The 71,712-nt window shown below is 39.1% G+C and overlaps 6 protein-coding genes across 10 annotated transcripts in view; 5 read left to right on the forward strand and 1 right to left on the reverse strand.

Annotated features, from left to right (window-relative positions):
• Window positions 1-762, forward strand: part of ELOVL5 (ELOVL fatty acid elongase 5) — a 22,622-nt gene extending 21,860 nt beyond the window's left edge. For all 3 annotated transcript variants that reach the window (XM_053459426.1, XM_053459427.1, XM_053459428.1), the window contains exon 8: window positions 143-762. In XM_053459426.1, coding sequence (XP_053315401.1) covers window positions 143-274 — 132 coding nt within the window. In that variant the 3' untranslated portion in view covers window positions 275-762. The remainder of the gene's footprint in view (window positions 1-142) is intronic.
• Window positions 763-9,510: 8,748 nt separating this feature from the next.
• Window positions 9,511-15,746, forward strand: GCM1 (glial cells missing transcription factor 1). Its single transcript, XM_053459409.1, has 5 exons — window positions 9,511-9,697; window positions 10,772-11,024; window positions 11,437-11,549; window positions 12,075-12,203; window positions 13,835-15,746. Exons 1-5 carry the CDS (start codon window positions 9,599-9,601, stop codon window positions 14,429-14,431), a joined length of 1,191 nt encoding a protein of 396 aa, XP_053315384.1. The 5' UTR covers window positions 9,511-9,598; the 3' UTR covers window positions 14,432-15,746.
• A 2,532-nt stretch (window positions 15,747-18,278) lies between these two features.
• Window positions 18,279-31,924, reverse strand: FBXO9 (F-box protein 9). Its single transcript, XM_053459648.1, has 13 exons — window positions 31,694-31,924; window positions 30,818-30,895; window positions 30,098-30,259; window positions 29,695-29,752; window positions 28,039-28,138; window positions 25,437-25,567; window positions 24,958-25,072; window positions 23,603-23,721; window positions 23,188-23,278; window positions 22,526-22,621; window positions 21,550-21,643; window positions 19,388-19,542; window positions 18,279-18,550 (listed from the first exon to the last, which is right to left on the reverse strand). The coding sequence occupies exons 1-13, from the start codon at window positions 31,694-31,696 to the stop codon at window positions 18,442-18,444; spliced, it is 1,311 nt and encodes a 436-aa protein (XP_053315623.1). The 5' UTR covers window positions 31,697-31,924; the 3' UTR covers window positions 18,279-18,441.
• Window positions 31,925-32,012: 88 nt separating this feature from the next.
• Window positions 32,013-43,259, forward strand: CILK1 (ciliogenesis associated kinase 1). 3 transcript variants are annotated; one of them, XM_053459645.1, is made up of 14 exons: window positions 32,013-32,120; window positions 34,212-34,468; window positions 35,995-36,049; window positions 36,914-37,035; window positions 37,310-37,389; window positions 37,836-37,968; window positions 38,298-38,469; window positions 38,842-39,009; window positions 39,220-39,513; window positions 40,102-40,298; window positions 41,510-41,655; window positions 41,913-42,044; window positions 42,444-42,557; window positions 42,736-43,259. In XM_053459645.1, exons 2-14 carry the CDS (start codon window positions 34,368-34,370, stop codon window positions 42,891-42,893), a joined length of 1,872 nt encoding a protein of 623 aa, XP_053315620.1. In that variant the 5' UTR covers window positions 32,013-32,120; window positions 34,212-34,367; the 3' UTR covers window positions 42,894-43,259. The 3 variants fall into 3 exon arrangements, with proteins under 3 accessions (XP_053315620.1, XP_053315621.1, XP_053315619.1); XM_053459646.1 differs by having other exon boundaries at window positions 32,031-32,077; XM_053459644.1 differs by having other exon boundaries at window positions 32,070-32,243.
• Window positions 43,260-51,155: 7,896 nt separating this feature from the next.
• LOC128483362 (glutathione S-transferase 3-like) lies at window positions 51,156-55,832 on the forward strand. The gene is made up of 6 exons (XM_053459530.1): window positions 51,156-51,245; window positions 52,083-52,134; window positions 52,749-52,881; window positions 53,329-53,470; window positions 55,091-55,222; window positions 55,553-55,832. The coding sequence occupies exons 1-6, from the start codon at window positions 51,159-51,161 to the stop codon at window positions 55,694-55,696; spliced, it is 690 nt and encodes a 229-aa protein (XP_053315505.1). The 5' UTR covers window positions 51,156-51,158; the 3' UTR covers window positions 55,697-55,832.
• A 13,733-nt stretch (window positions 55,833-69,565) lies between these two features.
• LOC128483425 (glutathione S-transferase 3-like) overlaps window positions 69,566-71,712 on the forward strand; it is a 5,364-nt gene continuing 3,217 nt past the window's right edge. The window contains exons 1-4 of the mRNA XM_053459627.1: window positions 69,566-69,657; window positions 70,399-70,450; window positions 71,064-71,196; window positions 71,644-71,712. The exon at window positions 71,644-71,712 is cut by the window's right edge and continues 73 nt beyond it. Of these exons, the coding sequence (XP_053315602.1) occupies window positions 69,571-69,657; window positions 70,399-70,450; window positions 71,064-71,196; window positions 71,644-71,712 (341 nt within the window). The 5' untranslated portion in view covers window positions 69,566-69,570. The remainder of the gene's footprint in view (window positions 69,658-70,398; window positions 70,451-71,063; window positions 71,197-71,643) is intronic.

Consider the following 71,712-nt stretch of genomic DNA (forward strand, 5'->3'; position numbering starts at 1 on the left):
TTGTACATCGCTGCTGCCCTCGATTTTTATGAAATACAGATTTTTTTCAGGAAAAAAAGTTACCGGTTTTGTCCATTGTGACTATTGATGGATAGTATGTGTTGTCTGTACTGACATCAAATACCATTTCTTGCCTTTTAAGACTTACAACAAGAAATCCTCTTCACGAAGGAAAGAATACCAGAATGGCTCTGCCAGTGCAGTGAATGGGCACACAAACAGCTTTTCTTCCCTGGAGAACAATGTGAAACAGCGGAAACAAAGAAAGGATTGAAGAGAAAACCAAGTCACCATTTCAGGACGCCAGATGCTACAACATCAAATTTCAAGCACAGTATAAACTGTGCACTGACACGCTTACAGCTACTGTAATTATTCCTAGTAAAGTAATGTGACTAACGTAGGTCTCCAACAACTACAGCCATCATAGAAACCTTTATAGTGACATTTAAAGAGTAGCTTACCGAACTAGCAGCGGTTATTGTTTCATGCAAGCAGGTGATCCCCCCCCCCTCGCAGATTACATGTGTACAAAATAATGAAACCAGTAATCGTATCCACTCCTCCAAATTATCTATTGGGCTTCAAAATACTTACAACTATTGTTAATACTTAAATTAGGTTATGTCTTTGTGACACATGAAATTTATTTATGATATAAAACTGGTATTTTCCTTAGTGTCTGGTTGTCCTACTTTGCATAATATTTTCTTGCCAAAACTTATTAACCTGATGCATAAAACCTGTTGAATTCTAAAGAAAGTAATGTCATTACAGTATAGTGGTAAAAGTGGTTGCATCAGAATGGCTTTTAATGCATAGGCATAACCTCCATTGATTAGAAGATTTTAAGGCTAGGGGTCTATCACACCCCTACTTGGTAATAAAAGATAAGCATTCCTGAGATATGCGGAACTGCCTAGTTATGCTTACTGTAGCTAGCATTACTATTATTCACAGGGAACAAACATTCACTGCTGCTAACCTGCCTTCTGTTCCAGAAACACCAGGAGCAGGTAAAGCTGCAGACTAGTCTGGCACTGAAAGGGTCAGTGTCTCCGTAACTCTGCTCATGTTGCCCCGTAATAGACTGTGGATACAAGTATTACTGTAGTATAAATATATATATATATATAACACTGCTGTTGCCTTATTAGTTCATATGATAGGTGCTGAATAGCAATTTCTAGATTCCAAGAACAACTCATTTTGTAACACAGGATACCCGTGCATTTGTAGGTGTCATTTGTATAATATATTTTTCAATGGTTAAGTAAACATGCCTTAAGACTTTAACACCGGGGCCCAGAGCTTGCCAACAGTGCTGGGACGCCACATCCTATTTTTTTGTTGGTTTGTAATCCCTGTTATTCAGGCACCAGCTGACTGGGAGTGTTGGGGGTTGAAATCCAGCAACAGTTAGAGCTATGTGGCCAAGCTCTGGGTTAGGAAATATGAATTAAAAAGTTAATTCCGTAGTCGTTGATTTTTATTATTTTTATTCTTCTGATTTTTAAGTGGCTGTGTTGGTACAAATAGTCATTACCTGCAGACTAAACACTTTAGTTTTGTATTATTTAATTCTAATCAAAAGTGGATCTGCAGCCCTCCTAACTGATTGATTTTATTTTTGCGTATATAGCGTGTCCAAGTTTGGTGTTTTGTTTAATTTGTGCTGAAATAGTTTGTCTGAACAATATGTGTTAAAGTAATTGCAATTGCACTCAAGGGAAGCTTATAACCTACAACATACAGGTAAATCTATAGGTGCTCTAAGGTATATGGGTCACCATGGCATTGCAAATAACAAAAAAAAGTACTCCAACTGGATACAGGAGCTTATTGTATGTTAGATCTGACATTGACCATCAAACAATGCCATGCAAAAGACTGAACTGAAAGATGTTGCACTCTTAAGCACTGCTGCCACCTTCAGGCTACAGAAGGCACTGCATTGTCTCCTTCCAAGTTAGAATTTAATGTGTTTGAAACTTGCTGTGGTCATCTGCTGCTGAATATTCCCATCCAGCAATTGTCTTTATACTGTAACAGTATAGTTTGATGGTTTTATCGAGTGTAATGGAAAAAGGGACAACTAAAACATTTCATATTGTCCCTGCAGAGGGCAAGTTACAACGGATGCCAAGAAGTTGTATGAACGTATTTGTATGTTATTTCTTGAGTTGCCTAACATCCACCACTGGCAAAGTCATTTATAATACACATGTAAAGTGGTTCTGTTAATATATTAAAACAAAAAATACAGATTTATATGTGTCTTTTTTTAAATTGTATTTAGCCATGTTCTATATAGCAAAGGCAATGATACAGACACAGCTTTCATGGTCTGATGCTGCACAATATATATATATATATATATGTGTGATCTTAATACTCCAATCCTGCGCATCATTGTATAAATCATAGACATCTGTGAGTGATATTGATATACATGGTAAAAACACACCAGGAGCTCTGATATAAGAAAAATAGGGCCCCAGACAAACCCATACTGTATATGTTGGGCCACATACATTCTGTATATTTTATGTATTTGTATAGACAGTACATACCCAAGTGATCACATAAAGCCCCATACTTTTACGGGGTGATATATTAAGTAATATCTATTCTCCTTAGCTTTACCTAACTGAGCTGTTTCACATCTTGACACGTAGATATTTAAAAAACGTGGTTTTCTTTTTTTCATACTCCAATGTTTAAAAGCAACCCCAGTCTTCCCCCAGGGGCCAAAGACAATGGGATATGATAGAAACAACAAGTATAGAAAGTATGTTATATGTATAACTAAACATTTTGTATTCTACAAGGTAGCTTCTGACCTTTTTTAACTTCAACACAAAATATCTGACAAGCAAATAATTCCATGTGTTCCCTTATGGATTCTTGCACATTCAGAGACAAGCATATTTATAACAAACATAACAGTTCATGTCATAAAGAAATACATTTGGCAAATGGTGCTGGAGGTTTCCAATACACAAGATGAGTATGAAATTCTCATTAAGCAACACATTTGTTGGACAGTCCTACAACTTAAAATTTTTCAGTTCCGTTATCATCTGTAATGCATATTGTACATTCTTGGTTTGTATAAATTGGTTAAATGCTGGAGAAGGACGGAAAATGGAATTGTAGTACCTGGGGGCAGCAGAATTAACCGGACCCATGAATGTACAAGACGGACGAGGATTTCTCTGCATGTTTCCAATAAAACAACATAGTCGCATAACGTCAAAGATATACGTCATCAAGATATATGTTACCTGGAGAGACAATTAGAAGTTAGAAAATACTGCTGTAGGAGCACAACACATAGGCAAAACACATTTGTTTAAGGAAAAAAACATTTAACAACATTGTTGATAACTACTTTGTTATATTAAAATAGCCTAATTACGTATTTGGGTGATATGTCTTACCTATTTTCTAACTGTACAAAAAGCCCATGTCTGTACTGGTTATTGTGAAATTAACTACTACTACTTATTGCTTGAATATAAAACAAGGTTTTTTTCAGAGCAAATGCTCTGAAAAATACCCCTCGTCTTATACTCAAGGTCTTCTTATAATCAGACCTCAAATAGACTGCAAGACTAAGATCCAGATCCCCCGCAGCGTTGCAGGGGACCTGGATCCTCCTCTCTGGCAGCCGGTGGACATCTGTGTGATGCACGCAGAAAACCTCCGCTGCTGCCGGCACTTCTGCCAAGGCTTCTGTGACGGAGCACCAGCGTCACACGACCTTCCCGTGCTACACTATAGAAGCCCTGGCGGAAGTACCGGCCAGCAGAAGCGGAGGTTGTCTTCGTGAATCGCGCAGATGTTCACCGGCTGCTAGAGAGGAGGATCCCCACAGCGCTGCAGGAGACCTGGATCCTCCTCTCTGGCAGCCGGTGAACATCAGCGTTGCTACCTGACACTTCCGCCGGAGCCTCTATGACAGAGCACCGATTTGACCTTCCGGTGCTCAGTCATAGAAGCCCCGACAGAAGTGTCAGGTAGCAGCGGAGGTTGTCTGCGCGCATCTTGCAGACGTCCACCAGCTGCCCCCACTTGACACCAGGAGTCTGGAGCACGGTGTCACGGCTAGAGGACCAGCAGTGCAGGAACCTGGTATCATCCACCAGTACGGGAGCAGAGCAGTATACTGGCTGCAACAGGCAAAAGAGTAGTCGTTACACGGAGCCGAGTTCAGGAGTAGGCGAGGACAGGATAATCAAAAACAAGCCGGGTCAAACACAGGAGATAGACAGGACCGTCAAAAACAAGCCAAGGTCAGAAGCGAAAATCACGAAGTAAGGTCTTTAATAAGCACAGCCAACATGCACAAGGCACTATCACAGGCAATGAGCTAGTGCAACAGCCAGGTTTAAATAGACCTACTAATTGTAATTCCCGCCCCGCATGAAACGGAGGCTTGGAACGCATAAGTGTAGTGTCTATAAGAGGCCACACGGTGGCGCGTGTGTGTACAGAGCCAGAGTTCATGCAGTCTGCGTTCAGGAAACCCAGCGACTACAGGCGACGAGGGGCTTCAGTAGAACGCCGGTTCGGGGGGGCGGAAGGTAAGTACCCCGTAGTTCCACACGGGACAAGTCTACGGATGCATCGGTAAGTTGGGGGGGGCAAAGTGACATATCAGGGGGGAATAAAGCATATCTGTGGGGGGCAAAGTGGCAAATAGGGGGGGTATAAGGCATATCCATACCTGGGAAGCACTGCTTCTCCGGTTCTCCAGGTCAAGACCCGAATCCTCTGGGTCGCAGGAGCGGAGTCTGGCAGAGTGGCAGAGGCAGAGTGGCATATAAGGGGGTATAGGGCATATATGGGGCAGAGTGGTAAGCCTTGGGGCAGATGTGCATAACTGGGGGCAGATGTGCATAACTGGGGGGCAGGTTGGCAAATAAAAGGAAATAAAAACAAAAATGAATTTTTCTCAATCATAGCTTTTATTAAATATGAAAAAGAAGGCTGCAATATCTTCACTTTTAGACTGTGAAAGGTTTTGGGGATATCCTTTCTACTGTACAAAATATCTGGGCCAGTCTATTGTGTGCTTAAAAACTGTAACCTTGTTGCTTTTGTACAGAACCCCGCATATGACATCATACACGAATGCATCCCAATAGTGTTTTTTTGAGGGGGGGGGATATCTTAAAGTCATGAGCATGGACAGAGACTGATGAGTTAATGTAGTATGGATCTGATACCTATTTTCAAACATCAGCTTTGAGCAACAGGTACTCTATAACACTGGTCATATCTTTCAATCCCCAAATGGGGTTTAAAATAATCCGTTTATTGGGAATGGATGCTCTTTAGTTTATAACCTAGTTCCCCTTTGGAAAATAGGAGAAAGGCCTATGAGATGACATTTGACATCATCTATTGCTTGATATGACCTTTTCATTGTTATTTATGTTGTCCGCCACTTAATTGTCATGAGAGAACCTCAAATCTTTTTCACTATGAATTCTATATCTAAAAATTTCCATAGAAATATGTGAAAGGTCACTGTATCACACAAATAACTTGTGTAAATATAGTGACTGTCAGGTTTCAATAATTTACAGGCATTAGAAGATCGATACTCTGATATGAGAACAAAAATGCAAATGTTTGTTTAGAGTTCAGAATTTAGCAACTTTCACCACGCTGCTAAGATTAAAAGATAAATATCTTGTCATGTGAAAAGAAAAACAGCATTCTAACCATTGGAACGATAGTACATAGCTAGAACATGTTGGAGGCTGCTGAAATAATAAGAGTTTATATATATATATATATGTAGGGCATAAATGGCAACCTCCTCTCTACTGAGACCTCATTAAACTTTGCAGGAAAAAAAGAACAAAAAAAACAAGAGTATTGCGTGTTTCAGTAAATGGATCTGTTCCATTTCTTAACGTTGGTGTTCAGCAATTTTATTTAACACATTTAAAACATACAATACCGCTAAGAGAGACTTTGATCCAATAGACACATGCGCACATATCGGTATTAAGTGATTAATATAGCTCCATCATATTCTGTAGTGCTGTAGAATGGCTAAACAGAACATGGAGGTGGGTGGCAGAGAAAGACAAAAAATGTATTGTACAGTGCTCTGAAAAAGTATTTGCTTCCTTCCCGATGTCTTCTATTTTTTGCATATTTGTCACACTTAAGTGTTTCAGATCATCAAACCAATCTCTATAATAAGACAGACTTGGGTAACCAAGTGAGTAACGCAGTATGTAATTGCATTGTTTTCAAATGGAAGAGCTCAGTAATGGCTTAAACGGCTTTATAACTCTAAATTAGCGGCAACGCGTCCACTTATTTTAAAGTAAAATATGCTGTTGAATATAATTGATTGCTATCCAGTGTCACGCCCTAGAAGCAATTCTACTGGCATTTTGCCCTTCTGAGCCAATTTTACTGACATTATTTCGTAATTAGCCCTTTAGGCTAAAAAAATGTTTGGTGTAAGTACATATCGTGCACTGATGCAAATGTCAGGTAATATTAATGATACAGAATCCGTGGCCGACAACACAGATTTTCCTTTCATTTTGAGACAAAGGAAATTTCCAGAATGTTTAAGTTTTTCAATGAGCATAACGAAACATCAGGGTCAGACTTTCAAGTAAGGTTAGAATTTATTTGTCCCGACCCGTGTTTAGTCTAGGACAATTTTATGTCGTTTTTTCTAGCGCTATATCTGAATTAGCAGCCAAGGTGAAAATTCTTGATATTCTCACTCAGTGTTGTGTGGTACCCGCTTACAAAACAGAGATTTGTGATATGTACAGTAAGAATTACTAAGAGCTAGGAGCATCTCATCCTCTTTGTGCATGGTATTCCATGAATTCTGCTCTTTACCAGAAAATATCTGGCCATCACAAGCAAGTCCACCTCTGAATGGCACCAAAGAAACAAAATAAAGTTTTTTGACCTAGTCAAAGTCCTGACTTGAATCAGATTGAGATTATGTGACTTGGCTTTAAGAAGGCACTTGATGTTTGAAAACACTCCACCATGGCTCAATTAAAACAACTCTTCCAAGAAGAGTTTTTGATTCGTTTTGATTAACTCTTTTCCTTTATCAAATGAAATTATCATTTAAAGGCTGCATTTTATGTTTACTCACATTGTCTTATCTTAAAATTAGTTGGATGATCTGAAACATTTAAATGTGGCAAAGAAGTAAAAATAAAAGAAATTGGGAGGGGGCAAATACTTGTTCACGGCACTGTATGTATTCAAAGTCATATGGTTACTGGAATATAATGTTAAGTGTATGGAAAAGTACTAGGAGTGACTGCTAATGTTATGAAGCACAAAGTGGTGGTGTTAGCAAGATTTGTGTATTCAGATGCTTATGAATTGCAAATGTATCAAATTTTGGTAAACTCGACAATTTGTACAAAGTCACGAAAATGAAGCCAGACTCCGCACCCCACACGAATCGGACGAAAATAAAGCAAATAGCTCAGAATATTAATCCACATTCACTCTCATTCTTTCACTCTCTCGCGCTCTTTAAATGTTTTCCTACCTTCTCTCCCGACCACTTCTGCTGACCAGTCCCACTTCTGCTTCCGTATCTTCGTCCATAGCTTCTTCATCTTCTGTCTGCTCTCCATCAAGAGAAATAACACTCCTAACCACCTTCTTCATTCCTCTATGGCTTCCGTCTCTCTTCTACCATTATTACCTATTCAGAATTTCACATCTGCTGTACCACTTCTCTGGAATGTTCTACCCTGTTCTGTCAGGCTCCCTCATACATCATTTTAAATGCTCTTGGAAAACCTACCTTTTCCAAGTAGTGTACAACCTTTCTTCCTAACACTACCAAACACCCTTGATTCAGTCCTCTCCTACTGTCTCAACCACCAAATATGTTAATGTGTTTTATGTCATTCATTTTCACTACTCCTTACTGTAACAGCGTTACAGAATTGGCTGGCTGGTGTAAAGTCCTTACACTATAGCATTGTCAAAAGATGCAAATATTTTTTAATAAAAAAAAAATTAAGGTGTATATTTGACAGTAATTCTGGTTGAAAAATATTAGGTATTGTAAAATGCCTTTTTAATCATCAGATTAGCCCAGGCAGAGCCCTCCTTGACGAGAACCAATATTTCTTTAGATGACTTTTCAAAGGCCCAGCAGGCGATTGCATAACTTTTCTCCTGCATTAAGGACAGACTGGACATAATGAGCTTTTTATCACTAAGCAGATGTTATCTCTACCTTTGCAAACATGTTTAACTGCTTCCACCTTCCTGCAGGTTTCCTCAGTAATGTATCTAGGCAGTAGGTCTATGATGGCTGCTAGGACAGTGAGATAATTTTATCCTTTTATACGATATAACAATTATTTCCCAGCAGTTCTTAGAAAGACGTTATGCTATCCTATATGCTTTTCCTACTAAAGCAAAAATACGTTACTGTAAGCCACATTAGAGAACCTTGGCATAAGTCCCAACAGTCCTGTTTCCCAGGGCAGTAACAAGAAATGAGCCCACACCCTGGGTGCAACACCCCAAATAAATCACTTTGTATCTACAAAAGGGACGTTTAATTAGCATACTATGAAAAATCACACTGTGATGTCACAACTCTACCCACTTAAAGTAATGCTTTGGAGTGAATCACCAGGTGGTGGCATGGAACTTATAGCACAAGGGTAAGGGTTTTCCAACAGCTTCGAATTGTAATTAACCTCTTTTGCCTTGTTTTCTCCAACATGCCAATACTCCCCATTATGTTCAAGGCTGTTGCACTCAATTGATCTCCCGAGTGGCCCGAGTTCTAAATGGACCCGAATGTTCTAACTGATCAGCTGCCAGACCACCAGCTGCATTGCAGTAGGGTCCTCAGTGGGGTCCCTTTATGTCACCATTACAAGCCCAGTAGAGTGTATGTGCAGGGACACCTAAGGGCCCTTATGGATCCTACAGGAATTCAGTTGTGTGGTATGTATGGTAACAAACCACATGCGTCCACCTTGTTAGAAACAAAAAACAAGGAATTCAGGAATAATCTCACTTTCCACTAAATCTCCAGTAGGAACTGCAGAAGTAATAATGTTTTCGACAACCTCTAAGCTAATGGATGGATCTTTATTCTCAATGATATCTCTGATGCCATCTCCACAACTTTATTTAAGAAAACAGGAAAACATATTACTGAAAAAAAACAGGGAATTTCATTTTTCTTCTCTGTTTTTTTAAATATTTTTCACAATACACAGCTATCTTGATGTCAACCAGACCACCATGATATTCTGGATGTTACTGGTTTATATATTGTATTTTTAATTATCCCTTTCTCTTATTGTTGAATGTCTTGTCCACATGTTGTCATTATTTTTCTGCTGTTATCTCACGGTATGCAAAACAATTTACAAAACAAGTTTTTCTGGCAGGGCAAGGTAGATTTTTGCCTTTAAACCGTCTTGTTTTTGTCATTTAGCGCAGTAAGTATAGAAAGCGACTTCCTTGTCACGGCTGCTTGGAAGTGGTCAGATCTGGCATATACTGTACTTTTCAAGAACCAGCGTTATCTATCCCTGTATCAGCAATGATTAAAGTGTCTTCCCACTCTTCTACAGAACATGAGGTCTCTGCTCCCCAAACCATGAGGGTCAACTGGGATATTAATGACATGAAGCTTCCACAGGTATGGTCATTTACAATTTAATTATTCTACGTTTTCTTTCTCAATTTAAATTTAAGAAAACTTCCCCTAGAGAAGAACATTATTGGGCAGTTGGGTTTAGATTCACAGTTCAAAGCACTTTATTGGAGAATTCACTTCTCAATCTTTTATTTATGCAAGAACCAATATATATATGATTGGCCAATGTAAGGATAAAACATACATTTACAAAGATATTAGTTAATATTGATTGTTGAAGTTGTTGTTTTTTATTTAATTTTTTACAATGCTGAATTATTTCATTCATTTCATTTCATTCATGCGGTAACTATGCATCCCCAGTGACTGTACCAGATCCACCATATACGTATTTTTATATATGTTACAGTTAATGATCTTATACTTTGGGTTATTTGTATTTAATTTGTGTATTTAATCTAAATGCATGTAGATACACTCCAATATGCTGGTAAATGATCCAGAATACAGATGATATCTAGATAGACATATTTTTAGCAAGACATCAAGGGTGAATCAGGAGCATCACTTTCACAGCTTGATTTTAATGTGAAAACAGTTCATGAGCTTAGTTTAAGGAAGCTCGGAATAGAATTTCAATAAAATAGAAAGGTAGCATGAGACGAGCAGATCTTGGGGTCTCTGTGTGTTTTAAACCAACCGTACAGTGAATTGGCACAGTCTAGAGATTACTTTTTATAGTTTACTCTGAGTGAATGAAATGCTGTGGAATATGATGGCGCTATATAAATGTATAACTAATAATAATCATTTTCTCTCCTTGAATTATTATTTATTGTTTTATATAGCGCCATGAAATTCTTTAAAGCTGTACAATGGGTAGACAAGACAGAACAAGTAGTATATGACATAATAATTTGACTTGCAGAAACAACAAGTAAGGAGGGCCCTGCTAAAACTTGCTTACAATCTGAATTGAATTAAACTTCATACTTTTTGAAAGTTATAATTATTATAATATACTAATCTCTGTGTGTATATAGTTAGCTTACTAGCTGAATTAATTTTGTTGGTGAGTTCTTGGCCTCATGTTGCCTTACGCCATTTTTGTTTCAGGACCCAAAGCAGACGGATTGGTTTCAGGAGTGGCCTGATTCCTACGTGAAGCATATTTACAGCTCTGCAGATAGAAATGCACAGAGACATCTCAGTGGCTGGGCAATGCGTAACACCAACAACCACAACTCTCGCATCTTGAAAAAGTCCTGTCTCGGTGTTCTTGTCTGCAGCAATGACTGCACAGCACCAGACGGCAGGAAGACCTACCTGAGGCCGGCCATATGCGACAAAGCACGACAAAAACAGCAGAGTACGTATATGATTGTTCACGGAACCCTGCCATATTCTTTTGGGTTCTACTACAGACCCACCCCACCTGGAGGCAACTGTACAAAGTAGCACCTCAAGTCACAATGTTAAAGGAACAGCAAAAAAGCATAAACGTTAATCTTTCCAGATATTTTCATTATTGAGTAAACTAAGATAAACTACCACATCCATACATATGTATAGAAGTAAATATAATTTACATTGATTGATTGATACACAGTAGGACAAAGTAGAACAATATTTTATTTTTATGAAAAAGGTAAGTAGATAATTATATATATATATATATATATATATATATATATATATATAATGGTAATAGTAATTACTAAACTATGCATGATATAAATATACACATGCACCAGTGTTTATATTAACCATTTATCGTCCAGGTAAACGCTGCCAGAATTGCAACGGATCTTTGAAACTAATTTCTTGTCGTGGTCATGGTGGATATCCAGTTACCAACTTCTGGAGACATGAAGGACCGTATATATACTTCCAAGTAAGATCTATCTATCTGTCTATCAATCTATCTATCTATCTATCTATCTATCTATCCATCCATCCATCCATCTATCTGGTCACCCATGCTAACATTGTTCTTAATGTATCCTTTATTATACTTCCAGGGCTAATCTTGGGTTGGGCAAAGTTGGGTAAAGTACTCACCAAGACACTCAGATCATCTTACTCTAGTTACCCTCACTGAAGCTTCATATATTGAATTCAATAAATACTCACATTTTACCTGGAGATCTTCCTTGTTTTACACAAGCAGAGGCGTTTCTATCATATAAGAAGATTAAGCAGCTGCTTTGTGCTCTGTTGGTCTTCATAGCCTCTTCAGTGGCAGTGGACACAGACGTATACCATGTCTATAAAAAAATAATGAGGTCCACCTAACTTTTGTCACGTAGGGCCCCTGAAACACCTGTACAAAGGGCTCAGTCCAAGTAGTCTGGCTGTCACTGACGGATGCATTATGACAGCCTGTTATGTGAACTGTTTTGTTTTTCTTTTCTTAAAGACTAAGGGGATTCATGACCATCCAAAACCAGAAACAAAACTTGAATCAGAAACTAGAAAGACTGGCCACAAGAAACGTGCTGCAATTATATCTACTTCCCTGCGGCTTAAACGGAGTAGAACCGAAGAGGTAATTGAAATTATTATATCTATGCATAACATAAAGTCTCCTTTTAGGAAGGAGAGTCCCTCTTTGGGACCCAAATCCCTTGGCTCTTCTTTCCTCTCCTGATGTCCCTCTTTTCTAGGCGCTCAGACTATTTGGTAGATATCAGTGTTAAACAATAATAATTGTGTGTCTGAACAGCATAAAATAATTAAAATTGAACGCGAGTAGTGTGAAGTCTGTTTTTACTCTTGGTATAAGATTATTTTCAATAGCAGTAATTTGTAATATCACCCAGCCTGACCAATTAAAGACTATAGAGTGAATTAAGCAGGACTTTAATAGCCTTGCCATAAAAAGTGATCTCAGTGTGGTGGAGCGGGGTAAATCTACCAACATTTCAGATATCTGACAACTCTGGCAGCCTCCAGGTCTGCAGATAAAGGAAGTTTTTTATCTCCTTTTGGAACAATTATTATGAGCGCCTTGAAATAGTGTAATGAGAGAGCCCTATGGAAAATTTGGTATAACTTAGTATATTTTTCATGGGAACCAACAACAGGAGAGATGCAGGCTGGTTGCACCGGTAACCTTACGTAGAGTTCTCACATTTCTTTGGTTTACCAATTTCACATTTCGTAACTTTACCTGCCACTGGTATCACAGGTATTTGTATTAAATTCACACATGGAGATAGTTGCTCAGTTACAGCTTAATTTAGCTCACGGTCAAAATACATAATTCATCTTACAGCATTCCAAAAACTAATTATGTCAATTTACCTTGCCCATAGTCAACAATTATTTCACATATTAAGAAATCTGTCAGGAAATGTCGATCATTTTTTATTATTATTTGTTTTGCTATTGCGTAGTTGATGCTAGCACAATAATATAGACCTGCGCATTTGGATTGATTTAAACTTCAATTATTTTGCCTAACTGGTGCATTTTGTCTTAGTCTGTCAATTCTTGTCTTGTCATACCCCTTGAATATATGTATTGCATTAAGCGCTGCGTAAATTGTTGGAGCTATATATATAAAATATAATAATAATAACAACAGTGAGGACATAATCTATAGCAAGACACGGAACAGACAACTCAGTAAATTCAGTAGTGAATTCAAGACATTGGGCAGCCAAAAGGTCAAGGGTTAATATATGTACAAAGTTGTAACTTTACCTACATTCTTTTAATTAATTAATTAATTTTTACATCACTAGGAACCCGGCCCAGAATATTTTATCCAACTGTCAACTACTGCTTGTTACATTTTATTGTCATAAAAAACAAGCAGTCATTCACAGATTATCCAGAAGGGGGCAGGCATGTCCCCCATTAAGATACTTCACTGAATTTTATTTTGCAACTTAAAAATACTCTGAGTTCTGTCCAACCCAAAAGGTCAAAACTTCTGAAAAACAAATGCGGAAAAAATAAAATTTTAATGAATAGCATTTTCATAGCATTTTCATGTGACTCCTGTTTTGCAACTACCCTTAGCAGTTCATATTCTAAATTCAGTAGCTTTTTATTAGAATGTTACCAACGCAATGTGGCCCAAATCAAGAAGACGTATGATGTGTGTGTTCTACATAAAATTTACTCTATTCGATTCTCAATTCTAATATTCAGTCATACTTTTTTTCCAAGTTTCTTACAGGTGAGATACAAAGTCAGGAGAACCAGTTCCAGACAGCCTCAAACAATCCATCTTTTTGTGACTTTAATGAGCTGGACCTCAATCATTCATCTGCAGAGAACATATTAAATAATTGCTTGTCCATGGCAAAGAGTTACAGCTTTGGTAAAACTACTTATTTCATGGAACCTTTCAATGATGTAGAATGGAATAAAAACCCCAGGAGAGCCAACCATAATGAGAGTGGTGGATACATCAACCATGATGTGATGGAACCGGCAGCTGACTTTGAGCTGGGGAATGATGAAGAAGACCTATGGAATAAAATGATCTTTGGAAAAGGTCCGCATTTTTCCACGTATGACAATTCCATAGAAAACCTATACTGGGATATGTCATACCTACATAGCTGGTATGACTCGGTTAACCAGCAAACACAAAATGTCGAATTACCAAAAGGGTGCTTGAAATCCAGCACAAATGATATCCATGAAAGCAAACTGCATGTAGACTACAACACTGGGGGATCTCCATCAGCTGTCTATCACCTTTATGCAGAAGAGCCATGCCTACTTAGATACACTTCAAATCAAGTTACTCCATCCTGACCATTTATTTGCTTTTTTGTAACGTAACCACCAACAATAATCGTGTTCTGTAAGGTCTTGTGTTCTTTGCCAGCTATGAAAAATGGTGCAATGCAGTCATTGACATCCAATTTTAGTGATTTGTAGCACTGAAGAGTTCAGTGGGCCATTGCATAATCGACTGACAGAGTACACAGTAGGGATTTTTTTTAAGGAAGAAATAAGCGGCACAAAGTTTGAAAAGTGGTCTTACCATGAGAGCAATAAAGTAGAATGTTCCTTCTCCTTTAAACATTCCATTGGTTGCTGTTGCGAAAGGATCAGTTTTCACACTTTGAACTAAGATCCATATCGTCATATATTACATTCCTGCTGAAAGGTTATAAGATGATGCACCATAGCCTGGGGCTCAAAGCTGACAGGTTGGGAGTGCAGTCTAAGTATGTAAGATCACTTTGTCATAAAGCTAATGGAACAGTTTGTCTACCTACACTGGATTGCATCAATTACTGGAAGTATCCACTTCTAAAACAGGCTGGACCAGTGACAGGTGGCTGTCCACTCTCGCAGACCGCAGCATTCTTCGTTTGGGGCCTGCTTATTGCATTTTACGTTAAGTAATAGACTCATTTAAGGCTTTGAGGTTCATCTACACAAATATTGCTCTGAATGGGTGTTTATGTGGCAAATTCAACATTGATAACAGTTTTACAAATTTATGCTACTCATGAAGCTTTCTCTGTCCTACAGACATACCATGAACAACATGGTGAACTGTAACTTACAGCGTTCCATCTATCTCCATATGTATAGCAGAGTTTGACAGTTCCCTTAATCAGTTGCTGTAAATCTTAGGGTTTACCGAATGTTGAAGGGGATATCATATATATGTTTGGCGTTGCGGGAGTTAACCAAGCACTATGCAGTGGTGGCTTAACCTTTTATGCAAGAAAAACTTTCCAGGGTTGGTCCTTCATTATGAAGCCAGTGGGATGAAAAGTATCATCTCACAATAATTTTGTTAAGCAAATTGTAGCAGGGAGCACGTGGAACGGCGGCTAAGGAACCAGAAAATGTCTCTTATCTTAAACAAGATGTCTCTTATCTTAAACTGCATCTTAAACAAGTCCATATTGGCATAAGTCAATTTTATTTTGTTCATTCTTTTGTATTAATCACAATGCAACGTCATGACAAATCCCTTAAAAGAATTGATGTTATCTAGGAGCAGTTTGAGGAAGCCTAATCCATTAATTTTATGCTTTTGAAATCTGGAAACATTATGTATGTTCTAAACATAGTTCATTATTCATTCAATAAAATATCCTTCCGGCAACTTCAGTGTCGGTTCAAATTTTGATTCAATGATATAGTCACTAACATAGCTGTATCATGCTGTTCTGAATACAAGGCTATAACTGCACATTGAGAACCTCTGCAAAAATTATTATTGTTGTTTATTTATATAGCGCCAACAATCTACACAGCGCTTAATACAATACATATATTCAAGGGGTATGACAAGACGAGAATTGACAGACTAAGACAACCCGCTACATTAGGTGGAGAGAGCCCTGCTCGCAAGCTTATAACCTTGAGGGACATTACTCAAAATCTATACCAATTGTACTGGAAACAGGGCTTACAAACCAAACCTTTTAACCTAGAATGAGCCTTCATCAGCAGGACTTACAATTATACCGTAAGTACGTAAATTGCTCTACACTCACTGCCCACCAAGCTCCGAAATGGATTCATCACATGCAGTATGAGAAATATATATGTAATAAATGTAGACTTCATTTATTAGTACAATCCACTGAACCTCTAGTGTCATTTAAATTTATTTAATATTTGCTTTCATTTATGCTTTTGTCCGAAATATAATTGCCTAATATGATTGCTGTTATTTGCTGTTTTCCTAGTACTATTATATCACTGTGCTGGCCTCCCTGACAATACTTCTCTTCCCCACGTAAAATGAGTGTAAGGCATACTCACCCTTCAAAACATGTCCCCTTTCATGACAACTTGGCCTTCATGTTCGGTCTTAAGTAGCCATTGCATTATGCGAGACTTATCCCAACAGCACCCCCACTAGTTTTTAGGAACTTGCATACTGCATATGTAAAATTCCCGTGTCATTATTGGCAAAATCCCACGAGAGCTCATAAAATACCAGTTTCATTAGACACAAAACCAGGACGCTCATTTGCAAGAATGCCATTTATTGCAGAAGACAGGCAAGCACAATTTCAACATTTGAAAGACGGATCTGCTCTCGTATAAAATAAAGCCTGGTGTAGAACGCAGCTGAATTCTGTATACTTTGGTTACACAGATATTTTAAATAGCACGCAGTCCTTGCTGCAGCTATTAAGCCCTGGGCACCTTTCGTATTTTCTCTTTTAAACGCTGCCCTGATGAAGACCTCTCACCTGGTGTTGAAGTGGCAGGCATTTTTCTTTTTATTACTATGTCAGACGTGTAGCTCTAGCAATAGGAAAAAGATATGATAAATATGTAATGCATTCATTCACGTTTCAATTTTAACCCTTCAATTGGGGGTGAGGGTATTACAGCAAGTGGCTTCATCGGTATACATAAATTAAATGCTTTTATTTCCTTTTTCAATGTAATTACACATTTGATGTTAAGATTACAACGATAACACAGCAAACAAACATAAAATGTTTTTTTTTCATAAAACAATTAAAACGTCTTTCTTACAATAATCAGCTGCTGTATTGGACTCTTTAAATTTCTATACAATCATTTTCGGCATGTGCAGAGCAATAAAGTGTTACGTTTTGTGACTACTAAATAGGCTTTGCTCCTAACCTTACTAAAGTTAAAGAACTATATACGGTAGATTATATATATAATTTTAATTATAAAGATTTGTTAATGGATACAGTATACATTGCATATATAAGGACAAACAAAAAATCAGGCTCAGTATAAGCTTTCCAGAAAATGGTACTAGAAAACATGGAGGGGGGGGGATAACTACAGATTAGACTCCTGCTAAGAGTTTACTTCCTACAGCAGATGTTCTTTTTAGCTCACGTCATTATGCTTTAGAAAGGTAATGTGACTGGGAAACAAATTCTCATGGATTTAACCATGCATTATACAGGGCTGACCTGTTTGCAGGAGAAACTCACTGGGCTGACCTTTCATAAAGCAAAGCGGAGTTGGTGAGCCTATACCTACCTGAAAACTCCGACTTCAGTGAATAAACCCCTAGGTAAAGGGACAAATGTGGCAGGTCAAGGGCAGGTAATTGTTCTGTAGAGTCTTACTGCAACTCCTGTAATGCTTGGTCAGCCCAGATCTTTTACACTTAACTGCGCCTATCTAGCGTTTCCTGCTTTGGAACTTGTAGAAATCACTACTGGGCCAAATAAATCCAAATAAACCCCCACCAACCACCAATCTATAAAACACAAATGTAAAATACTGATCCAGCTACCTAAAGATATCAGATTTCCATCTTCCTCCAGCAATAATTACCAAGACTCTGTATCCACACTTTACTTTTAAAACATGTAAATAGTAATTTTAGCTATTTATTTATATGTGCATAAATAGTTAATATAGAAGAATCTGACATTAGATCACTGTGTATACCCTGAATTGTGATCATGCATTGACAACTGACAGGTGAAATGATTTATGCATTGTAAGCCTGCTTTTCCCTATTAAAATCGTATATAACGCAGCAATCTAAAGCTCTGACGTTCCATGAAATCATGCTTATTCACTTAAAAAGGTACCTGCTTGGTTTGAATTACTTCCAGAAAACAAAGTATTAGGAAAAGGTAAATTATTTAGAGAGAAAAAAAAAAACAAGAAAAAACAACAAAAACTTGTTTTTGATATTTCAACTCTGAAATGTCGATGAACTCCCATAAAAGAACATTTACATTAGCCAACTCCGTCCAGAAGAAACACTAAAAACATATGCACCCAGTTTGTTTGCATTTTCGCCATCAGTGGCTTTCGTGCACTAGCCAGGGCAATAAAATTTAAAGAGGCCTTTCGGAGACTGCAGTAAAACTTTTCACACGAGCAAAGAACAAAGGTGTGTACATCTTGTCAATGTCAAACGTAGTAACAGATGTTTCTCCTGTTGATCTAGAAAAGAAAATAGAATATTAAAAATTTTATTTTCTTGACTCTCATTAAAGCAAACTGAAAAAGTTTTTCAAATAACACCATTTTCATGACAATTTCTTTACAGTGTTACAGGTGATTTTCGTTTGAGCTTACCATTTTTTATTGGAAAATCCACGAGGGGGGTGATATCACAAATCAGAGAAAATATGAACAGAGGACTCTCTTTATTAGTGTCTACAATAAAAGAGGAAGAGGGGACAGAGGTAGACCGAGTATATAGGGTCCCAGGTAGACCGAGTTTATAGGGTCCCAGGTAGACCGAGTTTATAGGGTCCCAGGTAGACCGAGTTTATAGGGTCCCAGGTAGACCGAGTTTATAGGGTCCCAGGTAGACCGAGTTTATAGGGTCCCAGGTAGACCGAGTATATAGGGTCCCAGGTAGACCGAGTATATAGGGTCCCAGGTAGACCGAGTATATAGGGTCCCAGGTAGACCGAGTATATAGGGTCCCAGGTAGACCGAGTATATAGGGTCCCAGGTAGACCGAGTATATAGGGTCCCAGGTAGACTGAAGTAGAGCCACTCACCAGCAAGTACCAGGAGCTTACAGCTGCTAGTGGCCAGATGGGAAAATGCGAGTTAAATGTGAAGCCAATGGATGAGAAGTGGAGTGATACGAGAATAATAAAGCAACAAAGATAAAGAATAGTAGTCAAGATGGGACATATTTTCTACCAGTCCATGCTTGTCACTGTATCATCTCAAACAGTAAAAACGTGCAGCACTGCATAGTCACGGGGCATCCAAAACTGATAGATGCTGGTATAGCGATGTAGTATATCTCAAAACCCTTACTTGTATGTAAATTGGCAAGAATGATGAATCCAAACCAGCCTGTTGAATCTGTGTCGGCCACTTGAGCATATCTGCAGTCCCACATGGAAGTTGCGCTCAGTTTCTTGCACCGGTGGCCGATGAATATAGCGATACCTTTGGTACTCACTTTGTTTCTGCATGTATGATATAAGAAAAGTTATTAAAATGCATACTAAAATAATGAACAATGGCAACTATTCTTCCACCGCTACAATGCTCTAAAACAAAACAATAACTGCATTCAAGAGTCAGAAGCTCTACTGGATTTTCTTTTGCTCTCAGCACGCCTCATATACACTGAGAACTGTTCCCGAATACTTTTCTTTGTCCTTGACTCATATTTTTATACCTAATATTCCACCAACAGCCAAAAAAGATGAAAGGTAGCACTACTCACAAGCTCCATCAATAATCAGCATACCTCTGGGTGCAGGACTATGGCAGGTTTTGTGAAAACCATACACACACTCCAAGATGATATCAGGGGTTCACTAGTGCAGGGCTCGACAAATCCCAGGCGCCAGGTCGCCATGGCGACAGAGAATTTTGTCCTGGCGCCTAGGTTTTGTCAGCCTCTTACATCCAGAAAAAATTGTGGATGTAAGAGGCTGAGTCACCACATGGGGGCGCTGTTCCTGTCTGCCCAGAAGTCTGGGCAGACAGCACAGCCACTCCGAGCCCGCCCCCGAGCCTGAGATCACTCCCACGGAGTGATCCTGTAGGCTGAAAACGCGGTTGCTGGAAAAGCAGCAATCGTGTTTTCAGCTGCCACAGGCAGCCTCAGGGAAGGGGTTTGTGTGTTGATTGGGTCCCCACACAAGTCTGGGGACCTCACCCAACACCCCCCAGCTGCCTGATCGCTCCATGGGAGCGACAGCGCAGCGTTAACCCCTTCAATGCCGCGATCGCGGCATTTAGGGGTTAATTCCCGTTTTGGGGGCTTTCCTGCTGGTGGTCTGCCTGGAAGCCCAGGCAGACCAGCAACAGCAAAAACGAGCCCCCACAAGCCCTTTGATGACTCCTGTAGGTATGGAAGCCTACAGCAGTCATCAAAGAGACTCCCTCTGCAATGGCTGGTCCATAGACCAGCAATTGAGTCCCAGCTGCCAGAGGCAGCTTCAGGGACAGGGGAGAGGGTTCTTCGGTCTCCACATGAGTGTGGAGACCAGCCACAACACCCCCCTGCTGCCTGATCGCTCCCTGAGAGCGACAGTGCAGCGTTAACCCCTTCAATGCCGCGATCGTGGCGTTTTAGGGGTTAACTCCCGTTTTGCAAGGGGCTCTGCTGCCGGTGGTCTGCCTGGAAGCCCAGGCAGACCAGCAACAGCAAAAAAACGAGCCCCCACAAGCCCTTTGATGATTCCTGTAGGCATAGAAGCCTACAGCAGTCATCATAGACTCCCCCCTGCAGTGGCTGGTCTATAGACCAGCAATTGCTTCCCAGCTGCCAGAGGCAGCTTCAGGGACAGGGTGAGAGGGTTCTTTGGTCTCGCCATGAGTGTGGAGACCAGCCCCAACAGCCCCCTGCTGCCTGATCACTCCATGAGAGCGACAGTGCAGCGTTAACCCCTTCAATGCCACAATTGTGTATGACACATTCGTGGCATTGCAGGGGTTAACATTTGTCCCCACAAGCTTGTGGGGACTAAATATCTGTCAATGCTGTGCTCCAATGGAACATCAGCATCGAAAGAGTGAAAAAAATGTATTTAAAAAACAAAAAACAAACAGCACTGACCTGAAAGTCCAGGGTGCTTCCAGGTCAAACGCTGTGAGTTTAGTAACTGCGCTGATGATGATCGGATCCCTCCTGACCAACTGTTAGTTTAAAAAAATCCTGGCTCCTAACTTTTTTAGCTGGCGCCTAGATTCACAACAAATTTGTCAAGCCCTGCACTAGTGACATCAAAAATGTATTTGTATATCATAACAGTGACCTCATAACAGCACACTGTCCCTTTGTCAATGTGGCCTTAGTGTTTTCAGACATTCACGTAATACATTTGTGGTGACACTAGGGCGCTGCTGATATAATCTTTGACTGGGTGCTGACTTTCATTCCATCAACAGCACATTAAGATGGCAGCATAACTGAGAAGAATGTGTTAAGAATGGCTAAGAGAAAACCCACTAACACGTACCTCCTCCTTCTTGCTGGTTATCACGGCAAATACTTTGGTTTGGTTGTCCGTTTCCTGCGACAGACGGTAATGGCCAAACAGCACTGCATCAGTTCTACGGGGTTTCAAAATATATCAGTTTATAGACGAAGGCTGGTTCAACCTCAATTTTGTACTATTAATTGATTCAAAGTCTTGGCATAAGGACAATGTTGCTGCTAATGAAGGTGCCCTATATAGAGCATTTTGCTCTATGTGGACATAAAAAGTGTCCCCCACCCACCTTACTTTACTCATACAACTGCGGCTCCTGAATTCAACATTAACCAATATATATATATTTTTTTTTTAAATGGTTATATATATATATATATATATATATATATATATCTTTTGATGTAGGTAACCAAGTAATATGATATGATATGATAGTATGTGCATCCAGAGCCTTACATCATATATAAACTTAACATGACAATTTTAATACATCACAACAACACTGTATGACATCAGCACACATCTACTGTGCCTAAAACTAAGTTGCATAAATACAGAACCACTTGTTCCCAATTGTCATATGATGGACTAATCCTATTCTAACACCACATTTATAAAAGCTTGATCTTCAAAAAAAATTTAAACACTAAAAAGGAGCTTTTCTTTGTTCCTAACAATCTTACTCATGTTATACCAGTCTTTTCCAGCTAGAAAGTCACATTAGCGCCAGGTGGCAGCTGGCAGAAGCACATGCTGGGTAAACACTCCAGTGGATCTCTCATTACAAGCAAGTTTTTCAGCTGCCTACTGAAGTCACCAGGGAACGTATTAACTCCTTTGGGGCATAGAAATATTCTAACACTGATCTAAAGCAATCTGTGCAAAGTGCAAACAGTGAGACCAACACACTTCCAATAAAATGATACAGAAAAACACAAGGCTGTAATTTTTCAGGCAATAGTCATAAAGCTTACAAACTAGACTGGTGCAACCATATTACCTTGCATGTTTTGTCCGCAAACGAGGTACAATTGTTTGGGGCTCTTCTGGGGTAGTCAGCATCATAACCTGACCATCAGGAAAGAATCTCATGTATCTAAATGACAAACAGACTAATTAGATATAATTATATATTGCATTAAACAGAACGGGACTGAAATAAAGCCTCTGCTTACACTAAAAGCAGATCTTGATAATGCTGTAATAAACATACATGAGACAATCATCATTACTCCTAAACATCACAAGACATAAAATAATAGAATATGCTTGTATTTGCTTTCTTAAAATAAATATATTAAACAAAAAAAACCACAACGCAAGATGATGTGCAAGGGCACCGTAAGCCATTTGTCCCCATTTCTCGCCAACCCTTGATGTGTTGGAATGAAAGCATATATTTTAAATATGGATCATTCTTGCTTCTGCTCTTGGCCTCCAAGGTGGGTTTGGATAAAATGAGGAGGCACACATACTTTCGACTATGGGAAGTATTCTAGTAAATGCCCGTGTCTGATGTGGGCACTTTAACTCCAAACCTCTTGGTAGCACAATGTAAAAATAATGAAGATGAGTGTATTACCTTGAAAGAAAAGCCAACAAGCTGCAGGTCACATAACTGAGTTTATTGAATGTAATATTTTAAATAAAGATAAAACATACCGATAATATTCCACTTGGTGCCAGGCCCGGTAAAACCCATCCAGAGACTGTTCCCCTTGGCGTATGTATGTGGTTTTACTGATATACACTCCTGTAAAAAAGATGCATGCATTGGCTCTGATTCGTTTTGCCTGAAGGGCAGGGAAAATGTAAATCACTAAATAAATTGATGTGCTGCCATTCACATTTCAGAAGTCACTGAATAATTATAAAAGTCAAAACAAATTACTCACTAAGCCAATGTATCTGTACAAAAAGCACAAGCCGACCGCACACATTGTGGAGACGACAAGTCATTACATAGATAAAAGTTGTACCGCTATAGAGTGTAGATGAAGAAATCGATAGTAGCTGTGGAGTTGGAGGCATGACGGTGAAATTGATGGACAGTTAATTTGCTTGGGTGTGCACATACCATCAAACCGGACACGTGGTCTTTCCAGAAACATCTGTCTCCAGGTGGAGTAAGAGACGAGCTTCACGGAGCTTCTCCCCCATATTTTCAAGCAAGCCTGGCGCCAGATTTCAGGGTCCCTACACACAAAATACAGCAGTGCAGAATGAAGAAACCAAGGAAAGAGATATGTATAAGAATTCCTACATCCATCAGATGAAAGCAAACCTCGGTTACTGAGGAAGCCTTTTCACGTGACTGGTGATGCATGTCTTTAGTATTATTGAGCAACCCCTTGATATACGAAACATCAGAGCTACAAACTACGCATTACATAAAACTGACATGATACAGAACGCACAGATCGGCACAAGTCTCATACCGGATGAAAACAAATGAAAGACTACACTAATAGGACTGAAGTATAAAGGGTATGTTCTTGTTGCGAGACTCCAGTAAGGAATTCAGTAATAAAAGCTCATGACAAGAAATGTGATAGGAACAACGTATACAACCGTATATAGAGTAAATGCAGCGTACCTTCTACAAGTGCATAGGAATGTTTCTATACTACATACTATTATATGTCAGGAACAGCATGCGAAGAAAGATGCAAGTCAGGTATCTTCGGGTTCTCCAAAGTTTCTCTTGTGTGTGGACATGGCTGCTGGCTCACACATAGAAACCTAAATACTTAATGTCTACTGTACCACCAGGATCAATTACTTTAGTCACCCAATCAAAAAGAATCAATAAGATTTGTTTGGCATGATCTTCCTGTTGTTTTTGATCTTGAAACCCATGTGACTTCAGATGTTCAACAATCCTGTCCTTTAACATTGTTTCCATTAATTTCCCCACTACAGATGTAAAACTAACTGGCCTGTAGTTGCCCAACTCCTCTCCTCTTCTAATTTCCAACCTTCTGGTACTGCTCCCATTAAACAATGATTTGTTAAATAAATCCATTAATGGTTTTTTTTAGTACACCACCAAGCTCTTTTAATAACTTGGGGTGTATCCCATCAGGCCCCATTGACGTTAACACTAATTTACACAACTACATGGCGCTACAGACACCAATCTGCCCCTCTGCCATAAAGTCCTATACGCAACAGATTGCCTGGTTCTACCATGACAAACACAGGACTAAGAGACAAACAGTATTTTTTTCTAATTAAGCCTGCCAGAATTGAAACTTGTTTGTAGCTGGTATTCAATGAATTTTACCCTAAATTGGCTTTAAATGTATCCAGAAGTATGCACAGGGGCCATTAATTTTTTTTTTTAAAAGAGTGCTCCGATTTGACAAATAAACCCACAATAAACAAGCATATGCACTTATAATAAGAAAAAAAAATCATTATCAGAAATACCTTGCACAAATATAAAAGCCCTTGCACACCATGGATAGCTGCTCTAACGACCTGAGATCTAGGTCACTGGAAACCACCCAACGAAAAATATACATCAACACCTCCATTGGGAGCTCTAGGAAGAGAAATAACAGAATGATGTACAGGCTATATATATATATATTTATATATATATAAATAATCTGTGTCACTGTGATATGCCAAATCAGTAAACCAAACCAAAATCATCAGCGTTACAACATGATTCAGAGGAACCCAACGGTTACCTAGGAAATACTCCACCCTGAAGAAGCATACTCAACAGCACCCTCTAAATGATGCACTGAGCTCCTTTATATTGGGCAACTGGCCCTTTTTGTGCAATCCTGGTAGCTGAATCAGAAGATTCGGGAACGTATCTAGTGTTTAAAAAAAAGTTTAACGGTGTGGTTACTATGGTAAATGCCATATTAACCTTAGGAGGCCAAAAGCGATTTTACCTGAAATATGAGTCTGATTGAGCTCATGGTCTGGCCTGCACAGTTTAAGCGAGGGTTCTTGCAATGTCAGCTGATGTTGAAAATAAGCCAAGAGGTCAGTCATCTTGCCGTCATCACTGGCATCATCCATGCTGCAGAGTTAATAGGAGATATAAGAAATACAATAAAAATCAGGCACGTAGCATGGCAACTGCTATACTTTATTAATATTTATTGATCTGTATAGCGCCATCATATTCCGTAGCGCTGTACTATGGATAGACCGGGCCCTGCTCACACGAGCTTACAACATATTAAACACATAACAGGAGCTCTATAGACATGTCCCCACTAACACTGTGTGCGTGGATTATACTTACATGGCTGTCACATTCCAAAGGGGGGGGCTGCTGCTTTAACCCTTAAATGGCACGCTGATTCCGTAGGGGCCCTTTCATTAGGATCGTGTCAGAAATCCCCTAGTAATTAGCAGCAAGTTAGCGAAACCTCGGAGCTCTAAAGCTCATCAGTAACTTTCCTGTACGTGAAGCCTCACTTCCGTGTCCCCGGTGACGGCCCCGCCCACAAACACACACCGGGAAGGGTCCGGGAAAACTACACCGAGCAGAGCCCCGTATGATCGGCCCAACACACACGAAAACAATCGCAACGAAGCTAGGCTGCCTTGGGTCGTATTCATCAAACAGGCGGCCGGGCGTCTGCACAACAACAACAACCATCACGCTCAGCCCAGTCATCTTATAGGATGATACATTACACAATACCGGGAATACCGGGCGGTTTGTCATGTGCTCACACTCAAATCCCTATTTACTATGAGCCGAGAAACGACATTTCGGATCTAAAACGAGCTCTTTAACGAGTCCTTAAAGCCCACCGGACCACGCCCCTAACCACACCCCCAAAACTAACATGTCTAGTTATTTACAAACGGTGGGGTTTATTCACTAAATGGGGAGTCTGCGTAAAAGTGGAACATTTTGACTTCCTCATATTAGCTCATATGATGAAGGGCCAGCCCTGTATCTATTGTTTAAAAAAAAAAAAAAAAAAAAAAAAAAAAAAAAAAAGGATGGCCCTGCATAATGCATTGCTCAATCAGTAAGGCAATCTTAAACCCAGCTCTGCAGGCAGGAGAAGCTTGTTGGGGCTCCATAATGCATAGTAATATCAGGAGATGATGTGTTTAATGTGTTTGATGTGTCCTGAAAACCCCACGCTTTTAAGGATTAAACTTTTTCCACAAAATCATTTTTGTTTTGAGTAAGAGGACGCCATATTGGGAGGGAGGGAGGGAGGTCGTCTTACTTTTTTTTTTTTTTTTTTTTTAGCCTAGAGGCTGTGTCATATTGTCAATGATTTGCTCTGTGATAAAAGTTAGCTTTAGGTAATGAATGTTACCAATGGTCTTGCCTGAACATACTATTAATGGTCCACGCACTAGCATAACAGAATAGCTTACTATACACCATGATATATACTGGACATTAATGACATTGCTCCTATTAAATAATTATTATTTCATATATTATTTCAAAACTAATCCATCACACCATTTACTGAACAGAAAATAATGGGTAAAATGCATTCACACAATAAATATATTATTTTCTGTACATATATCAGAATATGTTCCTTATAGACAAAGCCAAACTTACTCCTTACCTATAGAGCAGGGATAGTTCACTTGACCCAGATGAATCTTTTGTAGATTGTCTCATTGACAGTATGTTTTACAACATCCCTAAAATCTAGTCTCTTACATGTCTTTACAGAGCAGAGCCAAAGACAGCGACAGGCTACATTTCTAAAAGATAAGCGCCACTTCTCTCCACAAATAGGCGTTTACGATATTGGCCTGACAATTTGTGGAGAGAAGGGCTGCTTATCTTTCGGATTTGCGCAAACCGACGGAAGGCTCCGAATCAGACCCTTGGATTTAGCTTAACACTCGCTGCCTTCTGTTGATGGGAGTCGGACTTTAGATTGGAGGAGACTTACGCATGCGAGTACTTTTCTCGGTGAGTGGGTTTCTGATGAATTGATTGCCCTTATATTCTCTATAGGTTTATATAACGTACTGAACCTAAAACAAAAATGGATTTGGGAGAAGTGACAGATCATCTATAAGCTGCTACTTCTCTCTTGTTAAATTGCAGGCTGCCTTTGGAAGGATGATGCCAGGGACGGAAATACATTTAGATTAGATTATGTTAGATATATATCCCTTTTTGAACACTGATCTCTGACTCCATAAGGTGAGCAGCTTCTTACATTTAAGTGAAAGATCGCTTATAGTTTTATATATCACAATAACACTAATTGAAACCCATAAAAAAGCAAAATATATATTTTTTTTATTTAAGGAATATAACGATGCTAAGAGGTGTGTTGTAAAAGCTCCCTTAAGCATTCACATACCATCTTTGACTTTATTATACAGGCTTACCCTCATACGGTATTACTCCTCAAGAAATGTACACAAATGTTGAGTAGACAGCCTATATCTACTTACCATTCACTAACAAAAAAAAGTCTTTATTCTAGAGCACAAAACATTTTTACATATATAATATATACAATGTAATAGTTTGGTACGTACAAGTTTTTCCCCACGCCGTCACCTTCGGGAGACAAGTTGTAATTAATTTTAAACTCTATGTCTGGGACCAGCTGCATAGCTTGACGGTAGAATTTAATGGCTGTAAGAAACAAAGGAATACACAAAAAAAAAAACATTAATGAAGATTAAGATTAGAAACCATTAATGAGTGAGATAGAGGGTCATATGCAGGTCTGAATACCCTTACTCTAACTAGCTACAATTAAATAATTACAAAACCTATTACAGGCCTTATGAAGTGCGCTATGTGCATTTGATCTTCTTCCGTAAGATGGTCATAGTGAGCTCACCCTGCATAATTCATAGTTAAATCAGCGAGGCAGATCTCCCCACAAAAAGAGCTGGCTCTGTGCAGGATAAGGTCATTAGGTTTGCCCCTTCATGACTCATTGCAAAGTCAATTCGCCAGGAAATTGTGGGTTTAGTGACTACATCTCCATGATTCAATCTGGAAAATACCGTGTTTTAATCAAATGACGTATTCCCTGTATACCATATGGGTCACCTATTAACCGTAAGGACTGGATAATAGCAAAAGAATGTCTTGTAACTTTTCACCACACATACAAAACTCCCATCACACCTACACAACACAGTGCCAAAGCTTAGGAAAAATATTAAACATATCCTTGACAGCATAGAACTTAAATGGGATGAATAGAAATGAATCTGGGTTTAATGGACGTTCTGATAATGTTGCTGGCAGATATGTGTGCGCACAAATGAAGTGTATGTTTACAAAGTTCCCTCGTTTTGTCAGCAAGACTATAATTAAATATTGCATGTTACTTAGGAATAGCCAGAGTGTTCTCCCCAAACTAATGAAACAAACTCTGTTTATTGTATAAAGTGTCAGTAAGCAGACAGGTTACTGGGTTATCTGCCTTGAACAGGAATATAATTGAAATATTACGCTATACCTATTAACACACACACGTACTCCTGCGTTTTGTTTTAATGTAAGTTACCTAATGGTAAGGTTCCCTAAAGAACGCACCACAACCCACACCTACACTATTTTCTCATCATATATCACGACGTCACAACGTCATACTACAAATATAGGTCGTATAACAACAGTGTAACCTACCAATTGCTGCAGCAAATATAAATACTCAGAAAACAACTCATTCTAGGGCAGCCCTGAAGTTTGTTTTTCCTTCCACCTGCAAAAAACCTGGCTGGGAACTCTGATCTCTGACAGCCGGGGGAGGTCTGCCCGATGGACACAGACAACCCCGCTGCTAGCCACACCTCCTTCCTGCTGCAGCAGAAGTTGTCTATGAGAATCGCGTAGACATCTACATGCTGCACCAGCTACACACCGGGGACTCAGAAGTACCGGTAAGTGGGACAGGGGAGATAGGAGGATCCAGGTCCCCTGCAGCTGCGGGGGATCTGGATCTTAGTCGTCTCATAGTCAGACCTATTTGATTATAAGACGAGGGGTATTTTTCAGAGCATTTGCATATGGAAAAAAACCTCGTCTTACAATCGAGCAAATACGGTATATAGTGTGCCAGATACATTAAATGAGAAAAATTAAAATACAGCTTTACAAACGCACGGCATAAACGTCAAAACTGTTCAATGCACAATAGCTGAAATAGTAAATATTTTACAAGGAATAAATACCTTCATAGAGTGCTCCATTTTGCTCTTGCTCTGCTGCTTTAAGAAACAGCTCTCTTGCCTACGCAAAAACAATGGGATGCATTAACACGGTTTACAATGTTTTATTTCAAAATACGTCTCCCATCAGCATCGCTGAGCAGATAATGATGCGGTTGTTTGGCATTACTGTATTGCATACTTCAGTCATGTCCACCAAATAATCCTCAAGTGGCAAATCGAGAACACACTACGAGCGGTGCAGAACTCTATAGATGTTCTAGTAACAGTAAATCTAATACTCTAATGCTCATCAGTCAATGTACCGTGACTAAAAACTTATCTCTCACAAGCCAAATTTCTTAGACATGACATTACCCCATTGAGGCCATTATAATAACCGCAGTTCAGTTTCAGTCGTCCTCACCTTCTCCTCTTTAGCCAACTCCTGCTTCGTCTTGGCTTCTGTGGCCTTCCCCACAGGCCCTCTTGCACCTGCCTTACCGGACCGAATATCCGCTCCTCCTCCAGGATTCAGTCCAGGGGTGAGTTCAGACATCCAGCATGCTCTGAACATCTGCAGTTCTGCCTGAAAATAAACACATCATTGAGGCTTATTTTACCATTATACGGTGATTCTGTAAGGGAACGACCTGTCTTGGTCATCCCAGTCTTTCAAGGTCATCATTCATGGTGTGGTATCAGCCATCTCAAACACTTGCTCCCAAAAACAACTAAAGGAGAGCAAAAACCAAACTAGTGTTCCCAGATAAGCGTACCTTTTATACTAGAAGACATTACAGACACCATCACATTTAATATTCCCCACAGGCCCACATAGAACGCTATACTTTTGTAACTAAACGCAGCATTATCATCATTCCTTCTAAATTTGAATGCCCCAATGATTTGGACTCATTAATATCACTTGGAACACGTAATTGCCATGTCACACAAAATCCAGGTACTGATAGATTATTGACATAGATACTGAAAAAGCTTCTTATAACGTGGGTTTTTTGTGACAAAACCTTCAGATGAAAGAATAGAAGGATAGGTCTAGTGGAGTGCAATTCAGGTTTTGTCTAAATGGAACAGCATCTTTAATGTAACAGTGCAAAGTCACAAACTGCTAGTCTTAACACACCTGAAGATTAGTTTCTCCAGATCTTCCATTTTCATCGGTTTTTAGGATGCCAGGGTGACGATCGCCATCACCTTCCGCCTGTAAACATCAGAAATAATTACTCCCAAGTCGTCATGGCAGCACAGTACCCAGAGACTATCATTTTGCCTTTGGATTGGTACCTCTCAAGTGCATTATTTTACATTGATCACACAGCAATATTTGGGATGTTGCCACATTAAAGAAATCATTGGCAGACACAGATAATAGTTACTGCCTGTCTGCAAGCAGATTATGGCACGCTGTACATCACCGCTATACAAGGAAGAGAGTAAATATGGCATTTTAGTGCATGCTTGTTGCACTAATCAAAGCGGACATGTGTTATATACAGTAATTGGGTCATATACAGTAAGTGTGTCTCCCAGAGGGAATATATATAAATTCCTAACCCCCTCATCAAATCAAGCAAGCTTCTGGCTGGCCCTGTACAATGCATATTTTAAAAGCCTCCTTACACATTGAATAACGTATTCCATAGAACCAGATTCTTACAGGAGAGACTGTCCATTGTTGGCCCTTCATAACGAACTCTTAAGTGAATAATGCCCTTTTGTAATCACTACCGAACACACACTATTCGGGCCTATAGCTTGTTACGTGAAGCAACACCCCAAACCCTTATAAGCGCACACACCCCCTTCAGAACTCTAGTACTGACTCAGCTTGGTCACTGATTGGACAGCTGTTATCACGTGTCTGTGTGTTTAGGATTGCGTTTGTAAATATAGTCTCCATTCAAGGCGCCAACAGGCGTTAGTTGTATGTAGCGTTATACACTCCAAAGTTTATAAACGCTTGAAAACACACTGCCAGCTGCTACTCCCGTAATATTACCATGTCGAGTAGAGTTCAGGGATTTCCGGGCTCAGCACAGTTCGCGGTCAGAAAAACGCAGGACGCAGCGGGAGTTAGAACGGGACCTGCGGACGGCTGCCATGACTGTGCGGAGTAACCCTGAAACCGAGCAGGGGGTGGAGATCGCAGGCACGGTGTGCGCTACACTCCAGCAAGATAGAGAGGACACACCGGAACTAGAGAGTGAGCAGACTAGCGCGAGGGTAGACTGCCACCGGAACAACCGAGACTAAAACTAGACATGCATGAATGGTAGCAGAAACCGGAACCATAGAGACGTAGAGGGATGGATGTGACACCGGAACCAAAGAGCAACAACAAATTCATTCAGGATGAGACAGTAGGGAGAGACCGGAAATAGAAGTGAGTTACAAAAACTTAGTTACCCCCAGGAGGACTGAAGCAGGTAATTGTGAGAGTTTACAGTCTATCCCAGTGAGGAGGTGTTTAATACAACAATACAGGGAGAGATAACCCGCTTGCTGTTCCGTTAGCTGTGTTCACGGAACGCACGTATAAAGTTAACACGGTAAATGCACGTTCTTATGTATTTTATTCATTATTTTTAAGTCTCCACGCCCACTTTATGTACAACTAATAACAATTTGGCTCTTCACCACCGTGTTATTTGTTTTCTAAGCTGCAGTTGACTTTGTTGCAAAACAGATATGGTTACATACAATCATACATCAGTACCATGTGCACTATATGGATTCAATGGATCTGGGGGTACTCTTCTCTCACTAAGTCAAAACATTGACTCATCTGTGATGATATATATCATGCAAAATTGTTTAGATACTTTGTGTGGCACCATCTTTGGATTTTTAGTGTACAAAACAATCTCTTGTCTCCAATTTTCAGGGCTGTGCTTATCCAGCACAGAATAGGTATGATGTCATGTCTTTTGGAAACCTATACTGGCTGCATTTGTAATGTTTGGAATTGGATGCTAGCTTTTTATGGGCCAAAACCAGTTGCCATTATATTAATATACTTGGCTGAATTGATGTTGCTCAGGTCAGCCGGCAAGCGGGGTCGGGGTTTGTTCTGGTTGATTTGGGATAGTTGGCACCTATTTTATCGCATGGTTTCCCAATCAGTGTCTCAATCACCTGGTTCTCCCACGTCTCACCCCTATCACAAAGCAGCTTCTGTTCAGTGATGGATATTATACTAACATTGTCTTGTGATTGTGTCTTGTGGCTTCTCTGTGCCATCGTGTTCTTTCCTGTAAAATATAAAGTCAATGCCATTGACTCGTAGATGTCGTTTATTTTGGCGGCTGTTCTTTCAAGCATTTGGTGTACACTTGTGTGTTGCTAAGTGAGCGTGCACACAATAAACCTTTCCCATGGTGTTTGGTTAGCAGGAAGTGTTTAGACATAAATATCTAGTATACTGTGTTCTTCATATGCGCTCTGCTCGCAAGGTAATACTTTTGATTTTTATCTTGATTTCTTCCATCTGCAAAACCACTAAATACCCACATAATAGCCTTAAGGTTAAAAGCTGTCTGAATCTTTTAAATTTTTATATATATATTTGTCATTTATTTACTATCTCTTTCTGTCTATTAATTCTGGGTTTATTCTCTATAGTGTATTGGAGTCTTTCAAAACTCGGGACAGCTCGCCTTCTAGTCATGTAAATCGTGCAGGCTTCTTGGGTCTGATGTATTTACGTTTGTAGGCAGACTAATGCAATATGTGATCCCTAGCTAGATGTAAAGTTTTAATGTACTTTATATATTCTGGTTAATCTGTAAAGACGGGGTGGTATTTAATTGGTCAATTATGCAGATTATATGAAATATTGACAATTGAAGTATTACGCTGTTTGCAAGAATATAATAGGTCTATTTCTGGTGGACCATTTGAGATTATGCATTCATACAGCTTTGTGAAGGGTTAGGCTGTTCTGCTTTAATGAAGATTATTAATAGCACCAGAAATACTAAGTTTTCAGGAGTATTTTGCTGTTTTTTTGTAAATGGTTTTAGATTTTGCATAATGTTAGCAGTCATTTATATGCATTCTAGTTGTTAACTTAGCCTACTCTGCTAGACAGACACTCTGACTCCTTAACAAACTGCCTTGTAAAAAATATTTAAATGATAGTAAGCTTGCGAGCAGGGCTCTCTCCGCCTAATGTATCGGTTTGTCTTAGTCTGTCAATTCTCGTATTGTGATACCCCTTGAATTTATGTATTGTATTAAGCGCTGCGTAGATTGTTGGTGCTATATCAATAAAAGATAATAATAAGAAGAAATGGTTCAGTCCTAATCACCCAGCTTGTCACTCCGAATAACAAAAAAAGCAAAGGATTTCATTGAAGGAATTCAGCAATAGCAGCAGAAATCCACTTTTTTGTCAGCTCTAACCTACGTCACAGCGCTGTTTTTTTGCTTAAGGGTACTTTTTTATGTCCTTTGTATGTCTGGGTCTTTAAGGAGCGCTGAGTGTAACTGAACTGTTCCTGTCCATGTTTTGTCAGGTTGACGTCTGGCTGGTGGACTATGCCTGTACCTCCTCCCTCATCTGCCGATTGTGCTGCCGGTGTCATTGTGGCTCCACTCAGAAGCATAGACACACTGGGGGACTAACTGCCTCCCTCCTGTTGAAATGTCCCATCCGTCTCTGATCTGTCACCATGAACCGCTACACAACAATCAAACAGCTTGGAGACGGCACCTATGGCTCGGTCCTTCTTGGGAGGAGCGTGGAATCCGGAGAGCTGGTTGCCATAAAAAGGTAAGTCCTTTTGATTAAGATTAAGCTCCTCTGTATCACCACTGGCACATCTCCCCACAATAGCCATGCTCAGCCACTTTACGTTGTCTTGGCGCCTCTCGAAAAGTAAAATAGACAAAACATTTGCCCATGCTCCCCATTGGACTGTATAGCCTTAACTACAATTTGTCACAACAAACAGAAAATAAATAGAAATGCGTTGCTTGGTACGGTCAGAATGAAATGCGAAAGCATACCAATGTATATTGCATCCTCTCTAACCACAACCTAGATATGTTTTGGTATGCAGTTTACTTAAAGTAGCTTAACACTTACTAAAATAGTAGGTTTGTAGAACTACAAGTGAATTGAAGCGACATTCGCAATGCGGTAGGTCATTACAGTATGTTGACAAGAGGTTAAATAGAAAATGTATGTGATCTTCTACAGAACCTTCTGCATCAATCATGGATATTGCAATACTATTTTAATCACAGTAGCAGTTGCTATAGCGCTTTTCTATGTGTGTAAAAAAGTATGAACAAGAGGCATTAATAATCTGTCTTGGATAAAGCATTTAGGAAAAACCCTGTGTTTGTGCAAATACTTGTCTTACTTCCCAAAATTTGCCAATGTTAGTAGGTGAGGATGTTCCATATCTTTGATATTTGGATAATGGACAAATATTCTTATCAATTAAACCTGCGTCTGATTCCAGGCTGGTGCTATAGAGATTTAAACTGCAACTAGAACATGCTATGGTAAATGGCGTTGTTTGTTTGGCGTCTCCTTTGGATGAACGCCAATAGGCCAGTTTATAAGCAGTCAGTACTGGCCCTGTAGCACTTTAATCAGCAAGTCGAATGTATAATTCTAAATCAGGTTTATGAATGGGAATGCCCACCACACAAAAGTGTGCAATGGTCTAAGCCACATCTCCAATAGGTACATTTGATTCAGGTAACTTGGGTTCCATACCACCAGAATAGCAGTTTTTTCCCTAGGAACACCTAGAGTTTCAGTATTCCTTATCTGGGAAGGGCCTACCTAGTTCTTTTTCCCAAGTGTTTACATAAAAGTGATTTCTTGAGATGGTTAAAGGAACAGTTTGGTGTCATTGACAGCCCTGCTATAGAAGAACGCATATACTTTAATATGGATTCTTAGGGGGAACAAAGACACTTAAACAGAAGAGTCAGCCCTGCGGTAGCAGCTGCCCTTCTCCTCCATGGCCCACGTTTCTTGTGCGTTCCAGAAGCTCATTCAGCCGATCAAGGGGAATGCTTTCAATGCAAGCCACCTAGTCAGGCCATCACTGGAACGGACTGCAGATAACTATATCACGTGCAGGGCGATGTGTTTGGCTGAACACATGTACTGAGACTGCCGATGGTTGCTAGCCTATGACTGTGGAAGAGATTTGCTCGCTTTTCTTTTTTCTTTCAAAGAATCAAGCTAGACCTAACACAACTGGCACATTAGAAATTAATAAAAGCTAGGAAAGAGATCTAAAGTATATAATATCCTGTGTACTTTCTATTTTCCAGGATGAAACGAAAATTTTACTCCTGGGACGAGTGTATGAATCTTCGGGAGGTTAAGGTAAAACTCAAGTATATGTTACACTAATCTGTTCATTTATTTCTACTGTTATGTTAAAGATCTTTTAAAGTACGCTATGGTACTTCCTGAGTGCATCGGCTGTCACACAGAGGTCCTGGCTATAAAAAAAAAAGTACTGAACCACCTTCCATTTAGTACATTCAGCCTTTTAAGTATAGCTGTTTTATAAGCATATTTTACCATTGCTTGCACATTGAAAATATATATTAGTCACCCAACGGATGTTAAACTATTTCTATTTTGCTGATATCACAAGGCTAAACAAATGTGGCTTGTATGTCATGTGACATATGGATAGATGTATGGTATGAGAGCAGTGCAACTCGGCAATTTCTTAAAAAAAACAAAAATGTCATGTGTTTTTTCGGAGCCCTTACGCCAATAATATAATTCATTGCACTGTATCCCCCAGTGTGCACAAAATAGTGTGAATATCTTTTTTTTTCCACTCACAGAATGTTTTTGTGCATAAAATGCAAGAGTGTTCTCATTCTTATAAATGTTTACAAGAGGCTTGTACAAAAGAGCATGCCACGTCCTTTTCAAGTATCCCGAAAAAGATATCGTAGAGGTTTAAAGCAGACTCTTATTAATTTACCTCCACATATTTGCATATATATATATGCAGTAGAGTGCACGCGTACAGCATCATGCGAGAACCCTTTTCCGTTAATGTGTATTCTTGGCAGTGAGGCTGTATTGGGCATTAGACCCATAATGAGACCCTGTAAGGCATTTGTTGAGACAAAACGGGTAGCTATTAATATAGAAGATTTCAATCTGTAAAAAATGCTACAAAAACTTGTACTAACGGGATTAGTATTTTTTTTCTTGCATTTAAAGTCTTTGAAGAAGCTGAACCATGCCAATGTCATCAAACTGAAGGAAGTCATCAGGGAAAATGATCATCTATATTTTGTTTTTGAATACATGAAAGAAAATCTTTATCAGCTAATGAGAGATCGGTATGTAATGACTAGATCGCCTTTTCATAAGCAACAATTATTCATTGTATATAAATATTAGTTGTGTTTATATACGTTATCCCAACAGCGTTTTCTCGTTAACACACTAGCCTAACGTATCATACTAAAGGGGGATACTTTGCATTGAGTGTCAAAAAGTCATTAAAAAATGGCATGACGTTTCCATAAAATACATCCGCATTTGATGACACTAACAGTATGCCAGTATCACAAATGCTGTCACTACTGACATTGCGTAACTGTTTTCCTGCAGGAATAAATTATTTCCGGAACCTACCATCAGGAACATCATGTACCAGATACTCCAAGGGCTTGCTTATATACACAAATACGGTATGTTTCTTTATATTTCCATTTTGTTTATAAACTATGTGCTTGTTCGACCATGATTCCCTGAAAACATAAAACAAACCATACATCAAATAATATAATGGAATAAATGCAAATACATTTTGGCTGTGCATGGGTCAAGAAAAACAAACTGATAAGGTACAGACACATTGAAATAGAAAAACAAAAACAGCCTTTCATTAAGACTGACATTAATCTACGTCCATATATCTGATATCCTTACAACTTACACCATTGAAATAACACAAATATTTTCACCAGAGATCTCCTGTACAACTGAGAAATTAACTCGAATATTGTGAATAAAATCACTGCCATTTCTTCACTATTCTGTTAGTATTACAAATAGTCTTGTAATTAAAAGGGGAAAAGTAGCTACATGTGGTAGAGTCCTATTAAATACTCATCCTGTGTACTATCGATTTCAGGGTTCTTTCACCGAGACTTAAAACCTGAAAACCTCCTCTGCATTGGACCAGAGCTCGTGAAAATAGCTGATTTTGGGTTAGCCAGGGAAACCAGATCAAGACCCCCTTACACTGACTACGTTTCTACCAGATGGTATGCATATATTCAGATATTGGGAAAATACTGATGTGTGCGTACTATGCATTTATAGCAAGTGTGTGTGTCAATTAAAGGGACACTTCAGCCGCCATATGCACTTAAATGTTTGATAGCTAAAAGGTCCCTATACATTTCTGCAGAATCCCCCCCATATGCTCGAGGCAGGGGTCCGAGACCCCCTTGTGTATGCATAGAAAGCATTTCCATTGATTTTAAATGGGATCCTTCTCCTGATGCTGATTCACTGTTTGTATAATATACTGCATGTGCATCTAACACTAGGAAAGTTAATAAACGTTACCATGCTTCTGTTGTAATCACAGGTACAGAGCACCTGAGGTCCTCCTCCGGTCTACCAATTATAACTCTCCTATTGATATTTGGGCCGTCGGTTGTATCATGGCTGAAGTTTATACCCTCAGACCACTCTTTCCAGGATCCAGTGAAATTGACACCATATTTAAAATTTGCCAAGTCTTGGGAACGCCAAAAAAGGTATGCTCGTTGACGAGATGTATGAGGGATATGCAGAATAGGTGATTCAGGTGCAAGTTTGAAAAGTTTTCCACTTCTAAAACAGTGCACCAGCATCACATTTTATTAAATGCTTTATCTGACCTTTCTATGCGTCGGTTTGAAATGTATTTCCATACGGTTTCAACCTTACACCCTAACAGTTAAATAGATAGTTTGCTTCTAAATGTCCATTGTGGGAGGCTAGTCTATACATTGCACATAGCTGTGTCTCACTGGGAGTGGGCATTGGTGTAATGACTTTAAAGGATATATATTAAAACATTGAATATATTTGATTCCTTTTAAACACCCACCTGTATTGTTTTATTAATTGCTTTAATTTTCTCCAAGAGCGATTGGCTTGAAGGCTACCAACTGGCCAGTGGAATGAACTTTCGCTGGCCCCAGTGTGTACCTAACAATTTAAAAACACTGGTTCCAAATGCAAGCAGTGAAGGGATCCAGGTCATGCGAGACATGCTTCAGTGGGATCCCAAGAAGAGGCCAACAGCAAGCCAGGTGAGCAGCAGCCTTTTGCAAGAGGGATTACCTAGCTTTCCTATATAGTGCTATTGGGGAATTAGGAAGTACATTAATATTCTGATATGATACAATATACTAATATAGGCAGATTTCAGTACATTGAAAGTATATTTGAGTTTTGTGCTTCTTTCATTGCTGGGATTTAAATTAAATATAAATTTAAATGAACTGCTCTGTGTATTTCAGGCTCTGCGATACCCTTACTTTCTGGTGGGTCAGCCTCTTGGAACGCCTCAGCAGATACAGGAGGTGAATCAAGTGCCAAAGAATCACCAAGAGAAACAAGCCACGTTACTTATAAAACCAGCACCCCCTTCTCAGCCACCGCCAAAATATCAGCCACGTCTGGCATCCAGAGCCTTTCAGCAGGCCCAGTCAAATGTGCATCTCATCCAAATGGGCTCATCATTGGCAGAGTCTAACAGCGCACAAGAGAACAGTAAACTGAATCAGCCTCATCTACCTGCTTTAGTTCCCCAGGTAGGTAGAAATAAGAATATACTCCCCGTATTAACCATTAATGATGATGATGATGATGATAATAATACAATGGTTCTAGGAAACACTATACAAGGCCATCAAGCATTGTTAACAGCATTAGGGTCGGTGGCACAGATCGAAATTAACTTGGCTTAGTCCTGATCACAGACGCATGGACGAAAAATATTGCCTCCCAGTTCTTCATGCATGCTCATGGGTGCATGTGCATGGCAGCCATGTGAATTACTGGATATTATTGCTCAGTAAGTCACCCCCTGTTGCAAAGAAAAGAAACTGGGGCATAACTATCTGTTTAATGTTTGTGAACATAAAAAAGGAATTGAAAGAGTCTTAAATGTGATAAATAAAATATCAGTATGCTTTTATTTCTGATATAGTACCTTCTGTCCTTCCAGTAGTCATTTTCACACATTGTTGGATTTAAATATCTGGGGAACTACAGTCACAGTGCAGATAGCTTACAGTGCAGCCGAGCTTCATTCCATAGATTTCAGAACTAACTACCATGCCATGTTCACTCTGCGTAGCTTATATTTTGAATCTTTTTTTTGTTGTTGTAATTTGTAGAAGGTAGCATCTAATTCAGAAAGCAACAACGAGGTGCATACCACAAAAAATAGAAGAAGATGGGGGGTAATAACCAAAGAAGTCAAAGGATCTGATGAGTGGGATGACTTGGAAGATCTCGGTGTTCGGTCTTCAATAAACATATCTGAAATGAAGAATGAAATAAAGGGTCCTTTGAGTGATGATGCTGTGTGTAGGTAAGTGTTAGCATTCATTCGTATCAAAAGAAGACAAACTTGTTACCGAACTTGCTGTTGGATGCAGAGAAGAGGTGTTTTTAGACATTCCTACATGGACATGTCTCTAGCACTATACATAGATACATGCACAATGACCTTAACACTATTGTATACAAACAAACACTACTTCCCTTCTCCCTCTTACCTCGTGGAGAGATGTCTGTTGTGTGTGTTACAAAATCATTATAGAGATGGTGATTACCGTATTTGCTCGATTGTAAAACAACCCAAAATTTGAATATGAATTTAGGAAAAAAGAAAAAGCTTGACTATAAGATGACCCTATAGGAAAAAAGTTTTACTAGCAAATATTCACATGTAAACTATTTTTTTCATATTTAGTAAAAACTATGATTGAGAAAAATGCATTTCTTGTTTTTTTTTACTTTTATTTGCCAATCTGCCCCCTATATGTCACTCTGTGCCACAGATATGCCTTATACCCCCTATTTTCCACTCTGCCTCCCTGATACGCCTTATACCCCTTGGTATGCCACTCTGCCCCTTCCACATATGCCTTATACCCCCTACATGCCACTCTGTCACCGCCCCAGACTTACCAGCGCCTCCCCAGACTTGTACCCCATGCTTCAGACTCCCTGGTGTCTAGTGTGCGCAGACAACCTCCGTTGAGGCTTCTATGGTGGAGCGCCGGAAGGTCATGTGGCGCCAGCGCTCCGTAGATGCCCCAGTGGAAGTTCCAGTTAGCAGCGGAGGTTGTCTGTGTGTATAGCACAGACGTTCACCGGCTGCCGGAGAGGAGGATCCAGGTCCCCTGCAGTGTTGCAGGGACTCCTTCTCTCTGTGTGCAGACAACCTCCGCAGCTACCAGGAACTTCCGCTGGGGCTTTTGTGGTGGAGCACCGGAAGGTCATATCACACCAGCGCTCCATTATAGAATCCCCAGCAGCAGTGGAGGTTGTCTGCACACATCACAACCTCTAATATAAGACAAGGGGTATTTTTCAGAGCATTTGCTCTGAAAAACACCTTGTCTTATAACTGAGCAAATACGGTACAGTTCTAAAAGAAGTATGTACTATTATCTCTTTCTCATAGAACATTTGCTTTGTCTGTATATGTATACTGAAGGCACTTTTTGTAGCACTTGACACTGTAGTTTGAAATCACTGTGTCCTAATCAAACTTACCTGCCCTGTTTTGTTCAGCTTTGAGAGCATTGTGGATTTGAAAAGGACAGATAGTGTTGTTGCTGGACCTGTGCTAAATTCATTCTCGAGGCAGGAGACTGGTGTTTCCAGGAGACCTTCCGCAGCTAAGCAACATTACTTGAAACACTCCAGGTATTTGCCGGGTTAGTACAAAAATCTTTCAACCTTTCACCAAATATTTATTGTCGCTTAATTGTAATTAATCATAATCCTGATATGTTACATTAAAGCATTTAGTTTTGTTCTTCTTGTCTCATTGTAACAGGAGATGATACCAAGTCTGTTGCACTGTGTGGGAAAAAGCTTTTAACTTTAAAATATTGTGCTGATGTTTATAAGTTCATAAGGTCACCGTGACTGCCCTTGTATGCTAATAGTATGATTTTTATTTTTTCCTTAGGCCTTACCATTAAGAAAAGTGCTGTGGAAAATCCAAATAAGTCAACTGCACCTTCTAGTAATCCTTGGCCAAATGTTCTCCAGCCCCTCAAACCTTTAGGAGGGTCCACATGCACAAGCGACAAGCTTTCTGGTAGGACATAGTCTTATAGTCATAGTCATTGATAGCTTATTTGTCTCCATTGAATGCACTGGAATAGTGCATTCTATATATTTAACATATTGGTAAGGGTTATGGAAATTTATTTATTTTGCATTTGTAGCATTATCACTCAGTATGTGTCACACAGTTTGACTTAACTTGGGAGTTTGAGCAGAATAACCTGAATACATTAAATATAAGCCTTAAACTATGAAAGCTAACCCAGCCTCCCAGTGAGACAAATGTACTTAAGCCCCTAGCTATCAAATGATTAATGTAATAATCTCTTACCCTACTATATTTTCCTTTTGATAAACAGACCTTGCTATATACTGCATGTGCCAAAAATATACCCTTACTTGGGATTTTTCCTTTGCTGTCTCTTTGTAGGGCTGAGTATTGGCAATGGTCCACTTGTCAATTACACCCCATCATTCTTTAAAAAGGAAATAGGATATGCTGGCCAGAAGGTCCATTTGGCTCCACTTTCAGATCCAGCTCCAAGTAAGTTAATACATGAAAGACACTTGCTGATTTTTAACTTTATTGTTTATATAACGGTAGAACAGCAAATATATCATGTATGTACTTTATGTGTTGTAATCAAATAAAGACTTTTATGAAAGATAGTGAGGGTGATAAAAGGTAAACATTTAATGCGTATATTCTCTCTCTCTCCTAGATTATGGATCTTTAAAATCAGTTGGCTCATACCTAGGACAAACATCATTCAACTCTCCTCCCAAAAAGTCATCTGGCCTTTCTTCCAGACCCCTCCCTGCTATTGCTCCAATTCATGGAAGAACAGACTGGATTTCCAAGTATGGAGGAAGGAGATAGCAACGCATCTCGCTCTGGCTGGGTTCTTCTAACATGAATATGACAGCCTTCATGTTTGTTTGTTTTTTCTTCTTTTCAGCAAGCAGCTGGTTAAATTTCCACATTCCCTTTTTTACTACTAGATTTATTATTTTTGCAGCAAGGAAAGGTTTTTTTATGTTACAAAAATGTTAGGAATGCAGTTTAATTACTAATGTATTTGTAGGTTATTTTGATACTGACCTTTTAACACTAACCAGGAGGAGAGATTAGCTGAGCAGAGGTAAGCTCTGCCGAGAAGTCCTGTTCCTTCGGTCAAAGGATCTGGGAGTTGACTTTCAGTAAAAACAAAAACAACCATCAAAATCGAAGATAAATCTTTAAAAAGTGTCACCTTTTCTTTGTGGACATCTCCCTGTAAATTCACACTGTTTATTAACGGTTGCCTTTCATTGGCAGTTCCTTCCATGCACTGATCTATGGTCCTTTCAATTCAATGGGGTATTTTTCCCAACAAACACCATCAACACTAATGTGTGGGCCAGTAAGCATTGGTCACTGTAGTGATCTATGAAACTCGTGTGACCAGAAGGTCGAAAGACAAACGTTAACCATACATGTATGCCATCAGACCAGCTCTATTAACCTCCTTTTCTCAGGACTTAAATGATAAATTCTTCCCCAATAATTTATTCCTCCCTTCTTGGATACTGGTTCTGCCAGGCTTTGAAGGGTATATGAATAAGATTTTGCTAGTTTTGCAACAGGTCTGTAACTGAACATACAATTTGTCTCTGGGAAACTTTGCCCAATATAGTTGCACAGTTTATAATGCCGTTTCCTTTTGCATTGCACTGTCTGCCTGGATTTCTAGTTTGTTTACTTTGGTTTTGTTAGTTTTTTATGTACTATATCTATGCCATATTGCCTGAAGTGCTTTAAATATGTAAATGTTGCCATTACAATTATGCATTTTGCACATGATATACTGTTTTTTGTTTTGTTTTTAATATGTACAATACCTGACTTTTCAGTTGGATGCAAAGATGGACATTTTAAAGAAATTCAAATCATCAATGGAAGAGTGCTACTCCTATGTTATGTGTCATTTTCTTTTTCTAGCTTTGTGATGTACCCATCTGCCCTGTGTTCCAGAACGTTATGTTAGTGAAGAACTCGGTTACTAGCACTTAATGTTCTGTAGGCAACTATAGCAATGAAACACTTGTGATGTTGTGGTGTACCTTTTATAATATGCGAATGGTGCTTCTTTGAGTCAACCTTAATGCAGAGGGGCTGGAAGCAGAACATAACATGAAGTAGCTCTGAGACCGCTTTCTCTATCTGGACTCAGCAACCTACAGTTACAGCGGGACTGCAACTTTAATGCTCAGGCAGCTCAAAGAGGTTGTAGTTTAATATTGCAAGCATATTAAAAGCAATAACATGGTAGGCATTGTCCTATGACATCAAATTCCTCTTCCAGCAACACCATGCGTAGCCTGAGTTCAATGATTTGTATTCCAGCAACTGCTTGCTGAGCTGATCGCTTAAATAATCTCGTAAATTGAAGTGGTGCTTTAACTAACACGGCCAAGTTTAGGTTTGCAATTTTTTTGACAGAATGGTCTTTATATGAATGCCAATGACAAAGCTGGTTCATTTTATTTGTGTTCAGATTTTGTATGTGTTATAGCCAGCAGCAATATATGCACATGGTCACTCAAATACATATTTATTTTATTCATTATAGATGGTATACATGTAATAAATGCATATTATTTTGTTTTGGACATTTAACAGTTAATGAGAAACGAGTTGGGTTAAATGTACAGAAAGGTTTGTGTATAGAAGACCCTGTCGTAGACTATTTTTTACTGAACAGTTAAATTGTTCAAAGTTAAAATTTTAAATATTTTTTTACTAGTAGACATAGGGACTCACCGGGGTCTAAAGCATTTCATCAGCATGCGTTTGAAATGTTTCCTATATAGAAACTACTGCAATAGGGTTATAGCTGCAACTTCAGATAACCATTTTATCGAGTGAAATGCAAATGTACTCAAGGAGCCACCGTACATGCTAATGGATATCATAAGTTAAATTACCCCACTCCTTAACAAATACATAGAGAGATTCATTAGAAACCCTTTTTATATATATATATATAATATATGTGTGTGTGTGTGTACATCTGCGCAGTGGTGAAGCAAATGCAAACATTGAGTGCACCTTCTTGCTAGAGAGTGGCTGCTTTGAGCAGATCTGGATTTTTTGTATTCATTTTAACTACAGTATTTAAATATGCATTTTTGTTTCTTTTCTTAGGTCACCAGAATATGGTTTTAGCAGCTGTGGCATGTGTTTGGTAGAAAGAAATACAGTAGTTTTAATATATCATTAAATGTTTACCCCGCACCTTGGAAACAAATGTGTCACTGACCTGTAAAATATAGGATCTCCCTAAGAATGTAATGTTTAAACACTAAGGGTGGCATCCATTCACGTTCTTTGTCCATGGATCATTCAATAAAAGATGTCATGATCTACTGTACTAAAACTGTTGGGTGCAGTGGTTGAGAAGTGGGAATTTAAGCAAACTTACAGATCTTCCCTCTTCTTCAGCAAGCTGTCCTGGCGCACAAGTCAAGGATAAGCTTACTAGAACCCACCCGAGTCTGAGTTTGTCAGAGAAACGGTCAGTAGAGTACACCAAGTTCTCAATCTGCTTTCACGTACCATTTCATTCGTAATTATATTATTGGTGGTTTAACATTCCTTTAACGCTATTTTTATTTTGTATTTATTAAGATACAGCATTTATTGTGTAGCAGAATATCTGTGCCATTTTCAGTTTATATCTCAATATACATTAATAAACTATTTGTGTTTTTTTGCTAAGGGAAAACTTAACATAAATTTACTGTCCACCGACTACGCAATATCAAAATGCAGATCTTATCCGTAGAAATAAATTGGACCTCTATAAAACATGCAGTGTGTCCACAAATTATGTTGTGGATTAAATCTACAGATTGGTGTACTAGAAATGCAGTACTAAGGCCAAAGTACAGATACTTTTATTTTCCATTTATATTTAGTGTAAAGTCAAATTAAATGTAATTGACTGAGGAACCTCAATTTCATAACTTTTCTATGTTTGAAATATAAGAGGCATTCAAGTATCACCTCTACTTTTCTAGGCACTGTATTCTTTGTACTTATGTGTTGATACATATGCATTTCTCTGCAAAATAAAGAATATTTTTCTGTTTAATGTTTGACTGAAGTGTACGGTTTCTCCCATGAGTAATAGCAGACTCCAATGTGCTTTACAGTTTCAAAATCCCTGAAAGAATTAAACAGCCACTAAACTTCTTATAGAAAAACTTTTCTAAAAGTCACTTTACGCAAAGCCTATACATTCTGATGCTATGGTAGATGCTACATTTTCTTTATTCATTCTCTGCCTTTTGGCTAAGTTCAAGTGAGTATCTGTGAGAGAGGGAAAGCTTGGTCCCCTGGCCTTAAAGTCGAACAGGGTCATGAGGGTTACTACGAAGCCCTTTGATTTTGTCCACCAAGGTTATTGGCTTGTGTGTGTGTATGGAGGGGCACATTTTTTTTTTCAAATGTATAGGCTGGTGAGAAGCACCATGAGAACCTTGGAGCCTTCTTTATGCACTTTTTAATTTATATTCAGCACATCTTACTTGAATCCTTTTTTTTTTTTGATGGGAGGGGTGGGTGGTACCACCACTCCTCCTTGAAAACTTCAATGGGTCCCCTCTTAGGGGAGGCTAGACAATCCGGCCCTCACTTGGTTTAGGCCAGGGATGGGAGAAGGGGCTGCATGTTCCCCTGTGGGATTTGAAGCCCCATAAATCAACTGGGGACCTTTTATCCATTGTGGCCCCTATCGCTTTGGAGCACCTGGTTCTCATCTTCACATGAATCCTATGGAATGTAGCCATTCTTGTTAAAGTTGCTGTTTCTGTGCCAAAGATGACAATGTTTCTCTCCCTCCTGTCATTGGCTTTTCCTTTAAAAATACAGTTACAAAAATCTCCACATTCCTACTTTTTCATCCTTTCCTTCCTCTCTTTTTGCAGTGTACATGATTAAGTAAAATTGAATTTGGTTTTGTTACAGTAATTTCATCTATTGTGTTTTTAATGTTTCTGAAAGCTTTGTTAGAGGGTAACGACCACTGCGATCTAGAAGTGCAATAGCACCATGAATAAGATCTCAATAATATAACTGTCCAGCCTCTGATGTCCTCCATGCAAGATAATGTTTTATTGAAGTATTACATTTGTGTCCGGCATGCCGTGGATCTCCTCTGTGTGGCAGAAAGTTGATGCCATATCGATGAGACAGTGCAGGCTGGACTTGGCAGAGATGTGAAGCAGAATTTGGAGGCTGGACATGCCTCTTGTGAGCCCTTTATCCCCACTGACTCTCCTGCTGGCTGCAGATAGCTCTCCTCTGTACACGATAGCTATCCCTGGTGCAAGCTCTCCCCAGATCTGCCAACGAAGTCCTGGACAGCTGCTTATGTAAGTGTTTTGCTGTTACGGTTTGCACCAGAACAGGGCTTTATGAGGCAAGCCAGTAGGGAACTTAGGAAAGTACTCGGTGGACTGCAGAATTACCTACAGCTCTCAGCCACAGAAATACTTTTTTCTTTTATTATACACTGGCTAGCATTATTGGGTAACCATAGGCTGACCTTTATTAATGCGGTCTTGGAGATATTGCAAGTGTGTTGTATGTTCAGGAAGGGAGCCAGATTAGAAATTGCAGAAAGGGTACAGAATAAACTATTTATGATTAACCAATGACAATGGCAAACGGTCATTCTTTTTTAAATATCAGGTAGAAGCTTTAGCCCTGCAGCTGCCCTCCTTCTCTGTTGTCCAGTTATTTTTGCCACTCATTGGCTTCCAATCAGTGTCAGAAAATTACACATATTGAAATCAATGGGAGTGCTTTCCATACATGCACACCGGGGGTCTGAAGAGATCGAGCCAGCCCTGGAGCTCACTGGCCATAAGTATACCAGGTGCAGGTAGATGTGTTCAGCTGCACATTGTCTGCACAGCAAATAACGAGAGAGAGGGAAAAGGGTTAAATGCATATGGGAGGATTCTACAGAATCAACCCAATATATTTGGAAGTGGTACAGCACATAAATGTAAAGAGACCACCTGATCTGTAGTGGTAGATAGAGTGATTATGCAGGGATGTCGGCCAGGTCCCAAAGGGCATTTGCCCAGTTTGCCAGATGGCCAGTCTGTTCCTGTCCAGGAGGTTATAGACATTCTAGAGACAGTTTTATTAAAATAGCAAATGCTTTGCAGGGTAAAACGTATCAGCCAGGGTCCCAATATGTATAATTTGGAGGAAAGAAGAGAGAGATGTGATAGAAGCATTAAATACACAAAGCACAAGAAGCAGATATATGTCAAAGGAGAAGAAATGCAAGGGCAAGAGGAAATTGTCTAAAACTAGAGAGTTAGTGACTTAGATGTAATGTAAGGAAGTTTTGCTTTACTGAGAGGGTGGTGGCTAAGAACAGCCTCCAAGCAGATCTAAGACCAAAGTCCAGTTAAGGTCTGAATCTTTACAGCAGAAATAATAGGTGGACTATGAGCTGAATGGTTCTAATATGCCATCAAATTCTATTTTTCTAATTTAATGTAAAGCTTTTTAGTTTTGTAATCGTGAACAGTGATGTAATGCTGGTAATGAACTCTTTCATATAGTATTTATTATAAAAAGTGTCATTTTTCAGATAAAGTATTTTAAATCTTTAATTTAAGCTTGTTTCGAAAAACTCACGGGTAACCCAGCTTTTCAGCCCCAAAACTCAGGTAACCTGGCTTCTGTAACACACCAAAGACATTTTCACAGCACTAATAGCTAGCCTTGGGTTAATAAAAGTCCGGTTATTCACCTTACAATAACTTGCTTTCTTATCAGTGCCTGTTACATAGTAACATAGTAACATAGTTCATAAGGTTGAAAAAAGACCAAAGTCCATCAAGTTCAACCTATATACATATTGTGTCCCTACTGTGTTGATCCAGAGGAAGGCAAAAAACCCTTACGAAGCAGATGCCGATTGCCCCATACCAGGGGGAAAATTCCTTCCCGACTCAGAATAAATCCCTGGATCAACGTTCTGTCCCTATTAATCTAATATCCATAACTTGTAATATTATTGATTTCAAGAAACACGTCCAGGCTCCTTTTGAACTCTTTTATTGAGTTTACCATTACCACTTCCTCTGGCAGAGAGTTCCATAATCTCACCGCTCTTACTGTAAAGAAACCCCGTCTGTGCTGGTGTAGAAACCTTCTTTCCTCCAGCCGTAGAGGATGTCCCCTTGTTATAGATACAGTCCTGGGTATAAATAGGTCCTGGGAGTGATCTCTGTACTGCCCCCTTATATATTTATACATAGTTATTAAGTCCCCCCTAAGCCGTCTTTTTTCCAAACTAAATAACCCTAATTCTGATAATCTTTCTGGGTACTGTAGTCCTCCCATTCCCCTTATTACTCTGGTTGCCCGTCTTTGAACCCTCTCCAGCTCCACTATATCTTTCTTGTACACTGGTGCCCAGTACTGTACACAGTATTCCATGTGTGGTCTGACTAGTGACTTGTACAGTGGTAGAATTTCCTTGTCGTGGGCATCTATGCCCCTTTTGATGCACCCCATGATTTTATTTTATTTGCCTTAGCAGCAGCTGCCTGACACTGGTCGCTACAGGTAAATTTACTGTTAACTAAAACTCCTAAATCCTTTTCCATGTCAGTCATCCCCAGTGTTTTCCCATTTAATACATATTCCCAGCCTGGATTTTTCTTCCCCATGTGCATAACCTTACATTTATCTGTGTTGAACCTCATCTGCCACATCCCAGCCCAAGCCTCCAACCTATGCAGATCCATTTGTAACCGTGCACTGTCCTCTATTGTGTTAACCACGTTACAGAGTTTAGTATCGTCTGCAAAGATTGATACTTTACTACTGTTGGCATCCTTTCTACTAGATGCCTGGTATTTACTCAGATGTTTCTGCTGAATATGTTCTTTTCCCAGCTGGATTTGGCCATCTGCCTGGAATCCAACAGAACCTCCACTGTTTTACCATCACAGAAAGCTTCAAAGCAGTTCTATTAAATAGCCGCAGATTGGCACATAAAGAGTTTAATTTATTACTATTCAGGAGCTGGAATGAAGGTTATAGACATTCTCGCTTTGAAATGTAACGTGTTTTTCTAAACATGTTGGCAACGTTAGCTTGCGTTTCAAAGGTCCTGGGCATGGTGTGCAATTTAGTTGAGGTCCTACTGGTTAGCACTTGCCATTAACTCTTGTTTGTGTGGTTTAAATGAAATCAGAGCAAGCCTATATGTATGATGACAATGTCACCCCCAAAATAATGGGCATTTGTCGAACTGTTTCTTTTGCATGCATTAAAAGGCAATTTTCTCAAAATTTTGGTTCCATAATTTAAAAAAAAAAACATCTGTGTTTTGGGCTTCCCTCAGTTTCCTGCCACCCATCAGTGATGATTGCACTGGGATACTTGCTGTCACCCAAAGTCTTGACCCGTACTCCTTACTCCATGACACTGCTAACACTTGAAGTAACAATAGACAATGTGAGAATTTTTTAAGACATTCAATGTTACTTTTTGCATTGGAGAATGCAACGATACAGCAAAAGGGTTGGGCTTCAAACAATAAACACAAGTTGGCTTTAGACCCAAAACCAAAACACAAACTACATTGTTCAATGTAAAAAAATTAATAATTGCTGGTATTGCTAGATTCCCTACAGCAGTATTGTCCAACTTGGAGAGCTGGATTTTGTGGACCTAACAAACAGAGAGGTGGGCCCACAGATACTAACACAAACACACATACACACTCACACTAGCACATATACACAATCACACTAATGCCTACACACTGACACTAATGCACTCTCATGCACTAATACATACACATTCACACTAGAACATCCTCACTCTATTACAACTCCACATCCTTACCTCCCTATAGCCGCTTGCTCACTATGCGAGCAGCCTCAGCCACTGGGCTCCCTCCTCCTTGAGTGGGCATTGAAGCCTATCCTGTGGCTTCGGGCTGCAAATGAGTACATGACAGGCCGATGGCTGGACAGCCCTGCTCTGAAGCATTTCCACAAGAGACATCATTACAGTACAGTACATTTATTACATTGTTTTTATGTTACAGAAACCTGAACTATGGCTCAAAAACCCAAGCTTTACTACTTCAATGGAAGAGGTAAAATGGAATCCATACGCTGGCTCCTTGCTGCGGCTGGCGTTGAGGTTAGCTCTTTATTATTTACTTAAAGATGTCAATTCATTGGATATCATTTTTGTAACAGATTTCCAAATATTCATGACAGCTGAGGCTCTAAATCAATTCTTTAACCCCTTAAGGACAATGGGCGGTCCCTAAACCCATTGAAAACAATGCATTTTGAGCCCGTACATGTACGGCCTTTGTCATTAAGGGGTTAAAGGACAACTGGCAAAAAAAAGCACAATTTTTTCTTTAAATTCCTTATTAATAACTAATTACACTAATAACAACATAATTGCAGTAAAACTTTATTTTTTAAGCTCCCACAGTCCCCAAAAAGGGGGACACATTCATATTGCATTAAATATTGGTCAGATCAGACTGAAGATGCGGATCATCTTCTGTATGAGATGTTTCGCACGTGCACAGCAGCCCTTTTTGTTACTGGTGTTGGCATTACAATGGCAGCCATTTTGCACATGACTGACAGTGTTTAGAAACACTGAGCCTAAGCCTAACCAACCTAGCTGTTCAAATGTAAATGTTAATTATTACTTGGCTAAATGTTACAAAGATTTAAAAGCCACCATGCGCAAAATGGCCACCGTTATTCATTGTAATGCTCACGGATCGTCAGTAGGATCTGACCAATATTTTATGCAATATGGAATGCGTCCAGCATGCTATAAGGGGATCGGTGGGAGCTGTAAGCCCTTATCCTATCATTATGTTGCATTAGGGTTTTTCTCACTACAATTGTCTTTTAAATAGAACATCCTCATCTATCTGTAAATCCATGTAGAATATAAGTCTACAGTCACGATGTGTACGTTTTATGACTGTTTTTTTGTTTTTTTCAGTTTGAGGAAGTGTTTTTAGAAACAAGGGAACAGTATGAAGCATTACTTAAAGGTATCGTCCTTTTAAAATGTCATAACTGCCCCCATGTAAACTTCTTTGCAGAGACTTTATTCCTCAACCGGAGCTTAAAAATTGTTCAGTCGACACATCACGTCTATTCCCAGTTATATGTTCAGTAATACATGTCCTCATTTGGACATCATCCAACTTTTGTAGTGTCTGTAGGCCAGAAACATACGGTTGTAGGAAGCTCACACTCCCTGCTCGCACTCTAGAGAGGAAATACACTGCAAAATATTTTGGTGCAAAGCCACTCGAGGCAGGGAGAAGGTGGGATCTGTCTTCATCTTTAGCCAAGTTGGCCTGTAACTTTTTGGAAAGAGGCAGATGTTAATGGGTTCCTGTGCTTGTATGGCCCTAAGGAGCTGAGGCTTTTGCACCTATAGTGAGGAGGACTTTATGAAAAATGGCACCAGCAGTGGGTTCATTACTCAAACCAGATGTGGTAGGAAAAGAACATTAAAGGGGGCAAACTCAGTGTATGCGAACATATATGGTGTAGATACCAGGTGTTGAAACCACTAGGTAATTTACATTCAAAAAGGGCTCAGTTAAGCTCCGCTTCCTCTTCATTTTAATGATCTCATTACTTTTTGTATTGTCAGCGGAAGCTTTCCTCTTCCAGCAAGTTCCAATGGTTGAAATCGACGGCATGAAGTTGGTACAAACTAAAGCCATCCAACAGTATATCGCAGGAAAACACAATCTTTATGGCAAGGACCTCAGGGAGAGAGCAATGTATGTCCCATGGTTATGTATACATTTAAATATGTTGCTACATTTATTATTAGTTGGTCTGTGCCTTGTTTATTAAAGTCTACATAAACCACGGAATCAGTAGGTTGATAGGACCAGTTTCTTGTTAGATGTAGGAGGAGTTCAGTTTCTTTGCATTGATATCTAATGTGAATGCTAAGCATGCGAGGAGCATGTTTTGTGTCAAATGTTAACTAGTTTTCAAAGGGTTAAGAATAGGCATTAAAACAACAAATGTTTCTTGATTTTTCTTACCATGTGGTGGCAGTGCCAAACAATTGAGATGGAGGAACAGGGTTGTGTGTGCAAAGGTGTTTATTGAAAGAACTAAAATATTTTTAGTTTACTATTCTTTGGCACATTGCAAGATTGTGCATCATGGCACAGAAATCCGATTTTATTTATTTATTGTTATTTGATTTTTCACAGAATTGATATGTATGTGGGGGGTACCACCGATCTTATGGACATCATTTTACTCCATCCATTCTTGCTGCCGGAAGAAAAAAAGAGGCACATTGAGATAATTGGACAGAAGGCAAAGAATAGATACTTCCCGGTCTATGAAAAGGTAAGTAATGTCTATGTACTATAAGTGCAACTGTATTTTACTTAAAATAAGCATTTTTCCTCTTGCAAATGCATGGAGGGATTCATCAGAACCTCTCCACCACCCCATGAATTTGCCCTCTTTATCTTCCTGAAGCCTAAAATGAGCCACCTCCTCTGCGCCTCTCTCCTTACTTCTGTACGTCAGGGTATGAAGTCATATTCTGACTCCCCTATTTTAAAGAAAGCGTGGCACAGAAGGAAGCTATGGAGGACTCTCCAGCACAGCCCTCTATAGTGTTAATGGAACAGTTGAGGAGAGTTGAGCCAGTTGAGCCTGAGGCCACCGCACCCCAAGACCTGCTGCCGTAACCTCAGGCATTGTCGACCTAGGCCAGAATACACCACATGAGACCTTCTGTGTGGATAAATAGAAAGCATTCCAATTGATTTGGCTTCAAGCTGAAAAAATGGTGTTAAAATGACACAACAGATGGGGCAGTAAATTGTAGCCCTACAGCTGCCACATGTTCTAAATGTTTTTTTTTAAGATAAATATTTTTTTACATTCTTCATTGGTGGGACTGAAGTGCCTTTTTAAAAAACTACAAAGCCATGGACAGTATTACATTATGCAGACAAAATAACTGTGCTCCACTTATCTTGTGTTGGTGAGAAAGCACATATACATGTCAATGAAATGTATTCAATGTATTGTTACCTCTATAAACAAGTTTTATAATCCTGTAGATAAGAAAACAAGGCACACATTATCATGTACAAAGCAACCACCTCAATGGTAATTCCAATTCTAAAAACCCTTATTAGAATTGAAGAAGAACTGATGGCTAAAATAACAAATATCCATTTAAAGTCCATCCAGCATTGTCAGATAAAGCCTTTGAATCCTCATCTTCTAGGCTACCCATGGGTGGCGCTATCATATCAGCTTGTTTAGCAGCTGCTTAAGGTTCTTATTGGTCTAAGGCAGGGGTGCACCAGGCCGCTTCCCGGCGTCCGCATACACACATATACATTCGATACACTATTTATATTTCATTCTTTTAATCCTGCCAGCTCTGACTCAAAGACTTTAATACATTTTGTACAATATAGGCTAACGTGAAGTTCCAACTCTTTTAGTGGTATATTTTGTCAGTGGGGACCTAGCAATGTGTGCTTAGTGAGCAGATATTAGGAGAAAAAGGGGAAAACCTTCCTAAAGTATTACATGGGTATCATTAGGACCCGTTTTTTCTCCATGTGCACAGCCTACAGTATATCCTAGTATTTGCTAAACTGAACTGTAGCCTTTCTTAACCGGACCTCTACCTGTGCTGAAATTAGGCCCCCATTTGCGGCGGTAAGCGGCTTGCACATGGGGTATTGGATGGCAATTTCAGCAACCATACTTGCGTAATTGCATTGCACATTATGTTGTATGTGATGTAAGTGGTGCAGTGTTTCAAGCTCCAGGAGGCTTGAGAGCTTTAGACTCTGGTGCAATATGTGTTAAGAATACTCAAAAAAACGACAAAGAATTTGTAAGGTTTTATTAATATATGTTCTGTAGTCTAAAGAAATGTTCATAAATTAACTAAATTTCACTTATATGTATTGTGAGATCAATCTTTTTTGACAGGTGCTACAAGATCATGGAGAGACGTTCTTAGTTGGGAATCAGTTTAGCTGGGCAGATATACAACTCCTGGAGGCCATCTTAATGGTGGAGGAAAAATGTCCTGACATTCTCTCCCATTTCCCTCTGCTGCAGGTGATTTTTATGCAAAAATTATTCCTTCAAGCCTTTAGTATTGAAATACGCAAGTAGCTTTTACTAACAGGAAACTGTTAATTACCCAAATTATTTTGTTAAAGTTACATATAGTTTGTGTTTTTTTGTTTGTCAACCTGTTTTGCGATACATTAAAATAGCTAGGTTTATGGTACAGACATACACAATGTAGGTTTCTGCTGACAGTGTCCAAATGACCTGTTGGATTCTCACTGTGAGGATCCAATACCCTTTATAATAGATCGGAAAATATACATATCAATGTTTTTTTCATGATTTAGTATTTTTCCTCTAATATGCTTTCTTTAGAGCTTCAAAAAGAGAATAAGTGAAATCCCTACTATCAAGGCATTCCAGCAACCAGGAAGTCAGCGGAAACCCCTTCCTGGTGACAAATATGTGGCAACAGTGAGGACAGTACTCCAGATGTACAACAAGGTGACCTTAGGCTAGGGCGTCTAGTGCTGTAGCTACAAACACAGCACAATGTACCATCAGCACCCTGGTTTTATGATGCTTTACTACTTCTTGTTGATTTGAGTAGTTAGTAAGAGTTGCCTGGAAGTAACAATAAAAGTTGTGAACGACACATTTGTTGTAATGATTGCTTTTGTATTACAATTTCCTTGTGATATGTGGATACTTAGTGTGCACCGTGAAGAGTGGTGGTGCAGAAAGTTGTCTTTACCCTTTGAAGCAGAAAACCATACAGATTTATTCACCGTTATGAGGGGTCAAGCCTGGTAATTTGTCTCCTAGAAAGTACCACTCCAGAGTGTTTCTCCTGCAAGAAAAACAGAGATGACTCTGGATGTTCCTGTTAATCAATATGATGTCTTAAATATACTTCAAGCAGTGAAGTACCTACCCCTGGTGCCATGGTGCATGCTGTCCTGGGGGGGTCATTATTTAATAACAAATAAATTAAAAAAAATATATAGAAAGCTCAGTGATGTCACTGTGATATCACCATCAACCATAAGAGATCATCCTTGGTTATGTTAATGCTGGCTGGAGAATTTAATAAAGTTGTGGCCCACACATAATACCGTCTGTCTTTTGTTCAGATAAAAGGGTGGGTTGCCCTGAGGAGGTACATGGAAGGGCTCTAGACATAAGCAGTTCGGAACAATTGGCCAGTGTGATTACCATGTCATCTGTCTTATAACAACAAGCAACAACAAACACACGTCCGTGGCAATCACAAGCACATCAAAAAATTACCTCAATGGTAACCCATGTTATTTAAGCATGAAAATTTACTGGATGTCCGGTGGTAACCATCCCTGAGAACTTTATAAATGAGCTGACCCTGAGACTCTCTGAAATATTAACCCTTTAATAGCCCATAGTAAAGAGTATATGGAGTGACTCACCAAACATGTTACCTAAATGGCTCTAATATTGGTCCTCATAGAAACCTTGACTTGTCCTTATTTAAAAATGTACTTACTCAAGTCACCTGCATTCAAGCAGGGATATAAATTATAACATACCAATTGGTAGCCTTATATATGGTCACAACAGTGTAATATAAGAAGGAGTCAGTTCAAAATTGTGTGACTTTGAGAAACTGCCTTATCCAACATGACATTGGGGCAAAACCCCTAAGACTCAGGGGCCAAACCCTGAGAGTTCCCAGGTATGGCGGTAATGGGTGCAGTATAACCTGATTGATGCTGAAATAATGCTTAATTGTAGTTCACACTCTATTGGGTAGTACATATAAAGGGAGTCAGTTGAAAACACCTGATAAATTAGCACAACATAACCAACAAATCAATAGCCTAATAAACATATCATTAAAATCCATAAGCACCTGATAAACAAAATGTCATAAAGTATGAAGAAAGTGTTTTCTATGGTTTTCTCTACAACTATGGGGTCATTAAACAATATCACAATGGTTTGTGTGCTTTAAACACTGGAAGAAACTCGGGTCGCAAGAAAAAGCACGAAAAGTTTACACTGTAATTCAAAGTGGATTGTATTGCCCCCCAACGGTTGCTTGTTGCATTACATCACTGTCAATGCATTCTTTCTGATAAAGATTTTAATATTCCATGGAGTCTAACATTAATCAGCATCAGTGAAACATTGATGCACATAACGAAATAACGTTACATTCTATAGAAAAAAAAAACAAGGTGGTGAAATATAACATCAAATGTGCACATTTGATTTGTGCTACTCCGTTGCAAATACATGTAAACCCATGCAAGCTCACTTACATGGGGTATAATAACTGCCACCCTCGTATAATTCTTATGACACGCGAAATAAAAGGATTTGGGTATTGTCAATACACGCATCAGCTGTAAATGCTGTTCAGCTGTAAATGTACACCGAATAAAAAATGTATGATATGCGTCAAATAAACCAGTGTAACATATGTATGATACACACCAAACAAAGCAGTAACGTGAATAATATACACCAAATAAGCAATGTCAAATATGTATAATATACAAATAAGCAGTGTAACATTATCATTATTTATTGCTTTATATAGTGCCATGAAATTCCGTAGCCCTAACATGATTAATATACACCAAATAAGCAGTGTAAAATATGTATAATAAACACCAAATAAGCAGTGTAACTGTATATATAGCAAAAGAAAGGCATACTGCCACGTGCAGCGCCGCATTTGGATGTGTCTGAAGACTTGGAGCTTGACTACCCTACGTTTCTCTCCTACAAAGGGACCTTGAGCTTGTTTGGAGGTTCTGGCAGGGGAGCGCAGCTATTCGTATACCCTTGACCGATGATCGGTGCTTCTCTACCGGGGATGGCCATCCTCTTCGACCGAGCGCGCAGCTTCGGGAGGGACGCACATGGAGTGATGAGGGAGGAAGGGGACACCCGCCTAGCCAACCAGATCAGCCGAATCAACCCTAGCGATCAATGGGGTGACAGATGTCGCAGCCAGATCGCCCTCACATCCAGAGTATACTGTGAATCCACTCGATATATATGACTCGAGTAGAACTGTGCTCTTTAAGCTGTGGTGCGTTTTGGTGGTTTTTCATGATGTCAGATTTGATTTTAATTTCGTTACATATTTTACTTTTGTAAATAGTAATATCCGATTTTTTTTCTAAGTCAAGTTATTTATGTTTTATACTGTCCAAAATTGTTTTCTGAGCAGTATGCAAAACACTTTCATCTTATTGGTCTTGCTCGACTTATTTAAGCCTGCCCCCCTGTGACACTGTGGAGCCTCCTTTCGATTAATTCAGTAAACGCCCCCACCCCGGCGCGCGCGCGGGTCTCTATCGCGTACACTGGAAGTGCGAGTTTGTGGTCGGGAGCGTGCAGATTCTGTATCATCAGGTTCCCGTAATGAAATCAAATCCTATCATGCAACATTTTTATTCCCCTATATGCTAATTAAATAACAGCAGTGCATATAATTAATTAATCACAATGTATTACTTTCTGCATCGGGGCTGATTGATACCGATCACATACTTTGCTTGCCAGCTGAGAGCAGGACCTGCTGTGTAGCACTTTACACACACAAGAGTTTATGACATCACAGATGCCACAACATGATATAATAATGACCTAGCTCCTGTACAAGAATCCATGCTAGCAACCTGGGATTATTGTCAGCCTGTTATAGTAGAGATAACTGGACATTTTTCCCCAGCCACAACTACAGTGATTGTAGGATCTACTCAAGGGATTAGATTTGGTGCAATGTTCACAGAATTGACTTCACTGGAGTAGATGGTTTATTTTAGGAAAGTCAACTAAGCTACATTTTGAGTCGCCTCAGCAGCTACCTCGGTGGATTTGCAGTAGAATGCAAGGCAACCCCAGGAGTTTGACACTTGATCAAGAAAAGGTCAAACTCTTCATAAGTAAAGAGAAAATAAAAAAATATTTGTTGTTAACTAAACAATGACAATATCAGTGTCAATTATGTATACTATCTGTCAAGGTTATTGGTCATTTTCTATTGTATTGTTAAAATATTCTTTGAACATATTAAAAAGGAATGCATACTGCAATCTCGATGTGGAGCTTGACTACCACTATGGTTTTACCCCTACAACTCGATCTAGTTTGGAGGTACTGTGAAGGAATCGCAGCTACATTGAACCCCATGAATCCCTCTGCAACTGAGCGCAGAGCTTCAGGAGAAGGTAAGGGTGGATGAGGGACAAAAGGCACACCTGCCTGGCCAATCACTATTTAATGTTTTATATAGGACCATCATATTCCACAGCACTGTGCAATCAGATCATCCTAATGAACTAGCGATCAATGGTATGGTGGATGTAAATCTGCTATACATGTTTGTGAAGGGTCAATTATATAGTGTGTACATTATTTCGGGTTACCTTTAAGGTGAGATACAGAAAGAAAATATATGCATGGAATGAAATAATTGCAACATTTGGTCTTATACCATGTCATTTTTTCATTCATTCATTTCATTGACACATCGAGTATTGAAAGATACGACAATGTACAATGCAATATGCAAATTTATGTAGCGCCAACAATTTTCACAGCTCTTCTTACAGTACATACATTCAAAGGGTATAAATAGGTATTATAACTAGACCCTGATGAAGTCAATATATGACGAAACGCGTTGGACTTAGTTTCTTAAAACATTAAGCATTTTTAATGGGCTATTTTAAATAAAGAACTTTTGGAAGATACCCTGCCTGCCTATCATCCGTTTGTATCCAGCAGATGACCGGTTTTTAAAACTTTGAGGTGGTTTTAAAAAGTTCCAGTAAATCTTCAGGATTCCTAAGATACAGGCTATCTTTAAGGCGCAGTTCCTACTACAATCTTGTGAGTGTGGCACAACTAGTGGGGGCTGTTTTAAACCTTTTAAACGTTATTGCACCATTTGTGGTTTTTATTCTTTTTACAGAGTATTTTTAAAAGCTGTATCCCCAGAATTTGTTCTGTTTTATCCATATACCCGTTATAAGGGGCTTTTTGAAGGAAGAGTCCTTGGGGAAGCTACCACATATGTGTTCCGAGGAATGAATAGAGGGTTAAAAAGCTAAGTACCCTGTTTTTATATTTTTTCATTCTTGTAGAACACAGTTACAACTGTATTGTACACTAATACATTATCTGATGCATTTTCTTCTCCTGGCTCAGAGGAGGATCTGCTGATGACACCTTGTCTGCCCACTTGTTAACCTCTACCATTTCTACTGGGAAGCGGTTCCACTTATCTACCACCTTCTACCAACTTTCTTAGATTGCATCTAATATATGAAATGATATTACCAAATAAAAAATGTACTAATAAAAGAACTGGCAAAAGAATGTTTATAGCCAACAAGATAAACTTTGATTAACTAACAATCAGTGAGGTGACAAACATTGCGCATAAACCACAATGACATTCACTATTACCATACATATTAGGTTTTTGAATATATCATACAATATTACAGATGGGTGGCTTTGAAACACATAGCAGTTTATGTATGGACCAATCATATACAGATATACTGGTCTGTGATTGGTGGAATGGAGCACACCCTCCTTCTTCTGCCAACCACTAGAGAGCACTTGTCTTCCTATCAAGAGACACTTACAATTTGCAGGTGATAAATAAGTCCCTGGCTGGCTAGTTAGATCTGTTTATATTCATCTTTCCAGTAAACTTGGCTTAGGGTAAGATTTCTATGCATATTTGTTTAATAACTCTTAGCATTGCTCTGATTTCTTACAAAATATATCTTCCCCAAGTTTATTCCTCAATAATGGATTATATATGCATCATATGCTTTAGGGATAATTGTATAAGATGCGTGGTCTCAGGGCTCTTTAGTTAACACTTTAAAGGGACAGATATGCAATTTTATCACATACACAGTGGATTCCCTGCAGTCTCTGTGTAGCATGTACATTGTCTGTGAGATAGGCATGTTAGGTTATCTAGTACACCAATGGCATGAATGGGTTACTGCTGGTTTCAATGCTGGAAATGTACTGGGACATGACACAATTCACTCCCATAAAGAACAGCCTTCTGTGGTAAACCATGTAATCTTAATGGACAATACAAACTAACATATAATATGCATGCTTAGTATAGAATTACATTAGTAAGAAAACTTTCTTTATTGGGCACAGTATTTTGTCTCTTTATATAATTAGCACCCGCTTTCCATAAAACAGAGAAAATGTATTATATGTGAGATTTCTGGCTACTTGTTTATTTGTTGTAAAACCATTTTTATAATTTGTTTCCAGTACTGTCCATGTTACGGTATCATTAAGAAATGCACATATAATCATTTTAAGCATATTATCGTTTTTGGACACTTTACGTAATCAAAGTTAGATATTTAAGTTGAGCTGACATTTGTTTAAATAGTATTGCCGCATATTTTGAATGTATAAGAAAAAAAAAAAGTTATGTTATACTTTGATCGGCATCATCTGCAAACGTTTGAGCTGGGATTGGGACTCCCTGCTGAATAAAACAAAAAAACACGGCTGTTAAACATACAAGCGACCCATTGTGGGCCTCCTTGTAGCAAATCAACCCAGAGCAGCTGTCCTGTTTGTCCCTCTTTAACCCTTAAAGTGCTAGCTACTTGACTTTAAATTTATAGGGAAAATTGTGTTTTTGTATTTTTGCACGTTACGTGACAATTTGTATTAAATTAGATATTTCTGGATTTAACTTGTCTAGGAAAAATAAATAAATATTATATATTATGGGTTTCCCTAGTTGAAGTATAAGCTATTTCCTAATGATCTTGCTTTAATGTAACTATAGCAATAATCTGAAAATTGTCCAAGCCACCCACATGGAAAAAATGTGTTGTATGGAGATGTATTGTTTGAGTCGATTTTATGTTTAAAGGAGGGACACACAAGAAAATCATTATACTTTCAGCTGCCAACGTGTTAAGTTCCTTTTACGCCATCACAAAAATATGTAAGTTATTAACCTTGCTGGGTCACTTTTAAGGTAGAAACATTGCTTGTATGTCGGGTTCTTGTGTGCTCTTTGTTTTTGAAAGGGTGTCATTGACTCAGCATCTGTCGTCGACCACATCTCCTGTATGTGAATCGTGACCGGTTGTAGTTTTCTTTTTTAGGTTTGGTGGCAGGTGCTCGGATTGGGTCAGGAATGGTGTTAGGGGGCTCAATTAAATGAACCGTATAAAATATAGACTAAAATAATACATGTACAAAATCCAACTCTTAGGGCACAATACACAAAAATGTATTAAGTAAAATAAATCTGCACGTTCTCTTCTTTACAAGGGTGGTAGAGCGGTAGAACAGTGTGAAGTGGCATTTAAATATTCATGATATATGTGTATCCTGAATCTAAGACAAGAACAAGAACAGATTAAGGTCTGAGTCTTTGCAGCAAGAACAATGGGTGGACTGGATGGTCCGAATGGTTCTTATATGCTGATTCTATATTTCTACATATTAAGGTTTGTAAGTCTTTTACGGTATATTTTGTTAGTAAGGCTGTGTACAGTTTTAGTGGCCACTCTTTGCGCTGTCTTTAAATTATGTTTTTCTGAAGCCGAGGTTTCCAGAACTGAACACGGAATTCTAAATCAGGCCTTACCAATGATCTATAAAGTGACGTTTGAAATTGTTTTAAGAAAACATTACATAACCTGTTTAGGTACACAGTACCATATGTTGTTAATTATTGGTATATCGCCGCTGTTAAGTGTGGCAATTTATTCCTAGTTAGCATGAACCTTCCCAGACAGACGAGATAAGTTTGAAGGTTTTCCTCGACTTGAAGGCCAGAGGAGATTGAGCAAGAGGATATGTGTGTTCTGGGTCTGTCATCATGACTAAGATTTGTTTTCCATGACTAGTGTTTTCCACATAAATGCAGTGTACATGCCGCTGACTGATCTCAGCGATACTGAAGTAGCGTCTATTCATACCTAACGTCCATGGGTAGGTAGGTTACCCAGAGCTCTCCCTTTCTGGAGTAGTGGGCTAGCCTTTAGTGAGTGACGTGTTGGCAGAGAGTAGACATGGCCAAAGACCTCTCCCCTTGCCAGGAGAACAAAGAAACTGACACAGAGACTCTAGGTCAAATCTGGAGAGTCCCTAAGTATGCTCATAATTTGGCTGGAAGACATTGCTCAGCAGATTAACAGGGTAATCAACATTACTTTACCATTTGAGTAGTGAGATCACTGTGAAATCGTTTTATCAATCATAAGTACAATGAAAAAGAGGCCACCTTCCATTTGTGTTTGTTGTTTTTGTGTCTATGTCTACAGAATTAATGGGTGATATATAAATCATATGTATTAATATATTTCAAGTTTCAGTATGTTGCGTATGATAAACTGAAATTTAACGTAAAAACTTAAACATATTTAATGATGTATAAGTCTGTGAAATAATTGTAGTTTCCATTTACAAACAAAACACCATATTCAATACAATTCCCCCAGGGTATGCTTCCCTAATCCCCATGTGACTGAGACCTAACGCTGGACTATCCAAGTAAGAACTATTCCACTCCTGTTATAATATGATTTCCAATGTACTGAATCACTTGTGACGAGTTCTACCATTTAACCTTTCTGAAGCTGAGTTGGGTTAATGAACAGCCATTGCCATAATTTGAATACATTACCTTTTTCAACGAAATATAAAAATTTCTGTTATGTTCTTCTTTCTGGAGTATGAGTTGGGGAACAATTTTTGTTTTGTCTTAAGGAATACGGATGCCCTGCTAGATTAAAAGGATGTAGACCCAGAGACAACATCCATTACTCTTGCTCTAGATCAGGGGTGTCCAAGTTTTTTCTGCAGTGGGCCACTTCATCAGAATTGTATACGTGCGCGGGCCGCACTCATTTTTCACTGTGACAAAAAATATGGCCTTTAATAAAATATGCAGATTAATATAAATTTTTTGCTAAGGGAAAACTTAACATAAATTTACTGTCCACCGACTACGCAATATCAAAATGCAGATCTTATCCGTAGAAATAAATTGGACCTCTATAAAACATGCAGTGTGTCCACAAATTATGTTGTGGATTAAATCTACAGATTGGTGTACTAGAAATGCAGTACTAAGGCCAAAGTACAGATACTTTTATTTTCCATTTATATTTAGTGTAAAGTCAAATTAAATGTAATTGACTGAGGAACCTCAATTTCATAACTTTTCTATGTTTGAAATATGAGGCATTCAAGTATCACCTCTACTTTTCTAGGCACTGTATTCTTTGTACTTATGTGTTGATACATATGCATTTCTCTGCAAAATAAAGAATATTTTTCTGTTTAATGTTTGACTGAAGTGTACGGTTTCTCCCATGAGTAATAGCAGACTCCAATGTGCTTTACAGTTTCAAAATCCCTGAAAGAATTAAACAGCCACTAAACTTCTTATAGAAAAACTTTTCTAAAAGCCACTTCACGCAAAGCCTATACATTTTGATGCTATGGTAGATGCTACATTTTCTTTATTGATTCTCTGCCTTTTGGCTAAGTTCAAGTGAGTATCTGTGAGAGAGGGAAAGCTTGGTCCCTTGGCCTTAAAGTCGAACAGGGTCATGAGGGTTACTACGAAGCCCTTTGATTTTGTCCACCAAGGTTATTGGCTTGTGTGTGTGTATGGAGGGGCACATTTTTTTTCACATGTATAGGCTGGTGAGAAGCACCATGAGAACCTTGGAGCCTTCTTTATGCACTTTTTAATTTATATTCAGCACATCTTACTTGAATCCTTTTTTTTTTTGATGGGAGGGGTGGGTGGTACCACCACTCCTCCTTGAAAACTTCAATGGGTCCCCTCTTAGGGGAGGCTAGACAATCCGGCCCTCACTTGGTTTAGGCCAGGGATGGGAGAAGGGGCTGCATGTTCCCCTGTGGGATTTGAAGCCCCATAAATCAACTGGGGACCTTTTATCCATTGTGGCCCCTATCGCTTTGGAGCACCTGGTTCTCATCTTCACATGAATCCTATGGAATGTAGCCATTCTTGTTAAAGTTGCTGTTTCTGTGCCAAAGATGACAATGTTTCTCTCCCTCCTGTCATTGGCTTTTCCTTTAAAAATACAGTTACAAAAATCTCCACATTCCTACTTTTTCATCCTTTCCTTCCTCTCTTTTTGCAGTGTACATGATTAAGTAAAATTGAATTTGGTTTTGTTACAGTAATTTCATCTATTGTGTTTTTAATGTTTCTGAAAGCTTTGTTAGAGGGTAACGACCACTGCGATCTAGAAGTACAATAGCACCATGAATAAGATCTCAATAATATAACTGTCCAGCCTCTGATGTCCTCCATGCAAGATAATGTTTTATTGAAGTATTACATTTGTGTCCGGCATGCCGTGGATCTCCTCTGTGTGGCAGAAAGTTGATGCCATATCGATGAGACAGTGCAGGCTGGACTTGGCAGAGATGTGAAGCAGAATTTGGAGGCTGGACATGCCTCTTGTGAGCCCTTTATCCCCACTGACTCTCCTGCTGGCTGCAGATAGCTCTCCTCTGTACACGATAGCTATCCCTGGTGCAAGCTCTCCCCAGGTCTGCCAACGAAGTCCTGGACAGCTGCTTATGTAAGTGTTTTGCTGTTACGGTTTGCATATATATATATATATATATATATATATATATATATATATATATATATATATATATATATTCTACCTACAGCTCTCAGCCACAGAAATACTTTTTTCTTTTATTATACACTGGCTAGCATTATTGGGTAACCATAGGCTGACCTTTATTAATGCGGTCTTGGAGATATTGCGAGTGTGTTGTATGTTCAGGAAGGGAGCCAGATTAGAAATTGCAGAAAGGGTACAGAATAAACTATTTATGATTAACCAATGACAATGGCAAACGGTCATTCTTTTTTAAATATGAGGTAGAAGCTTTAGCCCTGCAGCTGCCCTCCTTCTCTGTTGTCCAGTTATTTTTGCCACTCATTGGCTTCCAATCAGTGTCAGAAAATTACACACATTGAAATCAATGGGAGTGCTTCCCATACATGCACACCGAGGGTCTGAAGAGATCGAGCCAGCCCTGGAGCTCACTGGCCATAAGTATACCAGGTGCAGGTAGATGTGTTCAGCTGCACATTGTCTGCACAGCAAATAACGAGAGAGAGGGAAAAGGGTTAAATGCATATGGGAGGATTCTACAGAATCAACCCAATATATTTGGAAGTGGTACAGCACATAAATGTAAAGAGACCACCTGATCTGTAGCGGTAGATAGAGTGATTATGCAGGGATGTCGGCCAGGTCCCAAAGGGCATTTGCCCAGTTTGCCAGATGGCCAGTCTGTTCCTGTCCAGGAGGTTATAGACATTCTAGAGACAGTTTTATTAAAATAGCAAATGCTTTGCAGGGTAAAACGTATCAGCCAGGGTCCCAATATGTATAATTTGGAGGAAAGAAGAGAGAGATGTGATAGAAGCATTAAATACACAAAGCACAAGAAGCAGATATATGTCAAAGGAGAAGAAATGCAAGGGCAAGAGGAAATTGTCTAAAACTAGAGAGTTAGTGACTTAGATGTAATGTAAGGAAGTTTTACTTTACTGAGAGGGTGGTGGCTAAGAACAGCCTCCAAGCAGATCTAAGACCAAAGTCCAGTTAAGGTCTGAATCTTTACAGCAGAAATAATAGGTGGACTATGAGCTGAATGGTTCTAATATGCCATCAAATTCTATTTTTCTAATTTAATGTAAAGCTTTTTAGTTTTGTAATCGTGAACAGTGATGTAATGCTGGTAATGAACTCTTTCATATAGTATTTATTATAAAAAGTGTCATTTTTCAGATAAAGTATTTTAAATCTTTAATTTAAGCTTGTTTCGAAAAACTCACGGGTAACCCAGCTTTTCAGCCCCAAAACTCAGGTAACCTGGCTTCTGTAACACACCAAAGACATTTTCACAGCACTAATAGCTAGCCTTGGGTTAATAAAAGTCCGGTTATTCGCCTTACAATAACTTGCTTTCTTATCAGTGCCTGTTACATAGTAACATAGTAACATAGTAACATAGTTCATAAGGTTGAAAAAAGACCAAAGTCCATCAAGTTCAACCTATATACATATTGTGTCCCTACTGTGTTGATCCAGAGGAAGGCAAAAAACCCTTACGAAGCAGATGCCGATTGCCCCATACCAGGGGGAAAATTCCTTCCCGACTCCAAATATGGCAATCAGAATAAATCCCTGGATCAACGTTCTGTCCCTATTAATCTAATATCCATAACTTGTAATATTATTGATTTCAAGAAACACGTCCAGACTCCTTTTGAACTCTTTTATTTAGTTTACTATTACCACTTCCTCTGGCAGAGAGTTCCATAATCTCACCGCCCTTACTGTAAAGAACCCCCGTCTGTGCTGGTGTAGAAACCTTCTTTCCTCCAGCCGTAGAGGATGTCCCCTTGTTATAGATACAGTCCTGGGTATAAATAGGTCCTGGGAGTGATCTCTGTACTGCCCCCTTATATATTTATACATAGTTATTAAGTCCCCCTAAGCCGTCTTTTTTCCAAACTAAATAACCCTAATTCTGATAATCTTTCTGGGTACTGTAGTCCTCCCATTCCCCTTATTACTCTGGTTGCCCGTCTTTGAACCCTCTCCAGCTCCACTATATCTTTCTTGTACACTGGTGCCCAGTACTGTACACAGTATTCCATGTGTGGTCTGACTAGTGACTTGTACAGTGGTAGAATTATTTCCTTGTCGTGGGCATCCATGCCCCTTTTGATGCACCCCATGATTTTATTTGCCTTAGCAGCAGCTGCCTGACACTGGTCGCTACAGGTAAATTTACTGTTAACTAAAACTCCTAAATCCTTTTCCATGTCAGTCATCCCCAGTGTCTTCCCATTTAATACATATTCCCAGCCTGGATTTTTCTTCCCCATGTGCATAACCTTACATTTATCCGTGTTGAACCTCATCTGCCACATCCCAGCCCAAGCCTCCAACCTATGCAGATCCATTTGTAACCGTGCACTGTCCTCTATTGTGTTAACCACGTTACAGAGTTTAGTATCGTCTGCAAAGATTGATACTTTACTATACTGTTGGCATCCTTTCTACTAGATGCCTGGTATTTACTCAGATGTTTCTGCTGAATATGTTCTTTTCCCAGCTGGATTTGGCCATCTGCCTGGAATCCAACAGAACCTCCACTGTTTTACCGTCACAGAAAGCTTCAAAGCAGTTCTATTAAATAGCCGCAGATTGGCACATAAAGAGTTTCATTTATTACTATTCAGGAGCTGGAATGAAGGTTATAGACATTCTCGCTTTGAAATGTAACGTGTTTTTCTAAACATGTTGGCAACGTTAGCTTGCGTTTCGAAGGTCCTGGGCATGGTGTGCAATTTAGTTGAGGTCCTACTGGTTAGCACTTGCCATTAACTCTTGTTTGTGTGGTTTAAATGAAATCAGAGCAAGCCTATATGTATGATGACAATGTCACCCACAAAATAATGGGCATTTGTAGAACTGTGTTTCTTTTGCATGCATTAAAAGGCAATTTTCTCAAAATTTTGGTTCCATAATTTAAAAAAAAAAACATCTGTGTTTTGGGCTTCCCTCAGTTTCCCGCCACCCATCAGTGATGATTGCACTGGGATACTTGCTGTCACCCAAAGTCTTGACCCGTACTCCTTACTCCATGACACTGCTAACACTTGAAGTAACAATAGACAATGTGAGAATTTTTTAAGACATTCAATGTTACTTTTGCATTACTGTTTCCAATTGGAGAATGCAACGAAACAGCAAAAGGGTTGGGCTTCAAACAATAAACACAAGTTGGCTTTAGACCCAAAACCAAAAGACAAACTACATTGTTCAATGTAAAAAAGTATTAATTTCTGGTATTGCTATATTCCCTACAGCAGTATTGTCCAACTTGGAGAGTTGGATTTTGTGGACCTAACAAACAGAGAGGTGGACCCACAGATACTAACACAAACACACATACACACTCACACTAGCACATATACACAATCACACTAATGCCTACACACTGACACTAATGCACTCTCATGCACTAATACATACACATTCACACTAGAATATCCTTACTCTATTACAACTCCACATCCTTACCTCCTTATAGCCGCTTGCTCACTATGCGAGCAGCCTCAGCCACTGGGCTCCCTCCTCCTTAAGTGGGCATTGAAGCCTATCCTGTGGCTTCGGGCTGCAAATGAGTACATGACAGGCCGATGGCTGGACAGCCATGCTCTGAAGCATTTCCACAAGAGACATCATTACAGTACAGTACATTTATTACATTGTTTTTATGTTACAGAAACCTGAACTATGGCTCAAAAACCCAAGCTTTACTACTTCAATGGAAGAGGTAAAATGGAATCCATACGCTGGCTCCTTGCTGCGGCTGGCGTTGAGGTTAGCTCTTTATTATTTACTTAAAGATGTCAATTCATTGGATATCATTTTTGTAACAGATTTCCAAATATTCATGACAGCTGAGGCTCTAAATCAATTCTTTAAAGGACAACTGGCAAAAAAGCACAATTTTTTTCTTTAAATTCCTTATTAATAACTAATTACACTAATAACAACATAATTGCAGTAAAACTTTATTTTTTAAGCTCCCACAGTCCCCAAAAAGGGGGTAACATTCATATTGCATTAAATATTGGTCAGATCAGACTGAAGATGCGGATCATCTTCTGTATGAGATGTTTCGCACGTGCACAGCAGCCCTTTTTGTTACTGGTGTTGGCATTACAATGGCAGCCATTTTGCACATGACTGACAGTGTTTAGAAACACTGAGCCTAAGCCTAACCAACCTAGCTGTTCAAATGTAAATGTTAATTATTACTTGGCTAAATGTTACAAAGATTTAAAAGCCACCATGCGCAAAATGGCCACCGTTATTCATTGTAATGCTCACGGATCGTCAGTAGGATCTGACCAATATTTTATGCAATATGGAATGCGTCCAGCATGCTATAAGGGGATCGGTGGGAGCTGTAAGCCCTTATCCTATCATTATGTTGCATTAGGGTTTTTCTCACTACAATTGTCTTTTAAATAGAACATCCTCATCTATCTGTAAATCCATGTAGAATATAAGTCTACAGTCACGATGTGTACGTTTTATGACTGTTTTTTTTTTCAGTTTGAGGAAGTGTTTTTAGAAACAAGGGAACAGTATGAAGCATTACTTAAAGGTATCGTCCTTTTAAAATGTCATAACTGCCCCCATGTAAACTTCTTTGCAGAGACTTTATTCCTCAACCGGAGCTTAAAAATTGTTCAGTCGACACATCACGTCTATTCCCAGTTATATGTTCAGTAATACGTGTCCTCATTTGGACATCATCCAACTTTTGTAGTGTCTGTGGGCCAGAAACATACGTTTGTAGGAAGCTCACACTCCCTGCTCGCACTCTAGAGAGGAAATACACTGCAAAATATTTTGGTGCAAAGCCACTCGAGGCAGGGAGAAGGTGGGATCTGTCTTCATCTTTAGCCAAGTTGGCCTGTAACTTTTTGGAAAGAGGCAATGTTAATGGGTTCCTGTGCTTGTATGGCCCTAAGGAGCTGAGGCTTTTGCACCTATAGTGAGGAGGACTTTATGAAAAATGGCACCAGCAGTGGGTTCATTACTCAAACCAGATGTGGTAGGAAAAGAACATTAAAGGGGGCAAACTCAGTGTATGCGAACATATATGGTGTAGATACCAGGTGTTGAAACCACTAGGTAATTTACATTCAAAAAGGGCTCAGTGAAGCTCCGCTTCCTCTTCTTTTTAATGATCTCATTACTTTTTGTATTGTCAGCGGAAGCTTTCCTCTTCCAGCAAGTTCCAATGGTTGAAATCGACGGCATGAAGTTGGTACAAACTAAAGCCATCCAACAGTATATCGCAGGAAAACACAATCTTTATGGCAAGGACCTCAAGGAGAGAGCAATGTATGTCCCATGGTTATGTATACATTTAAATATGTTGCTACATTTATTATTAGTTGGTCTGTGCCTTGTTTATTAAAGTCTACATAAACCACGGAATCAGTAGGTTGATAGGACCAGTTTCTTGTTAGATGTAGGAGGAGTTCAGTTTCTTTGCATTGATATCTAATGTGAATGCTAAGCATGCGAGGAGCATGTTTTGTGTCAAATGTTAACTAGTTTTCAAAGGGTTAAGAATAGGCATTAAAACAACAAATGTTTCTTGATTTTTCTTACCATGTGGTGGCAGTGTCAAACAATTGAGATGGAGGAACAGGGTTGTGTGTGCAAAGGTGTTTATTGAAAGAACTAAAATATTTTTAGTTTACTATTCTTTGGCACATTGCAAGATTGTGCATCATGGCACAGAAATCCGATTTTATTTATTTATTGTTATTTGATTTTTCACAGAATTGATATGTATGTGGGGGGTACCACCGATCTTATGGACATCATTTTACTCCATCCACTCTTGCTGCC

This window comes from Spea bombifrons, chromosome 3 (assembly GCF_027358695.1).
Source record: "Spea bombifrons isolate aSpeBom1 chromosome 3, aSpeBom1.2.pri, whole genome shotgun sequence".
NCBI classification, from domain to species: Eukaryota; Metazoa; Chordata; class Amphibia; order Anura; family Pelobatidae; genus Spea; species Spea bombifrons.

Coding starts and splice junctions, on each gene's coding strand:
- GCM1 (XM_053459409.1), top strand. CDS start 9,599: ATGATTAAAGTGTCTTCCCACTCTTCTACAGAACATGAGGTCTCTGCT. Junction 11,025..11,436: donor AGCACGACAAAAACAGCAGA/GTACGTATATGA, acceptor TTTATCGTCCAG/GTAAACGCTGCCAGAATTGC. Junction 12,204..13,834: donor AACGGAGTAGAACCGAAGAG/GTAATTGAAATT, acceptor TTTTTTTCCAAG/TTTCTTACAGGTGAGATACA.
- FBXO9 (XM_053459648.1), bottom strand. Junction 28,139..29,694: donor AAATGGAGCACTCTATGAAG/GTATTTATTCCT, acceptor TGTTTCTTACAG/CCATTAAATTCTACCGTCAA. Junction 21,644..22,525: donor TTGCGGACAAAACATGCAAG/GTAATATGGTTG, acceptor GAAACCCCGTAG/AACTGATGCAGTGCTGTTTG.
- CILK1 (XM_053459645.1), top strand. CDS start 34,368: ATGAACCGCTACACAACAATCAAACAGCTTGGAGACGGCACCTATGGC. Junction 34,469..35,994: donor GAGCTGGTTGCCATAAAAAG/GTAAGTCCTTTT, acceptor TCTATTTTCCAG/GATGAAACGAAAATTTTACT. Junction 37,969..38,297: donor GACTACGTTTCTACCAGATG/GTATGCATATAT, acceptor TTGTAATCACAG/GTACAGAGCACCTGAGGTCC.
- LOC128483362 (XM_053459530.1), top strand. CDS start 51,159: ATGGCTCAAAAACCCAAGCTTTACTACTTCAATGGAAGAGGTAAAATG. Junction 51,246..52,082: donor TTGCTGCGGCTGGCGTTGAG/GTTAGCTCTTTA, acceptor TGTTTTTTTCAG/TTTGAGGAAGTGTTTTTAGA. Junction 53,471..55,090: donor ACTTCCCGGTCTATGAAAAG/GTAAGTAATGTC, acceptor CTTTTTTGACAG/GTGCTACAAGATCATGGAGA.